Source organism: Corvus cornix, chromosome 2 (genome assembly GCF_000738735.6).
Source record: "Corvus cornix cornix isolate S_Up_H32 chromosome 2, ASM73873v5, whole genome shotgun sequence".
NCBI lineage: Eukaryota > Metazoa > Chordata > Aves > Passeriformes > Corvidae > Corvus > Corvus cornix.
In genome coordinates this window covers 136,714,297-136,786,385 of record NC_046333.1, presented here as the reverse complement: position 1 = coordinate 136,786,385, position 72,089 = coordinate 136,714,297, and the positions used below count along the sequence as shown (strand labels likewise).

Below are 72,089 nucleotides of genomic sequence, written 5' to 3'. Positions count from 1 at the left end.
TGCTCTCCTCCTTCCAGAACTACAGCTAAAAGCCCTGTACTGTGTTCCCTGGGATCACTGTGCTTAGTGACTGGAAGTCATGGATGCACTGATGGGGAAGGCACAGGGGAGGTGGATGTGCTTGTACCCACTGGAGTGTCTTCTCTGCAGCGCCAGCAGTGTGGCTTCACCACACATCGCAGGTGGCTGTTCTGGGTCTGTGTCCGAGCGCGTGAAAATGCAATTGTATGATTTCATTTCCCAAATGAATAATACTTTATGATACACATAACCCCTCTTCAATACTTCAGGTAGGCTCATGGTACCTACAGGAAAGAGAAAAATAATTTTGTTTCTCTCATCCACTTCATTTCCACTTTAACTTTCCATTGAAAATTGAGGGACAGTCTGTCATCATCTGCTTCCCCAAAAGACCTGGCACTTTCCAAGGCCGTATTGCCACTGTTGAGCCAGCCAGCAGAGGGTGCCGGAGAACACTGTCTGCAAACAGCTCCCTGGGTAGTTTCATTCCTCAAAAATGCAAACCAAAGTCCATTAAAGTTATTATGTTTTCTGTTATCTCTTTAATTCATTCCCTTGCTAATTGAAGCTTCTTGTTACCATTCTATCCCTTTCAAATGGCATATTACAAGTCCAGACAAATTACACCCAGATCTTTTCAGGTCTGGAATTTTGTCTGTTATTTGAATAAGATTTAACATCCTCTAATGCTGAATATGTATTTATGTCTCACCTATGTACCAATTTAAAGGTTATGTATAAAATCATAGAACCACAGAATGATACAATCATTTGGGTTGAAAAATCTATTATCATTGGGACAGAAGATCTTTAAAGATCATCTATCCCTCCTACCACAGGCAGGGACATTGTCCACTAGACCAGATTGCATCCAGCCTGGCCTTGAACACAGCCAGGGATGGGGCATCCACAACTTCTCCGTGCAACCTGTTCCAGTGCCTCACCACCCTCACAGTAAAGAACTTCTTCCTTATGTCCAATCTAAACCTACTCTCTTTTAGTTTAAAACTGTGGCTATCCAGCAAACTCCTTATCCATCAAATAATCCGTCCAAGTTGCAAAAATCGGATTTATTAACTTTGCTAGCCTGCAGCCCAGAATTAGGAAACCGAAGTCTCCTGGAATGGGAAGTATTTAGATAAAACAGTGCACTATCTCACCTTTTAAATTAGAATGTTTCTGGTATTTTTAGATGCATGTTTAGATGCACTAGTACATGGTGTTCCTCCTTTTATAAATCTTACTATGATCCCCTAACCTCATAAATTGACAAACAGCAGTAATAATTAAAGAATAAAAACAAGAAAGATGAGATTACATTCAGGCAGACAAAAGATCCAGGCTAATAACTATTTATGGCAAGCACAGAGAGTCTGTGAGCTCCCTTCTCCCATGCTTTAACTATTTGCAGAAGCTTCCACATTTACAGTCATGTGTGTCCTCCAGCTTTAATAGCAGAAAACCGTTGTGTGATATCCATGAAAGCAAATGAGAGAATTCTTTGCCATATTGTTAATGCCAACTGCATAATGATTTTTTTCTGGAATGAATAATTTATCATTTATGGAAAACTGTTTTCCAAAGTTCACCTGATTTTTCTTTTTTGTTTTGGTTTGGTTTTGCTTTTGAAATTATCCTTGCTTATTTTTAAATGTGAGTTTACAAATGGAGGAACCTAGGTCACCTGGTCTGCATCAAGTTGACAGAGCAAACTTCTGACTGGAGGCAATGAGTATAAATCATTGGTTCACTCACAAAAGGGAAGAACAAGAGACAGCAAAGGCTCTGTTTCAGTGTACAGCTCTGGGAACAGAACAACAACTACAACCTTCCCCTGGTACCTTTTCTACCCTGCATGCCTGAGTCTACAGGACATGCAAACACCCTTCCTCCAGACTGCCCTGCCTGGCAGTGCTGCAACATGCTTGCAGGAGCACCCAGGGCCTGTGCCAGCAACATCCAGGGGCTGTTCCGTTTTTTCTGTGCTAGAGGTATGGGATAATTTAATAACTTCATTAAATTGTTTTTGATTATTATTTTTAAAAGCACATATATAAAGTCTATTCCTAGATAAATACATTTATTATATTATACATAATACAAACGAATATATACGTAGGTTTATATTATTTGTTCTCATCTTCGAGATGTTCACTTTTTGGAAAAAGAAATCACACGTCATTTTAAAATGTAGTGACATGAATATAGCTATTAAGCTGACACATATTTTAATGAAAATAAGCACTTGAGGCAACACTTCAATGAAATTCACTCTAAAAGAGCTATCAGATAACAGATTTTAACTTCATGACAAAATTCTTGCTCTCATACAAGGGAAAAAGTGATGCAATGGACATTTGGAGGATTTCAATAAAAAGAGAAAAACTTGAACTGTTAGTTTTCCAGTCAGTGGGTATGAACAAATCATGCTGCCAAGTTTCATTTCACTAAAAAGATCACTTGCCAATCAAGTGCTTACCACTGGTGAGAACTGTGATAGATTTCAGTTTTGAAAGGGATGCAAAAGGTTAAGAAGAATGAAGCTGCATCCCGAGGAGTCAAATGAATGTGCCAGGAACCAGTCCCTGGCACAAGGGCTGGCTGGCACAGATACAGCCTGTTCCTAACTCCCAGGCAGCAAGGATCCTTGCTGCAGTCTGGAGGGCAACTGGGGTAAAGAGTCTGAAGAGGTAGGTTTTATTCTGGTATTATCCACTGACATTCAGCTGGCAGCCACCCATGGTGATGGTCTCATCTCAGTTCCTCCCCCCTCCCAGTCTGAAACAAAATGATCATTTTTCTACAAACTATCTGTAAGCATCCAGCAGAGAAGGAGATAACTAAGAGTCAGTGTGGATTAGCTAAGGATAAATTATGTCAAGCCAATACAAATTCCTTTGTGACAGGGTCACAGGCCTATGGGTAAGAGAGAAACAGCTGAAGTCATATATTTTGATTTTAGTACTTCTTATGACACTGTACTGATGGTGCATCCTCAAAGCAAACTAGGGACACATGATAGAGGTGAAACTGTATTTTACTGGATGTGAAACCAGTTACAAAATAGTACCAGGAGGACAGTTATCAATGGTTCATCGTAAAAATGGCAACATATATTTCAGTAGGGTCCTCAGGGATCTGTCCTGGGTCTGGCAAACAGTTCCATTAGTAGCCTGCATGATTAAATAAAGACTATATTGTTAATGTGCAGACAACTCCAAGCTGAATGGGACTGTCAGAGCTTTGAAGAATGGTTAGAATTTATAATAATCCTAACAAATATCATCTGAGTTATAATAGGATGATTGTTTTAAACAGAATAAATGAAAATTAATGAAGGAATCATGAGCTGAACAGAATAAGGAAGAACTGAGACAAGCAGGGGGCAATATTCATGTGCATAAAAAGTTGCTACAAAGAGTGCACTAGGTTTTTCATGGCTGTGGAGGACAGGGGAAGAAGTAATGACTTTAACACTTTAGCACAGGAAGTTCAAACACCAAGTAAAGATAGCTAAGAGTGGAAGAGTAATGAAGTTGGGGAGATTATGGAAACCATTGCTGGAGACTTCTAAGAGCAAGTTAGACATGTATCTACCAGAATCAATATAGTTATAGTTGAAATTCTTACTCCTAGAATAATTTGTATTACCATCTAGAGAACATATTTATTATTTGATATATTCAACAGAGGATAAAACCAAACCCCATAAAGACCGATGATAGGAAGGAACCTGATTTGTTACATACAGCAACCAAAAATCTGAGTGTCACCAGATAAGCATATGCCTGAGTTTCTACACAGCTTCTTCTGGGGCATGCATATGCACACCATTGCCTCTGCAGAATCAAGGCTTCTCTCATGCTGCTCCAACACTCCCATAAGAAGCAGCAGAATAAGATGCCATTTTACCACTTAGAACATTTCAAATGCATTTACAATTATTATAAAGACAATTATATTTGCCAAGAACCAGAACATGCAGGAGGATAAAAAATTTCTATTATTAGAAACATTAAACCAATGACCATGCAAACTTCCTAATTACTCCGAAGAGTAAGGTACCATTTAACTTCTTCAATCCATAGAACAGAATTCAGGTTTATTTAGTATTACCATTATTTTAAATATTGAATGAGGTCACACTCTTAATCTAAAAGCATTTCCTGAGTGGGAACAATTCCAAGTATGATTTCATACTGTTCATATTTTTTTCTAGTCCTATTTGGAACTGAATAGTGGCTTCTAACAAGAAGCTGGAGAAAACTTACAATGCCTACAATAAAAGCAGACATAAGTCATCATTACAAAAAATTAGTAATGGCATCCCATCATCTAAGAATTGTGAAAAAGCCAGGGAGTATGAACAGCACTTGTGACACATTACTATACAAAACCAGTAAAAGATGTAATTACCTTCTCTGTGTCTACAGAACATGAGATTCTAAATGAAGAAGAAAGAAGCAACACCACCTCTGCTGATGTCATTATTTGCCTCTCATTGAAAGAGGGCCTGTCAGTGGATGCTTCCACCTTACAAACCACAAAAAAATCCCCTACCTTCTGAAATCTGTAAATGTTCTTATCTTAGATTAAAACAAACTTCAGACTTCTGGACTAGTAGTTCTTACATATTGAAGTAGACAGAAGATGGAAGGAGAAATTGTACAGTACTTGGGAGACGATGAATTAGGGAACCCTGAAACTGTACTGAATGATTTGCTGGATGATAAAAAAAATATAACCAAATTCAGTGATTTTGGTGAGATTAGACTGCATAGGATTAGTGATATGTAGATAATTTTGATTCGTGATAGACTGGGAAAAGGAAGCTTTGTGAGGTCCAAGGGAGAAGTGCCTTCCAATACATATTTGGGGCAACAAGTAAAGCAATATACAAACTTTTGAAAAATATAGATCTAAAACCTAGAAGTACCTGTATTTCTGTTAAAGCACTGCTAAACCTATTTGTGAAGATTCCCAGTTGGCAAAAACAAGGGCTTCTTTAAAGAAAAAGTTGAACTCGGCTCTGAAATCAAAATTGTTGTCAGTGTGTTCTGGCAACCTCTAAAGATAAAATGCCCCCTCATTACCAATCTCTGCATTCTCCAGTCACATCCCATTTCATCTGCTGCAGTGGAGAAGGGAGTTTCTCTGGAGGTCAAGGTTAGGTCCCAGATACTATTTGCAAAAGCACTGGAGTATCTGATGAGAAATTGCATCATGTCCCTGCGCCAGGAGCATGAGATCTCACACCAATCAACAGCATACAAAATTCGGTACCTTAGGGCAAGAGTACACCACAAGTTGTTGGGTTTGACACATGTATCCCTCACCTGATGTTTTAAATAGATATAACCTCAGCATTTCAGTGGTGTCCACCGAAATCCAGTTAAAAACTCAAAAGTGTTGCAATATACCAGGCATGAACTGAACACTAATGCCATATCTGCTGCTTTGTTACAACGAGCAGATATGTTACACCATAACTTCTCACAATGAAAAGTAAAAAAATAGTCTGTATACAGGATCAGAGGAGCCAACCCATATTTAAACTGTAATAGAAACTAAATTCTTAAACAACAACAGTGTTTCTAATATTCCTAAATAGTATTAGAAAGCAGTTGTGATACTCGGATCCATTTCTTCCTTATTAAAAAACAAGTCTTTAAAACTCATGTCTGTATTGGATATTTATATAAACAGTTTACAGTTTAATGGCCTTTTTTGCCAGATGATTGCTAGCCTTGTTCAGGGGTGTACCATTTAAAAACAGTGGTGACAAGAATATGCAAGTCCTCTCTTTCTATTTGGTATTACTTTTAATGTGAAACTAACATAATTGTTTGGCACAGCTTGTGGTATTTGCTTACAGTAGATTTCAGCAGGCTGTATTTCATTTTGTCACAAGTTCTCTCTTGAGTCCAGGCTCAAAGTATGTTTCTTTTAACTGTACTGATACCATAAAAAGTAACACTGGGTGTTATTTAAATATTGTTTATGAAGATTTTAAGTTACTTCCCAGCAGTGATATAATTTTAATACGGATCTGAGGGCAGATCCTACAGACTTGCTATGAACAGAGTGGCAGTCCTCCTTGCATCAAAGTCCTGCATTTGTGCGTTGATGTGGGTTAAATCTGCCTTCCATGAAAATTCAACACTAATGTTTTGAGTGGGTTCAGTGGGTGCTCTTGACTACTTAAACTCAATTCAAACCCACAGTAAATAGTAATGACAGCCTCATAATGACTTATAAAATATCTACATTAAAATGAAAATTACAAGAAAAAATAAGAGGCATATGGAATAATAAAGGGAATCTATCATTTAATACTTAAATACATTCTATACACTTTTCAAAGGAAAAAAACTTTTGAAAGTCTGAATCCGCATTGGTTACCCCCAAATAATTTAAAAGGCCCACTGATCACTTGACATCTAGATTAAGAGAACAAAGTACAAGGAAAATGGGAAAACTAATGTGTAGAATAGGTAATTTTTAATAACCTATGGTTTCACAAATGAGGATTATGAATCTTCTGAAATTCCTATCACCAGTGAGTGTGAAATACCTGTGTTCATTTAAGTTCCTCTTAGTATCTAGAGCAATTCCTCAGTAGGTGATTTTCAAAGCTTAGGCTTTACTTTTGGTATGATACAGGGCCTACATAACCTTTCAGCTGTGCTGGTAAGTATGAGTATACAGGGACTGTGGGATTGAATCATATTTCAGAAATATTTGAGCCCAACCCCTTAGTCTTTCCTGAACTAAAGCTTGCCCAACACTGTTTTGAGCTGCAGCAGGGAATGCTGAAATCCATTGGTGCCAGGTGGCACTCCCAGGGGGAACGGGATATGAAATCAGCTCTGACAGGATTCCTTCCTGCCCCCACACTTCCACAGATGCCCCTGCACTCGAATTCTGGGAGGCATTTGTTGCAATTAGCAATTAAACTGAGCTGAGGGACTGGGTGTCAGACATGTGCAGCTGGGGATTACTGGCTGGGCGCCTCCAGCCAGCTTGGAACAACACAGCGGGAGCCAACACGTATCTCAGCAGGAGCTTTGCCATCATGCCTGGCTACAGCCAAAGGGCCTCGTCCAAAGAGAAGGGCACTGCCTGCAAAACACAGCTGAGTCTCAATAAATAGGTAAGGGGGGCTGATGCAGTCTTGCACTCTTACCCGTAATTCATGGTTCAAACTGCATTCACTTCTTTCAGCTTAATAACCAGACTATAAATCAACAGTATATTTGACATGGTCAACAATTCATTATTAGTAGGAAATATTTTCCTGTTTATTTTGTCTTCTTTTAGAGAAAAATGAAATAAAATTATAAACTTAGGGTATAAATAAAATTATCAAATCAGATGCAAAATTAAGATTAAAATTCTCATTTCTTCTTGACATTTATAAGCATTAAAATTCTTCAGCAGCCCTACAAACATGTATCTTTTATTAAAAGTGAAGCACTCTTATTTATGTCCTTCTTATATTCAGTGTCCTCAGAAACCTCACAAGTCTTTGAATCGAAGCAGTCTCACTGTTATTTATTGACAACTGTGGAAAATGTGATATTGCCATTGTCTAAAGTAGATGCCTATATTAAAAAAAAAAAAAGCATGGCATTTGCCTTTTAATGGCCCCAGATGGCACACTTACTGAAAGGGAATGAGAGGGTGGTAACAGCGTCACTTACTTACATGTTATGTGGGCGGATGTTATCAAGCAGAAATTACCTGTCAGGAACCATACATGTGAACTACAAACACATCGCTCCAAAACCCTTACACCAGTGATTTTGAATCCATTTAATAATCATTCCATTTGACCGTTTGAAGAATTTGTAGCCCACGTGGCATCCCAATAATCTTTCTGATGTTGAAGTCATTAAGCTTAACCATTTACTCCTATTCATATTACCATTTTTTGTTCATATGAAGTAGCATTTCAGGGCCCTGTTCAAGATCACATTGAAATACATACTAAAAAAATAGATCAAAAGGCCTTGTCCCTGCTTACAATTCAACCTCCAAACCTTCTCAGAGGGTGCCTACATGGACAACACTACTGGGTAAGTATCTATCCAAGAATATCAGTAAAGACAGAAAGGAACAAGGGCAGGAGGATGAGAGTAACTGTGTTATGCTCCCTGGCTTATACACACCAATACTATGAAGTTGACAGAAGCAAGACGAGGTTCTAAGAATAAGATCAAAATATAAATACTGTAACATCAGTTGAATAAATAGAAAACATGTTTCTGGTTTCTCTTCTGAGCTCTTCAAGTTTTCATGAACTAGTTTACAGATGAATACACATATTTAAGTTCTTACTTGTTCAGTACTGAACCTCAATACTCAAAAATTTATACATATCCCAAATCTTGTTATTAAAGCAACCCCAGAAGGACTAATAGAGTGTTTAATAAGAAGATTAGGATACAAGACTTTGCAAGATTCTTAGTTTTTAAAGTCTACTTGGTGGTGGTGGGAGGGGGTAAATATTGTTCATATTTTGCCATTTAAAAGGACCGAGGTAAAAAGCCTCTGCTTTGACCATTCTTCATTGCTGTTACCTTTGAAATATGGTTAAATTCAATTCAGTTATCCTGAGCTCAAATTACAATGCTCTGCTAATACAGTTTCTGCTCTTCCCTGAAGCTGGACAGCTACTGACATTGGCAATTATGTACTGTTTATGCTGGTTTTCTTATTTCAGTTGCAGTTTAAATGGATTCGTGCTTCATATAAGGAGCATGGGAAATCATATTATTATTTGACCAGCAGTGTCTCAGATCACATCTGCACCCTTGATATCCTTTCCCCATTGCTTTTTGTTTGCCTCCCAGGGACTTAGAACTGATTGTCACCTCCTGTATCACATCTCACTCGGCTACAACACGTGCAGCGCTTTCTGGCTCGTACAGTGGAGCCTATGGGGACATTCTAGATGCCATCTCCTTCTACATCATCATGGTATCTCATTTGGCCTTTTGCTCCTGTGTGAGTGTTCCCATAAGCTGATGAAATTTGTACTTGTTCCAATCATTACATTTTGCCAGAAGCATGTGGTAATTGGCAACGCATTACTTTGATTCAAGGGGGAGAGCTCTTAAGAACCATGTTAGACACCAGGTCAGTGAGAGTTCACATTTTTAAACATATTAAATATCTTCAACTAATTTTGAGCTCACCTTAAGAGCTCTGCACGAGTGTGCTTCAATTCCTGGGAAACTTTCTGAATATACACATTTTACTGCACCCTTTGCCTTTCCCACAATGAAGAGCATTCAAAACCAGACTCTACCTGCATGCTAAGAACAGAATAAAAGTAGATGAGAAATAAATGTTTTATTCATCAGATCATAAAAATCCAGTTAGGTCTGCAAGTTAAATGAGCAGACACTTCTTAGACACCTGTTTTGAGGTCAAAAAACTCCTTTCACAAATAACACTTGTTTCCAGATAGAACTAAAAATATCAACTATGCCTCTTGAAGTAGCACTTCAGATTCCCAATCAAATACTTTTTCTGTCCACTCTGCAATGCAAGTGCTATATATTATATAATCATACATAAGGTTCTGAGGAAAATAAAGAAAGATACTAAAATTCTTTCCTTGATAACCCTGGGAGATGCAGCATTCAGAAATTATTGAACTGCTGAATACCACCACTACTTACTTTCTCACTTATTCTGACTTAATATAAAAAAAGTCTCTCAGATCCACCATGTCTATATCCTCCAGCTTAAATAATGCTTGGCTGATATCACTGAGAGAAGATAAAAGTGAACACTTGCACCAAAGCAGAAAAGCTTTCAAAACAAGGTAAGAGCCACTGTGTGTGTGTCTATCTCTGACCAATCTGTTTCCCTTGAGTATTCAGGTTTCAGCAATATCGTACCAAAACCTAAACCAATTAAGGTTGAATATTACAGCAGGACTCATCTACCAGAAATAGCTGCACACCATCCTCTTTTTCAGGACCTCACCACAGCCACATCCCAAGCTCTACTGCAAATCTGTATAGAATTCACATTACATAAAAAAGCCGTACGTTGCAGAAGGATACCATTATTGAGCTTAGATGGTTGGATTTTAGGAATCATAACAAGGCCACTCCTAATCTTTTACACTGGACCATTATCAAAATACATGTCCTGCTATGTACAACCATCTTATGAATTAGAAAAATTGGACCTATAGAGCAATACCAGATTTTGTTCTGCTACAGCTCAGGCACAGCTGAAGTCTAAAACACAGAATATTTCTGTGCCACGTAGACCGCACATCTCAAACTAACAGACTTTGATGGGAGTGCCTGGTACAGTAAGTAAGGGTAATTGTTTCTAGCTAGATTTTTTAAATGTGTTTACATTATTTTAAAAGCAGATCAAACCTACACTTTAACCCAAATTTCACATACTTCCCAAACTGTTTGGATGCAGAGCTGAGTCATGAGTTTTGGCAGAGCTCTGGGACCCCTGGGGAGAGAAACTTAAATCCTGGCAGTTGCTGGCCACAGATCCTCCCTTGCACCTCCATCCCCAGTGTGGGCACAGGCACATATGCCTGCTTGCCATGACTCTGCCTCTCTATATCTCATAATTTCACACAGTAACTTCAGATGCCTGAAGTTAGACAAGTCAGCCCAAGTCCTTTCTACATATATAGGCTGCTTCACAAACATCTGAAGGTGTGTCGTGCTTCAGGTTGCTTTCTGGCTTGCATTTCACTGAGTAATACTGACAAGGATCTGTCTAGTACAAACAGATCAGACAACTCTTATCAGAAGTCCGATTAGATAAATGTCTTGCAGAAAATAGTATTTCCCTTGAACTCTTTCCCACTAGCACTGAACACACTGTTCCAGCAGACATCTTACGCTGTGTACACAGGCAAGATCTCGCCCCTATTTCAGCTAAATATTCCACTTCTTCTGCAATAGTTCTCTTAACCACAGTCTAAGTCTAAGAACTCATACTGAGACATTGGCTGCTAAGGACACAAAGTATTTTTCTCAAATTTGCTTTCCAAAACAGTTTCCCCTCCTGTTGGCAGAGCTTTATTATTTGTCCCAGATGTTTTTTCTTTGAATTTGGCTGTTAGTTTCAAAATGTTACTATCACTCCAATGAGTCTTTCTTACAAGATTTGCTTGTAAGATGTCCTGATACCTATTACTTATATTTTTGACTGATGATTTGTGTTGTCAGAGTCACAAATTAATTGTTCTATTATTTTGCCCAAGACCAACATGAAGCAATCCTTCCCTTTTCCTGCTTTCTCTATATTATAATGATATTCATAGTCTTCTCATCTTTCTCTCATTTTCCAGTATTTCTGAAAGATGATAAGAGAATTTTTCCAGACAATTCTCTGCAGACCTCTAATGTAAACTATTGCTATGAAAATGGTTAGCTCCAGCTGGTCGTCTTTTTAGGATCTGTGCAACGTTTGAGTGAGATCTGCTGATATTATTTCTATCTGAATAGAAAAACAGGATCAACACATTTGATAAGCAAACTTGTCTCAGCTGGCAAAGTACAGATGCTCTCTTAAGTCATGAACAGAAGCATTATCAGCTATGTGCCTGCATTAATGAAATCATATAGTATTGGGATTAGAGGGCCCAGCTCTGCCCTCTGCCTCATTCATCACTGACCTCAGAGGGTGATGTAATTCAAAACCAAAACGTGGCCTATGGCCAGTAAAGGTATTGCCTCCACTTTGTCAACCTGCGAAAGCCCAGTGCCAAAACATAAAAAAAGACCCTCAGACCCTTGAAATTGAATCTAGACAGATTTAGGCACCAAAATTCTCAACTTCAAAATAACTTTGTGAGAAAGCCATCTAACCCTAATGAACATAAGATCACAAAATGTGTCTTCGGTTTCCATCCCAAATATCCACAAGCACTTTCAGTATTATAAAAATTTGAAACAGTCCTGGTCTGAGCAATGAGCCAGCCTGGTTTTGGACCAGCATTCTTTGGGTGATAATCTGAGTGTGGAAGCATTCACTTCTCCACAAAGTAAAATTTTCCAAGTGTGTACAACTACCAAATGATGACAGCATAAAAATAGCAAAGGAGTGTGAGGTGACTGTTGAGTTAGAATTCACATAAGGCAGGAATCCTTGTTCAGCCTTTTAATTATTATACACACAAAAAAAAAAGACATTCCACTCCTTTTGCCACCTGGGATGACTACTGTCTCTGGCTCCCTACAAGTCCTGCTCGCTTCCATTCTGAAGGACTGGTCAAAAGAAAAGTGAGGAGTTGAAACCGTCTTGCTGGAAGGTTTCTTTTCACAGAAAAGAAGGAAAATTCCTGGAAACAGAAAGAAACATTCAAGGTGGTAGCACAGAGAAGGTTGCAATTGAGACTTGGTCTCCACTGGCAGCATGAATAAACCACTTGTGTGGAATGGTGCAAATGTACTCTTGTACACACTGCTGAGCTCTAGGTGATTCTCTCCTGAGTATGTTATGGATTTTGCTTGTTCTTCTGAAGTGCCCAGTTCTGAACTGAGGTATTTGGGCACTTAATTAGGACATTGAGACTTTTACTGTACTGCTCTCCTGCTGTTTTTCTGACAGCTCATGAGCAAAACTACTATACTGCAAGACAGCAAACTGGAAAACAGCAATTGCATGCATATGTCTGAAAACGATGTGCCATCAGATGGAACAAATAAACTTTAGAAAAACAAATTTCACAGAAAGCTTTGCAAAAATATCAGGTGAAGCTTTTCTCTCAGCAGTTTAGATGTGGAAGTGTCAATGCAATGAGTTCCTTGTGACTGTGCTAGTGGACATAGCTAACTGCTGGCCAGCAAAGCTCTGCTGAACTAGAATCCCATTCCCCCTCCCACTGAAAAGATTCAGAAGCAGCAGCAAAACATACTCTGTGATCCTTTATATTTCACCCCATCTGCTCTCCCTTGCAACTTTTTTCTGGAAGAGCACTCTACCAGAGTGAAGAACTTGGTAGCAAAGCCTGGAATAAAAACTGTTTCATGTACCTTGCTCCCCGTTCAGGAAAGCATGAGGTCTAACCCCAGGGCCTGGCACAATGCCCAGCTTCCCCTGGCAGCTCCTGGAGTCCAAGAGCTTCTGCTGAATCTGCAGCCCTCTGCAGCTTCCTGGAGAGCTGCTATTTTTCAGGAGGGAGTACAGCAAGGAAAGGCTAAGAAGACACTGTGTTCTGTAGGTTTTCTGAGGCCCTTATGAATGTACAACATTTTTTTCTTCCCAGTAAACAAAGATTTTTTCAGTTACACACTGGTTATAAAATTAGTTTTATAGGTAATGCAGAGATTCTGCTGGTTTGTAAAAGACATGAGAGGAATAAGAGTGATATTATATGTTCATATCAAATATGTGTTCCTCTCAGTATTGATGATTAACTAGTGCAAAGTAAAAATATTTTAATAAGTGACTTAAAAGTGAATTAATTCCTCAATTACTGAAAAGTGACTTAATTCCTCAATATTTATAAGATATACATGACTGTAAGGGAAAAGAAATGTTTGCTTGCAAGTTAATGATTGTTTTATGATTTATGATAAGGCTCTAAATCTATGCCAAGAGGAGAGAAGATCAAAGGGAATCACATCCCATTATGAATCCTGAGGCAGCCTGAAGACTCTACTTCTCATATCTTGTTTCTTAGCAAGGCAAAAATTTGAGCTTGAAACAGAAAAAGATAAAACAGGCTCCGACAATTGAATCATCAGCAGCAGCTCTGGAGCTGAGTTACTATGGCAATGGCAGTGCTGCTGCACAGCTTCTTCTTACTCTTACTACTGGTACAACAGCTTTGCAAATGTACACGGGAAATTTCCACCCCACATGTGCCATGGGTGGCTTGCAGGAGAAGCCCATGGTCTCAGGTGCCCTGATCTCTATTGAATGGAAGAGCAAATCTGTGTGATTAAAATATATGATTTGCAATTTTCCATGGAAACAGTCTTGGAGCAGTAGGGAAAGGTCTAGAATTCTTCCTGCTTTTTTGTGGCAGGAAGGTAGATGCCAGTGCTTAGAAGATATTTTATAGGCACAGAATTTTTATTACAGGAATTGTAAGCATTTTGTTTAGCTGTAACTATCTCACTTCCCTGAATAATAGATGTCTTGTCACTGCCAGGGAAGGATGGTATCATCTTTTCGGCAGAGCATAGCTTGGAGCTCTACATAAGTAATGGATGTAATTCTGATGCCAGGTTAATAAATTAGTAATTATGCCTCTTTGGATATACAACAATCAGTGCGTCAGTACTCACCAGTGTCCTCTTTCCTCTTCGAGGTCTAGATGAATGCATCACCTTTCCTGTTAACCGATGCTATGCTCTCTGCACTACACATGAAAGGCACATTTGCTCTTAATTATTTTTGAGACAGTATTTAATATTTATGGTCTAACAGCAAACAGAAGTTCCCAACAGGAATTGGGGCCCTTTATAGGTGTCATGGGAAAATTAACTATATCTCAGCTGAAACCAGGACAGTAGGAAGCATAAATACAAAGGGAATCTTTGCCCAAAAATATGATTGCTGAAAGTACTACTTCTGCAAGCTCATTAAGTCCTATAAGCAGACATCTATGTGGAACCTCAAATGAGTTTCATATTGAGAATTTCATCATCATTTTTGTGGAAAAGCCACCCTTTTCACCCATCGTGCACATATATTTATAGCTCAGATTGCAGTCCTGCTAATGCTTGTTTTTAAGAAGACCCTCTCTGGGGAGCAGATGAACAAGGTTACCACATGTGCATTAATCAATAGGAGGGTCAACAACAATTACCACAATGAATGGTAAGAGAGAAAATGCTATAAATAAATATACTATGCAATGTATCATCTGAGAATCTAGTACATTTTTATGTCTGAGAATCAAGTAAGTTTTTATCTCTCTACATGTTCCATAAATAGCTGTTACTGAAAAATAATAGGAAGAAATTCTTTACTGTGAGGCTGGTGAGACACTGGAACAGGGAGATTGTGGATGCCCCGGCCGTGACGGTGTTCAAGACCGGCTTGGATGAGGACTTGAGTAACCTGGTCTAGTGGGAAGTGTCCCTGCCCACGGCAGGGGAGGTTAGGACTAGATACTCCTTAAGGCCCCTCCCAAACCCTTAACACTCTATGATTCTATGACTAAGAAGCAGAGAAATCTGACGATGCATTTTGCTAGGTGTGTAGCTATACATCCATCGTATTTGTACTGGCACCGTCTGCCCTCTGCCCGTTTCTCTGTGTCGAGGTTCCTTTCCGCCCTTCGCGGCCAGGGCCCCGACAAGCCCTGTCAGACGGCGGGGCTGCCCCGGCAGCGGGGCCGCTCCGGCAGCGGGGCCGCTCCAGCAGCGGGGCCGAGGGACGCGGCCGGGCCCGCACCTGCCCGCGCCCCGGGGCGGGCGCGGCCGCGGGCGCTGCGGCGGCACCACGTGTCGGGGCGGGGAGCGGCGGCGGGGCCGGGCCGGCAACGCCACCCCCAGCGCCGCAGCGGCAGCGGCAGCGCAGAGCCGCTCAGCGCATCCCTCTCGCCCATGCCAGGTGCCTGTTCCCGGCTGCGCCGTGACTGAGGAGCGATGGGGCCTCTGCGGGAGAGCGGCAAGGTGAGGAGCCGGGGATGGACGGCGCGGCGGGGAGCGAGGAGAAGCAGGGGCAGGCAAATCGCGTCCTGCCCCCGCCCTGGGGGGGCGGAGGGGCCGGGATTTGCCTGCCCCTGCCTCGATGATGGAAGGAGGAGGGCACATCCGAGAGGTTCCTGACGGGGTGTCCCTTCCCGAGCAGGAGCAGAGGACGCAGCTGGAAAAGGAGGTGTCCCGCAGCCGCATCCCCCGCCTGGTCCTTCGGCCGCAGCAGAAGGGATCTCCCGCTTCCGAATCTCCCTTTTCGGAAGAGGAAAGCCGGGAATTCAACCCGCCCAGTTCCTCCGCGGGCTCCGGCAGGACTGTCAGCAGCAACAGCTTCTGCTCAGGTACCGCAGAGAGACCCCCCCAGCCTCGGTGTCCCTGGGGAACGCCGTGTGCCCCACACGGCCACCCCCGAGGCTTCGCTGTCATCCTAGCCGCAGCATCTGTGTGTCGGGCTCCCATCGAGCCCGCATGAGCAATCCGTTTTGCCGGTGAAGAAGGGCAACCATTGATTTTTCCAGGGAAATCTAGTATCTGTTCTTTTAATATGTGTCCGTAAGCGACACCAGATGTTTCCATTTCGAGTTCTGCTATCCACTGCTAAAAAAGTTGGCGGTTTTATTGCGGCAGAAGCGTTGCTTTAAAGAGAAAGATTTGCCTTAACAACTGCAGCATGGTATTGAGGCATTTCGAAAAGCCCTTTAATCGAAAGTCGGTAAATCAGGGGAGTTGATATTAACGGTGTCAGACCGCAGATCCTTTTGGTTTTGTGACAATGGTCTCCATGAATTGGAACAGAATACGTAGGTGAAGTTTTCACTGTCATATTGAAATAAGTTTTGTTTATTTCAGAATTTAGGCTTCTCCTGATGAATGTGTCGCCAGACATGAGTTGGGCATGATGGCTTCTCTACAGAGAGGGCAATGGATGAGTGATTGATCAGATGTAAATTACTACTCTCCAACTGTAGATCAAAAAATGTCATTCGCTCTTCAAAATGTTACATGAGGGACAACTTGAAAACCGATTTTTTAAATGTTAAATATTTGCCCTGTGTAGAGTTTAGCACAATTTAAATGCCTCAATTAGCAGTGAAAGACTCAGATGCCTACTAGTGGTAATTTTTTAGTTCAGTGAAACTCTTCACTGTAAATGACATTAATGCACATGCATAACGAAATTGAGGGTCACATAATGAACACCATTGGACTCTATATGCCTGTGGTAATTTAACAGGTATTTTTGGTGTGGAGAAATTTGTTTTCAATAGTCAGGTTTTTGGAAAGCGTAACATTCTTGGTGGTGGAATTGGAACTGCTGCGTTAATGGTTGGCCTCAATGACCTTAGATGTCTTTACAACCTAAATGTTTCTATGATTCTGTGATTCTCTCATCTAAAAATCTGAATTATAACAAGTTTTTTTGTCATAGTTAATATCAGAGCAACTTCCTAAGCTTCCTTTTTTTAGTTCATAAAGTATTTTGAATTACCAGAGGTGTTCCTGGGAATAGACAGAAATGCTTGTATTTTTCTTGGTCTTCACTACAGTGGATCAGATTATTATTATTACTTTTTTAGCTCCTTTCTAAAAAACAGTGTATTGAACACAGTGTACAAGTTTTCCTAGATGAGAAACACAATATCCATGTTTGAGTCTAGCTTTGCCAGATTTTGCAATTCAGGCTCAGTGGAATGATCTATTTGGTTATTGTTTAATGAACAATGCAGAGCGTTAAACAAACATCACAGGATTGTAAGAATGCTGGAGTCTTTTTCCCATGCCTTTTAAATCCCTCCACCTTACCTGCTTGAGTTTGCCTGTTCCAGAGAAATATAATCTTTTGGATTACTAATGTATTACTAGAAATACATTATTTTCATGATCTCTCCCAAATGGCTGCTTTTCATCCTGATTTTTTTCCTTCTGTGTTGACAAGCCTTTCATCTTGATCACTGACATTTTTTACATCTTTTGGTTTTTGTTTTGTTCTTCAGATCCACTCAACACGTAGCTGCCACTGTCGTATACCCTTGCTGTCCCACTGCACTGCATAGGCTGTCTTGAGTCCCAGAAGCACGTTGTATTTATTCTGGGTGTGTCTGATCTCATGGCTTGACAGTTTTAAGGCACCTTTCACAGACATACTCCAGCATGCAGTTCTGGTCTCTTAACCTGCATCTTACTGCTTATCTCTTTTATTTATTTTTATTCATCTTTTATTATTTCATGAATGCTGCATTGATTTAGTTTGATTTTTCTTCCCCCCATGTGAGAGTTTTGTGTCTCTAAAGCTGCCTGCAGCACCCATACAGGTACACACTACATGGTTTGCTGCTCTGAGACTTCAGACCTTACATAGCCTTGGATCAGCTAAAGCACTGTCCTGCATCCCAGAACCTGGTTCAGTTGTTGCTAGGTTTGATGGATTTTTCACTGTGATGCAGGTACGACAACAGTCACTGATTTGATTTCCTCATTCTCTGACATCTCTTCTCTGTCTTCCACTTATGATCCTTCTTTATCATAGTTTGTCTAATTTAGAGTGAGATTCCCCAGGGGCAGCAGGTGGCTGCTAGTTCCTGTTTCTGGGGAGAGGATGGCAGTATGGAGCGGTGAGTGGAGTGGCCACAGCCCCCAGCCTGCCTCTCCTGGTGCTGCTTAATTGAGAAGCAGCATGTGCAAAAAAGATATTTAAAATTAGCAAGTAGTACATTTGGAAGATGAGAGCAGATGGGTCAATAATGGAGCAGTATGAAAAAGTTCGTGAGCATTTGGATAAATTTCTTTTTTGTAATTTCTTTTGAGCCTTAAGCCCGAACATGTTTTTGATAAGCAGCAGATATTATGAATTCATCCCTGGAATAATTCCTTTCCTCTTTACCCTTCTCTTGTCAATTTGTTCTTTACCTTTATTCCATTATTATAGACACCAAGTAGTTATGATCTGTAAATTCCTTTTACCCCAATAGAATTTTTTTTCCCCTCATCCATTAAATATGTATTTTTTGCTTGATTCCCTAGAGCTTTTGATGTTGTCCATTTTTCCTGTGTGCTTACACTGATCTCAGTGCATAAGTGAAGGCTTGGAGTTCCTACTCTCTAAATGAGGGTAGATCTTGTAGGTATTACTGGTTTTGGGAACCATGGCAGTGCTGCAAGCGTGGTGGTAACAGCAAAAAATATCTCTTGGCAACAGAAAAGAGACTGTTTTTGTGATGCTTAGTTTCTTTTGAAGAAATTGTTAGTTCTGGCTGTGATAGGTTTTAAATTTGCATGATCAGCTCCCTCTTTGTCTTGTTTGAGTGAATCAAAGCCTCACTTGATCAGGTTGGTCAATTATTTGCAGTTGACTTTATGTCAGTTTTGCTTCGTAAGTCCATACAAAACACAGCGAGAGTGTTAGTCATATCTGTGATATTCCTGAGAAAATATGTTTTTAATATTCTTTGTTTCTGCCAAGTGAACATGGATGCTGTCTGGATGCTGTGTAGGCAAGCTGAGCCTTTGTATCTGCATTCACCATGCACAACCCTTCCTTAAAACCTTAGAGCATCTGGGGTCCTGGGTGTCATCTGATATGGGAGCACTTCTCTCCTCTGGCTTGGATGTTAGCCACAGAACTCATACAATGGCAAATGATGAAAAAAACTCTCCAGCAGCTTTTTCTGGCTCAATTAGTACTGAGCACCTGTGTCATGCATGTTTTTTCTCCTAAGTTGCACCATTGGCTTCAAGTGGCTGCGTGCACTTACCTTGTCAGTTGGGCAGCGAACGCGATCCACAGCATCTCAGACAAGCACGGGATGGGTCCGTGGCAGAGCAGCTGCTGGGCCCTTGGTCATTCCAGTTACAGTGTTTGCCTTGTAAGAAATATTATACTTTGGGCGGGGCACAATCCTTGGTTTTGGTGTACATGTCCTTGGTTTGAAGTCAGCCTGTGCTAAGCTCCATAAGTGTATTTAGCTTTTCTTTTAAACTGGTTCAGTCGTTGCTAGGTTTGATGGATTTTTCACTGTGATGCAGGTATGACAACAGTCACTGACTTGATTTCCTCATTCTCTGACATTTTTTCTTTTAAAAAGGAATTTAGTCTGGGATATACTTTCTTTTCTACTTTCGATTTCTGAATAGCTCAGCTTTTAAATTTCTCTGTATGAAGATGACTTTTTACGTGGTACCTTTACAACAATGCCCAAGCTCTCTTTCAGCCTTTTCTAGAATGCCAGCTGCAGGAATTTTGGCAGGGAACGCAGGTAAGCTTTGGTACCCAAGATGCAGCTTTGCAGGAAGCACTTGTATATTTAATAATTGGTTCAGCAAAAGAATTTTTGAGGCAGAGGACTTGGTTTATAGCAAACAGTTCCTCTTTCTAGGGCTTAACTGTAAATCACCTTTTTAATTAGACTGAATAGTCCTGTGAGCTATTGAAAACCAGTAGCATCTCTGTTCATGAATGATTGTGACTCACTGCAATGCAGTCTTCAAAAATAGGAGTCGAAGCTTTGTTTTTGCTTTTTCTTTAAAATTTCAAGATCTGGTTCAATGCTTATTCAAGTTCAATCCTTATTTCATAACTTGTTCTTTTCTGGGGTAAAGATTTTAATTAAATCTCATCGTTTGCATGTGTGGCACAATAAATGTGCTCATGTGCAGTGGCTGCACTGTAAGCCTGGGGTGTGGGTGCTGCAGCAGGAATCTCAGTGTTGCCATTCCTTGCTCACTTGCTCCTGTGCACACTCCCCTTGAACTCAGAGGTTATTTGCCAGTTCGCCCAGCTATTGGTGGATGCTGGGACTGAGTTCACAGTGTGTGTCAAAAAAAGCATGTAGGCTTTAGGCAGGCTTATTAGGTCCATGTGAATGCACAACCCATTTTGCTTGCCACAGACAAGAAGAAGAGGTTGTACAACTGTTACTGAACTGTACCTTCTTGCACTCCAGTAAATAATTTCTCTGTTAGGGCATTGAAGCAGGTTGCCTTATAAATCAGCTAGCCTTGGAGGCTACACTAAATAAGTACATGTAGTGGAATATATATTCCTGAATAGAAATAGATACAGAAAGCTAAATTTTTCATATTTTAAGAAGTCAACAGATTGAGGCCAGACAGTTAGTTTAAATTACTGAAAGTAATTGCTCCTATTATTTGTTTGCATATATGTGTATATTACTATGGCAACAGTGAGTTCTCTCATTCTTGTTTCTTGTTATAAGAAATTTTTTTTTTAAAATAGTTCCTTACTGGTTTTTGTGTTTGATTTTTAGTTTGAGTTACTGATTCAAAGAAACATGCTTAAAAGTTCTCAAGTATGTGATACTAAAAATTAGATTCTTTTTCCTGCAGTCCTTTATGCTATGCTTTTCCACAATCATTTTGCCTTTTTTTCAGACTTCTGGAGGTCTTTTCTAGCACTTTTGTTTGCAGCACTTTGTAAGGCAGTTCAGTGATGACTGTGATATTAATTTACAAAAACATTGAAACAAAATCTGCTTTCAAAAATACACATATGGCCTTTTTGCATGAGGGTGACACTGGTGACATGCTTCCCTTTCTCACTGCTGCTTCCCTAGAGAATTTCCTGCTGGGCAGCTTACATGCAATAATTTATTATTTCTTCATATTGTGAGCCACCAGTTCAGTTTCTGTGGCACAGAGAGCTGTTCCAAACATGGAAATGAGAAAAGTGCCTAGGTACTAAAGAGCAAAGTCTGCTCATTCCCCAGTTTTTGGCCTTTCCCTGCTTCCCTTTCAACTTCAGTATTTATTCCCCCTGACTAAGTAACAATCCTTTTGTTCCTCTTGCCACACAACAACATCTGGGAGCCAAAATATTTGACCTTTTGGATGTTTTTTTATCACCTTTTTATGTATCTATCAGTACTGTGTGTTGGGGTCTCCTCTCCCCACTGTGTAGCCCTGGCAGAGGGGCCCTGAGGGCACAGACACGGGGTTTCCCTGCCCCTGCTCAGCCTCGTTCCCATTGGTTGGTTTGTGTTCCCTGCGCGGGCAGAAGGACCCTTGGGCCGGGGACTGGAACAGTTCCTCGGCAGAGCTCCGGCCATGCGGCTGGAGAATAAACATCTCTGAAACAGCTATCAAGAATCTGTCTGTCCATATATATTTCCTTTCCACGGGACTCCTGGTTTGATATATGCGTGTTGCAGTATCCCCACTGCAACACTGTAAACCTTTAAAACCTGACCCAGAGCCTCCTGGGGTCAGTAGGACAGTTCCCGTTCTCTCTGGAACGTTTTGCATGGTGTCCTGAGAACAGTCACCCTTTCTGCTTCACCTCAGCCTTTCTACTGCCCTTTTAGTTGCAGCTTGTTGTGTACTATGGGCTGAATTCTAAATAACATGTATTTTCTTCACCAAAAATGCATAATCCAATACTTTCTTTTTACAGTGCTTTTCATGCAACTTTCTATTGAGTTGAATATTGTCATGCACTCTGAAGAAAATCACAGCTTGTAGCAGGATGAAACTTTAATCAGAAGTCTTGGATTTACATGGTGTTAAAAGAGAATCTTGATGCTTTAAGAGAAATTCAACATTACATATTTTAGCCCTACGTTTATAGGATTAGTATATATCCATGAAATTTTGGAACGGTGTTTGATGTGTATGTGATTAGATTCTGTGGTGCTGCTAAGTGCCACTCTGGGCTTGAGGATAGTTAAAAGAGGAAAGAAAAATATGCATGAAACAACAGTGGATAGAATATATGTAATTTCCTTCCATGAGAAGGTGAGGAGTGCAACCTTCTGAGGTGGTGTTTGAAGCTGTGAGGGTCACAGCTGTTTGCTGTTAGCCATGGAGGCAGACCTATATGAGACCAAACGAGTATAATGTGTTGCACCATTTGAGGAATAGGTACAAATTTCTTTGTGGTCTATTGAAGATTTTTATTTCCAGAAATGGTACCTTCAAAACTGGAAAGAATATTTCTGATTTCTTTCTTTGCTGCATAATGGAATAAACCATATAAAACCACACAGAAACCCATCTATATATATGCATATATTTACCCTTAATGTTAATATTAAACAGATAATATTTCTTATACTGGATGTAGTCAATGCTTTCCCACCAGAGGCAGAAGCAGTGGTTCCACTTCCAGCTGTTGTCCTCAGAAAAGGTCTACTAAATGAGGTCTACTAAAGTGCTTAAACCCATACCAAACAGAAAATACTCTTCTTTATCTCTTTTTTAGACTCTTTCCTATCCTTACCTTTAGTTAAAACTTCTCTATAACATTTTCAAATAGATTTTTCAGTCCTTTATCATCTTAAGCACCTTGTCCAGATGTTTTCTGTGATGTGATAATGATACTCAGGGAGCTGTGCTTTTCCTGACCACAGTGCTCTCCTAGTAACAGTAATATTTTTATTGATATTTTTACTAGTAAGCCCTTATGCTTCTCTTCTGTAATACACCATTAGTGGGGCTATAAATGTAATAACAAAGCCAGTAAGCCACAATTGCATAGTCCTCTTTTTTTTTCAGATGTTTTGACAGAGCTGTCCTGTTTGTTAGTGAAATGTTCAAGTAGAAGGAACATTAGTAGATTTGCTGCCAAAATCAATTAAAATTAGCTACTTCAGTATGACTTAGCAGGTGTATAGTCAGACATCAAGAGCAGATACCTTTAAAGACATGTTTATGTGAAATCCTGCATTGCAAAAGATGCCCAAGCTTAGGAGCCGGTCAGTCCATCTTTTTTCACCTTCCTCTGCCCTCGTCTGTATAATCTTAGCCTGTCAGCACTCCTGTCATGCTGTGACTGAACAGAGAGGGCCTCTTACCAAAGTCAGTGAGCAGCTCTCATACTAAATTTTCAGCAGTGGCCATTGGTGGTCAGCCTGTGGGTGTGACAGAAGCAAGGTCCAAGGGGCTGGTGAGCAAAAGGTGTAGAAGTTGCCTGTACATTAATGATCCTCAGCAACCAAAGATGTTTAGTCTTGATTTTACTGGGTTTGATTTTATGACTAGAACATTACAGTAAAAAGCTCCAGCTTGAAAGATGGACTGTGAATAGCAGGGTGTTTTCCAGCTGTGGAATATCTAACAAAAGAAAAAGCATTTAGGTTGTAGGGACCTGTGGAGATCATTTCATCCAGCCTCCTTTTTGAAGCTGGACTGTTCCCAGCACATCCCAGCAGCCATGCATTTGTCTGTGGGAGTCTAGAAACCCTTCAAGGACAGAAGTTTGCCCAGCATCTGTAGGTGACCTCAGGGAGTGGTGAAGCTGCTAGCCAGCCTTTGTTCACAAGCAAAATGGAGCATAGTTAATTCAAGTTCTGCCTGCAGAGACACCAAGATTAAATGTGGAAATTATTTGCATAGCAGGATTTTGCATAAGTAGGCTTCCTCTCTTTTCCTGACCCTGCTGTAGTTTTCCTTGTGCTTCAGCTCTGCTTTACTCTGTTTGACTTTTGGTAAGAGACTTGCCTCACAAGTACATGATATTCTGAGAAATTTTCTTAAATACCTAGCCAAACAGGTCTGAAAAAGAGTTAAGAAATGAGTTTTAACTTGACCAGAAGGACCAAAACTAGTAGCATTTTTAGGACTCTACTTTTAGTGAAGTTAATAAATATTTTTTCCCACAGTCTGTTTGATTTTGCAAGCAACAAATTGTTACTAGCAAATTATTAAACTTACAGAGTACATATGATCACCTACTGGAATGGCCTCAGTAAAAATGAGAAGTTTTATACAATCAGGAGCTGAGGAGAATATTCATGTTTCTTACCTTAGGCTGTGCTCCCTCAGTGGATGCTGGGAATGCGAGGGTGCCTCCAGAGGCATGAGGTGCGATTTATGAGGGTTGAGACCCTCATGGTGTGGATGTGAATATGCTCCTACCTCTGCCTTTCTATGTGTACTACTAATTTAATATTATTATGTTTCATCTGCTGCTTTTACTGTGTTTCCCAGTTGTTCCAGAATGACACTGTGAATCTCCCATTAGCAGTTTTTTCTGCCTGGGCACTGAGCCCTTACTGGTTCAGCTGCCCAGGTCTGAGCAGTGGTTGTATTAGTCCGTGGAGAGATCCTCCAGGCAGTGACTCAGAGGACTGTGGTGACTTAGCCTGAATGGGGCTGTCCTTCTGACTCACCCTCCAGAGGAACCTCTTTCTCTCAGTTTAACACAGAAAGAGCCTTACAGGTGGAAGGTAGGTGTTGTATTCCCTTTGGTGTCCGTCAGCAACTTTAGTAATTGCATAAACACCCCTGTGCTACAAGGCTAGTCTTAAAAAGAAAACAAAAACAGTTCAAAAACTGGGGGTCAAAAAAGGTGAGGCAGACAAGCAGACTGGGAGATTACCTTGAAAAATTCTGAAATACCCTTTGTGGTACCCTCACTGCCAATAGCCAGCTTGCAGTGCACCATCCTGGCAGAGCTGTGGCTACCCACACTAACAGATTCTGAGATGAATGGAAACATAACCATCAGGTAAAAGCCAGGAAATTGTTTTTGTCTTGGTACACTGAACATTTAAAATTTCATTAGAGCCACACATTTAATTCCAGAATCCACATTTCTTGGTGGAAATTCAGAGTTACGTACAGCCTGAACACTGGTCAAGGGAACCTTAGGAGGAGACGAATGTTGGACAGTGAAATAGGGATCAGGCAGGAACTGGACAGTTCAGTGTCACAGGAGTGCCTAACTTGATCTGGCAGCTAGGAGTGAAAGTAAAAAGAAGTCCACGCTTCCTCAGCAAGAGCATTATTAATTATTTAGATGTGTTATATAAGGAGGTTGTATATTCAATATTTCTTGAAGCCTTTAGGAAAAGGCAGTATTTTTTTAAAGAAGGTTCTAAGGGCATGTTCTAATGAACCTTCTAAAGTATCTGTGCTGAGAAAATCATCACATCTCAACAACAGCCTAAAAGTGTACAAGAACAAGTAATTTTGTCAATTGTTAAGAGTATTATTATCTTTAACGCTGTTTATATTTTGACTTCACAATTTAAAAGTTAGTCAGGGCATGCAAATGTCAGAATGCTCTGAGCAACTTTTCTGATGGTTTGTTTGAGGAGACACTATCCCGTGCTTGGTTTTGAATCTTGGCAGTCATGTCTGATCTGGGAGAGGCCTTGGACATAGAATTTCAAATTATGAAATCCAGCTGATGTTCAAAGGAAAAGCCTATTCCCAGAATGCTCCTAGGAGGCCCCTGTGAAAAAAAAAGACACTATGAAAGAAAGCAATGGAAGTTGTGTGTTACAAATTCATGTGATTTTCCCTCTTGTGCAAGTAAATGCAGGCAAGATCAGAAGTACAGGCTTTCACAGCACTATTTGTCAGCTTCCTCTTTTTTTGTCTTCCTGATGCTGATGTGCCTGAGAAGGTAAATCAGGTCTACCTGCATTCCTGAGAAGTCTGGTTCTGAAGTCCTTACAGGGGCAAAACTCCTGTTGAGTTACAAGGTTGAATCCTTAACTGACCTTGCTGATGCACATCATATCTTAGGCAGAAAGTGAATCCCATTGTGGGCTCATCTGCTCCTGTTGCCCACTTTTTTGAGAGAGATTCCTTTTCTTGGCCCATTTCTAGGCAGGTGGAGGTCTTCACTTCCTTCTGTCAGAGTTGCCAGCAGGGTTTAGGAGGAGCCACAGGTGTGGGGGAAATATGAACGCACCATGCTGCAGTCACATCGTTCTGCTTGCAGGTGAGAAGCAGAGGAGTCACTGCAGCAGTGAGCAGGGAGGGTCGTCAGGCTGTCTGGAGATGGAGGGGGAATCAGGTCCATGTCAGGGTCCACAGGGAAGTTGGCTGCTCTCCTCTGGATTAAATACAAATAAATAGCCTGTTAAGGTTTCAAAAGCAGGAAAGATGAAGGTAGGTGCAGGCAATTTGGCTGGCACTAAGCAGCTGGAGAGCACCTCACTCTTCACCAGGACTTTTCCTTGTGCCAGGAGAGTGAGCTGTGGATCAGGTGGATCCCCACAATGTACAGCAGAGCTTTGCTTGCTTTGGTGGTGAGCACCAGCATTTCATAGGCAGCTCTTCCATTCTGTGGTAGTAAACATTTTGATTATTCAAAAGAATGACACAGAAAAATCTTTCTCTACAGCTTGCCCTAGTTCTGGAAAATTTATAGTTTTGTTCATATTTCTGGGTAATAGTAGAAGGATTAGAAGTTGTACATTACATAAAAGATAACAAATGATCAGAGGAGAGGGAGTACAATAAAATCATTAATTGACTGCAACTGGAGTGGGAGTGCTCACCTGGTTATTGGTGTATCTAATGGGTACAAGGAGTATGAGTAGAGAAGAGCTATTCTTCTTTGTGCCAGGCTCATTTGTTCTTTTAAAATATGTCCTGTTGGAATGAAAGCTGAAGTTCTTAAGAGTAAAACGAGGATATGTAGGTATGACATAATCTGATGGCACAGGGTCACCAGTGTGATATCACCAGCAATGTTGGGGGCTGGTAAATAAAACATTTCTTATGCTATTTTAGTATGCATTCTTTAGCTGCCTTATTTCCTAATTGCAGTTAGTTTTACACATTTGGGGTTTTTAATGCCCCAATTTTGAACGCTGTAGTTGAGTTCTTTCATTGTTTAAAGTTTCATCAGCTCCTGTGGTTCTTCCAGGTTGCATCGCTACAGCTTTGGGAGCTACTTCTACATAAAGTCTCCCATATAAAACAGATCTGTGAGGTCTTCAGAACCTGTGCAGGTATTGCAGTAACTTTATTGGTGGAGAGATGAGGTAAATTGTTTCTTTTGGGTTTGGGGGGAGGTTTTGGGAGAGGGATTTGCTTGGGTTTTTGTTTCTTGTTTTGAGGGGGTTTTTGTTTGTTTAGGGATTTTTTGTTGGTTTTTTGTTCTAACAAAGTTTGGAAACTAATGCCACATACAGAAACATGTAAGTGGAAAAGTCGTAATTAAAAACAAACTGCACAAGCTGTCACTTATTTCTGAATATATTTGATTATAAATGTTTGTGTGCTTCTAAAAAGAAGATGCTTTGGACATGGCTAAAGGAGCTACTTAAATGCAGTTCAGAAGCTCACTCAGTGGTGCTGATCCACTGTCCTGCAGGTAACTTTCACTCAGCCTGCAGAAAAGACTCTAAATGTTGGAGAAAGGGAAACAGATGCTGACCTGGGAGGAATGGCCACCTTCTCTCTTCTTTGTGTTGAGTTATATTGTGATGTTGATGGGAATGGAAAGGATAAAAAGTAAACTAAAGTCATGTGGGGAGCAATCCTGCTTTAGTCAGGTTGAATGTGGGGACAGGCTGGAAAGCTTATTAGCAGTTTTCTCTTTTCTGTGATTTTGCTAGGGACTAATTCTGAGTTGCAGAAGGCAGCAGCAAGATGGCAAAAAGAGATGCTTTTTGGCTTAACTGGGATGATTTGAAAGAATTAAATATGATTAAGATGGATTAGGTGTTTTGCATTGTTACTGGCCTTTGTGCCCTGGGAGGTGTTTCTGGCAGTAACTGGGTTGCCCCTTGGCTTGGCATCATGCCTGGCACTTGACAGAGGCCCGGGATGCAACACCTCAGGCTGCTGGCTGCTCCTGCAGCGTAATGCATACAGCTTGCTCTGGACAGTCAGCACCTGGGGGTACCTTGCTCAGGACTGAAGGCAGGATGTGGAGAAATGAGAAGCAGAACATTGGAACAAATGAGTAAGGGTAAAACTGGCCAGTCATGAAGGAAAACTGGATCACATGAAAGGATGAAGTTTTTCTGCTGTATTGAGGGAGCAATAGCTAACAAAAGCAAAAACTATTCTTTCCTGCAGAGGGGAGGTGGGCAGAAAGGTGGTAGATGGATATGGGGTGTCCCTTCTGCCTCATAAATGTGCAGTCATACACTGACTTTTAAGTCAATATGCCCATGCAAAGCTCAGTGCAAAATGAGACTTGACCTACATTATGAACAGGGTGGAAGAGGTAAGTGCAAAATGGTCATGCAAATTATTTGGCTCAGTTGCAGGTACTTCTTTGGGTTTCATGTTAGGTAAAGATAATGCATCAGGAGAAGAGTGCGATTGCATAATTTAGATGGCAGCTTTCATTTTGTCCTGGTAAAGAACAATTAGATTTCTCCAGAAGAGTCTGAGTAGCATGCTTGGTTTTGTTGTGTATCAATTAAACCACCACGACTTACAGGGGAACTGCAATTACTCCAGATTACATGGGACGTGATTAGATGAAGTTGGGGTTTGATATGTGGATTTCATTCAAAATTTGCATTCAGTTGTTAAGAGCTGGAGTGTTTGTATCCCTGGAGGTCAGGAACCTGGGTCTGTTCCCAAGGGGGCTGTTGATGCCTGGGAATGCTGGTGTGCCCTCAGAGGAATTAAGCTTTAAACAAAAGCAGTCTGTGTATAACCCACTCTCTTCAGAACCAGGTACCTCACAGCCTCTTGTCAAGAATGGAAGAGTTCTATGATCATGGTTGCTTTTAAAGAAAAGATAATTTTGAGGAGCCTGTACTAATTCCAGTTAAATGAAATTCCTGACTGTGTGCGTGTGGGCTGTAGGTTCTCTTGTTGTTCAGATATGGGAACATTTCTTGAAGGAGAGCATGTGGGCCATGCTTGCTCTGCAGCCGGTATGCACTGCGCGACATTTGTGTCTTGTGTATCTTCATGCTGCAGTATTCCTTAACCTTGCTAAAGGAATTCATCTTATATTGGAATTTTCATTATGTAGCCCCTGATTTTGCATTTTGCCAGACTGAGCAAAACAAGTACTTGCCCTTTTAGCCTGCCATAAGGTATTCAAGACTTCTTCACAAAATGGATGAAACAAATAGCTTCTCACCAGGTTTCAGAGCCAAGGTTGTGCAATATCACTTACTGTAAAGAGTTGTAGTTCAAATACTCTTTCTTTTATTCTGCTAACTTCATATACTTATTAGTTAGAAATGTTGATGTTTTCCCTTTTCTCTTCAGATGACACTGGCTGTCCTAGTAGCCAGTCAGTATCTCCAGTTAAGACTCCTTCTGATGCTGGAAACAGTCCAATCAGTTTTTGCACTGGTAGCGATGGAGACTTTTCCAGGAAGAAGTTCAGTCCAGGGTCAATGAGTGAAGGGAATACACAGCTGGCTCGATATAAGAAGGAGACAAAGGCAAGCCTTGTAAAGCCCGGTGAGTATAATTCCTTTCATTTCCTTAATTACATTTTCTAATTTACTGGTATATTTACAGGTGTCTACATACACTGTGTTGTGCCACCTGTGATACCACTAATGCTGATAGTAAATAAAATAGTTGGCTTCTTTCTGTGGAGCCACCCGAAAGATATGAAGACACTATTGTTACTGTCTTTTTCATGGAAATACAATTAACTGACATCTTCACTTTCTTTTATGAGGCTTGATGGTGATGTCAAATAGCTTAAATGGATTTTATTCTGTTTCATAGTAACTGCACACATATTTCACTGCCCGAAGATAAATGACTCTTAATATGAGAGAAAAGTCTTGTGATGTCCTTAGATATATTGTTGAATCCTGCCTAAAGTTTGTGCTGCCAGGCTCTGATAGCTCTGGGGATAGAAGATGTCAGACCAAGGCAAAAGGACAGGCAGTCTGTGTGTGGGAGTTGGGCAGATTTGGACCTGTACTGCAACTGCTGGATCAAGAGTGTATCTCCAGTGCCTCGGGCTAATGGGCCACCCCAGACCACTAGCTAAATCATCACCTGCTTGTGGCACATCCAAGAGTAAATACTCAGGTGTGCCATTGGTTCCTGTAATTTTAGTGAATAGATACAAAACATTTATATCATTTGATTCATGTACAGGCAGCTCTTGATTACAAATGGTCAGGATATTTGTGCTGCTATTTAATTAATCATGGAGACAGAGTTGGCCCTGCATAGAGCCAGCTGCAGAACTGACATCGTTTATGAGCTCAGGTACCTCCTGGCTATATTGTTTCCTGAGTCATTTTACCTCTGGAAGCAATTTAGATACTTTCATGAAGGGCCAGCTCAGATTTGCCAGCACCATGTTTAATGCAGAAACAGTAGAGAATCTGTTGCAAAATCTCTTCACTGGCTTGGTCATTGGAAGGGCTGATTAAGGCTGCCTTAGTACTATCCCTGCAAGTTCTTTGGCTCATTTCATAGCACCATGTTACTTGAGTGTTCCCAGTCTCCCACTGCTGTGCATAGTGGGTGATAGGTAATACTTCTTACAAGGTTTGCAGTGAATGTGGTATATGACAGTCAAATCTACAGCTGTGGCTACCACAACCATTTTGTTTGTGAATATGAATGGCACTTATCAAAATGGGAATAATGAATGCGAAGGGTTTTTTCTAATGAAGAGTCCTATACTCACGGAGAGGAGTTATGCACCTTTTTCAGTAAATTACTTCACTGTTTTCAATTTTACACTTAAATTGCCTTATAATATGAAGTTACTAGCCTTTTGCAGTAATCAGCATCCGGGTCTGTTTTACAGAGTACTTCTAAGTTCCTCCTGCCAAATACCTCACACTTTTTTAGTGGAAAGCTGTTCAAAATCACATCATAGGGAATGTGAGAGCTGACACAAGTGAGGGACATTTCAGACATGGATGCAAGGGGACAGCTGGGGTTCATTTTCCTCGGTGTTGGCCACAGGGGTTAATGTGATTTTCTTCCATTGCTACCTCATTTTGTGGCTTCAGGTGGACCCAGTCTCTTCCCCCTGACCTACTTGTACATGAATTTCTGGTTACTCAGTCTAGAAGATGTAGCCATTGTGCAAAGAGGAGGTGTCACCATGCAGCAAAACACACAAGGAGTAATAGGGGATCAAAAGAAGGGAAGTGGGATATGGAGGAGAATAACAGCAACATGTTCTTGTCATACATAAAAGAGATTGCGTGTAATTTTCTCTTTACCAAAAGCCCTTCTTGATTTATAGAGATTATATCTACTTCATATTAATCTGAAATGGCTTGGTGACAATGACTATATAGCAGGAGTCAGATATGAGAGACAAAAATCCAACCTACCACTATTTTTTACCATGTCCTGCACTACCTTTTTTACACAAGTATATCAATCACTATGCACCTTCAAAATTCCTGTCATTTTGCTGAAAATCTGTCTGTTTCCAGGATTCTTCTCTTGGAACATGCTGAATCTCAGAAGAAACATTTACACAAATATTTACATAATTCAGGAAATGTCAGAAAGGGATAACACTGAGAGTGAACCCTGGGATGTTTTTAGGCTGTTCCCAAGCTCTGATACTTCTCTGCTTCTCTAGTAACATCACTTCATCTTTCTTTTCTGTACTTCAAAAGACAAAATGCGCATAGCTTTTTTTTCTTTCCTCTAGCAGCCTAAGGACTTTTTATATGAGTCTAAGCCATCTTCACCTCTTGAAGTATGAACAAAATAGATTTGGCTATCATTCATATTTTATGTAGTTTGCATAGAGAACCATACATAATCCTGGAATGCTCTTGCTAAACCTCTAAAATATTTATAATCATGGAGAAATTATTCATTTGAGAGATGAAAAGGGTTTTTATTGTGCATTAAATCCGAATCACAGCAGTGTAGAAGTGAATTTGGCTTAAAACCTGTGCCTGCTTTCCCAGGGAAGGATGGAGAGGGCAGGAACGTAAACGAAGATAGTAGAACATCCACTCTCAGAGATAATTACAGGCCTTTTAATTTCTGGATTTTTGAAGTTGGTCCTTCTTTTAGATGTGATTCATTTATACAATATTAAAAGCAATACAAAATGTTTTGCAGGAAATCCCCTCACAAAAAGGCACAAAAGGACTTAAAACTAACATTGGTCTTAGTTTTGTATCAAGATGCTGTGCTGAATCCTACAGTTTCTGTAATTGAATAAACAGGACCATAAGCACTTCTACATGTTCACATTCTTGTGTAGTCCTCCTAGAAAAATCCCTCCTGAATTCCTGTAGTTCATGTCCACATCCTGTTGAGAACCGTGGGAATTGTTGTGCTTCCTTGGACAGTCGTTCTCATCTTCTTTTTTGACTTCCATCAGAATGCTTAGTGAAAGGATTCAAAATCTGCCTCTGCAATCTGCAAAGTACTGATAAACTTTCAAAGACACAGATAAAGAAGAGAATCTTTAGGAGAAGTTGTGTCAATAACTTTTAGAAGTCTTGCAGGTTTAAACTAACACGTATTTAAATCTTCGTGAGCATCAGAATTTGAGAAGGGCATCTGATCAGCTGTGTTCAGAATTTCTGTAAAGTTCTGGTCTTCTTGCTTTTGGTGTTAGAGGCACACTTGGAACAGCGTACTGAATGTTTGCTATTAGAGCTGTTTCTTAGAGCCCATGGAACTGCTGAAGTTTCATGTGAAATTATTAAGACCTAAGAAAAAACATTAAGGCTGTCTCAGACCTTTTAGCACCTTCAGGATCCTGCAGAGTAGAGGTGTAAACACCACTGCACAAAAGGAGCCCTAGGTGAGTCCCAGTTAGGGTCAGCTCCCAAACCTTGTAAGGACTGGCTGTCTGTCATTCACATCTTGGTACAGTAATAAACATTCCAGGTAGCAGAAGACTATGCAGAAAAGTGGTTTGTTTTTTTCTCACTGCTAATAAAACATCTGGCCATTTATTACTGAAACTGGCTAAAATAGCAATATTTGGGATTTCAGTGTCATTGAACTGCTATGGATTATGTTTCAAGAAGGGTCATCACTGGGAGTTTGGACATTAAAACTTTTTTTTGTTAAGATTAATGGGAAGATCTCAGAGGCTTTCACCACACAGAGTACCTACATTTGTTGCACAGTAGGCAATGAGCACAAATTGAAAACATGAAATTCCATCTGGACATAAGAAAACACTTTTTTTTTTGTCAGACAGTGGTCAGACACTGGCACATGTTGCCTGGTGAAGTTGTGGAATCTCCATCCACGGATATATTCAAAACTCAACTGGATACAGTCCTGGACAACCTGTTCCAGCTAGACTTGCTTGAGTGGGGAGTTGGACCAGGTTGTCTCCAAAGGTCCCTTCTGCCTCCCAGTGATTCTGTAATCCTGTGTTGCTAGACTTTTTTTTCCTTTAAATAGTGCATCAGCCAGGTATGAGTTACATAGTTGCAAGGCACAATTTGTGTTTTTCCTGCCCTTTCTAGACCACTTAAGTTCATAAAAATGAAAGTATATATTAAAAAATAAAAGTCTTTTGGCAATCACTATTCAATTTAAAATGTCATTTAACTTCAAGGTAAAGTAAGTAATCTTCTACTCAGCATGTGTTTCCTACTTTTTCCTGGTGAATTTATTAAGTCATGATAAATGATCCTTGGGGTAGGGTGTCCCAATCTGAACAGATTAATCTTTGAAGGCTTTAGAACTATTAGGAGAGACAGGTGGAGCAGAATGGATTGCCCTTACTTGGTTGTGAGTATTCAATATGTGCAGGTGCTTTTTTAGTCAGTGCTGGAGCTGACGGTGATCAAAAACGAGGCAAGTGAAATTACCCTAGACAACTGGAAATATTAAGACTAGAGCTTAAATAAACCAAACAGATTGGAGAAGAAATGCAAGTGTTAGCTGCAAAATATGTTTTATATGTTAAAAATGTCTAGTTGTTAAAACATAATGCTCTTCCTGAAGTTTGGGGGTTTTTATTCTTTTTTTAATTGTCTGGTGTGTGAGGATTAGATTCCCAGGACACTAAATGTCCAGGAATTTATTTCTGGGAGTCCTGTATGAAAGCAAGGAGTAGTGACTACTTAACCCATTAGTATAAAATTAGCAGATAAATTAATCCATGTTGCTACTTTACTTCCATATGTGTCTGTATTCTAAAGACAGTCACTCTGGTTATTTTAAAAACAAAACAGAAAGGCTCTGATTTAGGTTATATTCCTGATGTGGCTGTGTTATTTTACAGGTCTTTTGTCAACTCACTCCCTCATTTCAGTATGACAGTGTGGGAATAAGAGTGTCTGATGAATGTGTGTGTATATGCTTTACTTGAAAAACAGGAGTTGGTGTGTAAGTTCTGTGAGTGGATTGTCTTAGAGGTAATTCTGAAGATTTATTTCACTGTCAAGAACTTCTTTCTGATTGCATTTTGTAATGATAAAACTTTTTTTTATCTTGGAAAGTTTGATAAAACATTAGAAAGATGTGTTTTACCAGCTCATTTATCCAAGAGCATTGTATCTGGTTTTTGTATGACTTTTCTTTATTCTCTGTACCAAATTTCTGCAAGCAGTAGGAAAATAATAGATCTGTTGTCCCTGTTGTTCAGGAACAACAGTACAGAATACAAAAACCAAGTTACAAAATGTGCTAACTTGAACAATTCCTATGGCACACAGAAATTCATGAATCTTTTTAACTACTGGCCAGGACATCTACCTATTATGTTGAAACACTTTTCAAAATGCTGATGTTGTACTATGTATTCTAATGCAAAGTCACACTGTTTGGTTGTTTGAAAAAACCCAAACAAACCAAAACCAATGGAAAACCTGTATTTGGAGATAGCAAACTGCCTTGACTATTCCTTAAAATAAATTGGCATTCTTCATTTTAAAAGCAGAATCACACAAAGGTAAGAGAAATAAGAAGACTGGTGTGTCTGTCTTTTTGCTGTAACTTATTTCACAGCTCTTCATAACCCATATTCCAAGACTGCCCCTTTTCTTGGGGGAGGGATAATTAATAACAAGGGTATGTCAAAGAACATTTAACCCAGTTACAAATGCAGTATTTAATCAGTGAACACTATGTTCCCATCTTGCAACCAGTGATAACCATACTTGAGTGGTGAAATTGGGAAATTCATGCTTCCATTCCTAGGAAAATTCAATTACTTAGATATGTGGCTGGTGTGACATGCGTAAGAATGCTGAAATTAGGAAATGAGATACACCAGGTTCAGTGTACTTTAAGTACTTGCTCATAGAACAAAAAAAGGTTCTGAAGATGGGCCAAGTGAATTGAGTTGATACCAAATGATGGAATGTCTTGTCTATGGCTGACCAGTAGTTCTCCCCTTAATTACTTGAATTAATAACAAGGAATCTCTTGATCTGACCATGTTTATTGATAAGTGTAGAGCATAGATTCTCTGACAGGTGCAGAGGAGCTTGCAAGTGAAAAGAGGAAGAGCAAAAGCCCAGGTTCCCTGAGTAACTTAAACCAGATGAGGAGGGCTTTAATTTCAGCATCAGATCCTTAAGCCACTCAATATTTGGCAAAGAGCAGAGACACAATGGTCAATTACTTGTGCTTCTGGAAAACGTTCGATCTTGTTTTTAAAGCAAACATCACCTTGTCAATAAATAGGGAGGAAGCATCTTTCTCAGATGTAAGCACATGCTTTGAATGCTTCACTTCTATCCCACATCTGATAGCAGCTATTATAACCATCCTGACATTCAAATCCAACCATATGCAACATTTGTTTCCTGTACAGTTTCAATCGCATTCTTCTCCCTTTCTTGTATGTGTATTTCATAATTTCATTTGTGACAATAAGTTTTCTGAGATCTTCTCTGACACAGAATCTAACAAATACAGTTGTGGCAGTTTTTGACCCTATTCCTTTTTCTCAGTTCCTTTTGCTTTTCTTCTTCACCTTCCATTTTGCGCCCACACAAAATAGCTGCTGCTGATTTTCTAAATAAAAAATGTTTCTGGATATTAATTCTGTGTGCACTGAGTCCTCCTGCATATTTTACTGTTTTAATTTCATGTCTGTTGCTATGGAGCTGTGTAGATTTGCTTGCCTGACCTGCCAGCATAGGGAGTTATTAAGGTCTCAGTTCTGTGGGTCCCAGAGGAGCAGGGTGTGCTCTGGGGGGGATGCACAGGCACATCTCCCCCTCCAGGAGCGAGGACACCGTGTCTGTGGTTCCAGCCCATGCCATTCTCAGAGCTTGTGTCCTGGAGTTGTGCCCAGAGGGGCATCGCCCTGCAGAGGTTTGGTGGTTGTAGCAGTCGGTAAGGTCTGGAAGGTGACCAGCCTATGAGGTTTGGGGGTGGTGGTGGGGGTGATACTGCTGAGGGTCTGGCATTTGCAAAGCCCAGCCTCCGCCACATACTCTGGGATATCCAGACTCTTATGGCCGCTTTGAATATTTCCTTCTAGTTGGGTCAACAGACCCAGTGCAGCCAGTAGATCCCACTGGTTGGAGTGCCTCTGTCTGGCATAAACCCCTGACCTTTTGTGATTCAGAAGAGGTGAAATTTGAATCTAATTGTCTCCTTAGAAAGCCCTCAGTAGCTGTGGGCTGCAGATGGGGTCTGACTCTTCTCTGGTCTGAGTGACTGTCTCCATTGCTCAAGGGACATGGAACAGCTTTAACTGGTGAACCTGCTATTTCCCTTCTAGGGGTTACAGGAGCCGTTTTGGAGGCAAGGGACATGTGAATTCATGGTCTTCATCCAAGCTGAATAGAGCAGAGATGGCCCCTAATTTATCTGACCTCAATTCCCAATTTGTAGTGTAGGGATAATTATCTCTGCCTGCATAAGCACACTAGGGTCCTATTTTATTTCAAAGGAGGTAGAATGAATTAATATGGTGGATCTGGTGTGTGATCTTTCTGACCAAATATTAAAGCATTTACTTTAGGATTCACTGGTTATGTTGACTTATGTTGACCAAGGTTGGCTCAGATGTGAGAGACTTCCACGTTTAGTCAGGTGAATCCTACCCGCATCTCCTGTGTCCTCAGCAGGCCTCTGACACTTCTGCTGTTGGCTCTTACTGAAGGCAACCACAGTCTCTGTGGCTCTTGTTTCTCTTTTTTGGCTTCTTTCTTTTTTTAATGGAAAGGAAGTCGTTCTTAGACATTCAGTTGTAGAAGAAAGTTTGTGCTTGAAGAGCGCACACGTACCTTCAAGTAGCTCTAGTTAGATGCTTTTTCCTCTTCTGTTCATCCCTGATAATCTTAGGCACTCTCCATTTGTCCCTTTTGTGAGGACTGCTGCCCAAGCTGGCTAGCATTGCACAGGGAGATTCTGAATCCCATTTTTCACTATGGATTCACAGAAATTAAATGTTTTTAGGACTAATTAAAGTCCTAAAGCTAACTAAATCACACTGAACTGAAATAAGTGTTCTGTGACTTCTGAAAAATAATACTGGAATATAACCAGAATATAAATATTTTAAGCAAAACATACTTAGAAAGGTAGGTAAAATTATTAGCATAGCAGTACTTTTTTAGTTCAGATTAATATATGCTTTAGATTTAAACTTTTAATTTAAACAAATTTGCTTGAATTGATGTGGAAAACATGTTCAAATAGCCAAATATTTTTTTATAAACATGAATAAGCAAAATAGAAGCTACAAGTTGTACTTCAACTTTGAAGCATTTCATAGTATTTAACACAAATCTACAAATTCCTGTTAAAGTGGCATAGAAAAACAATCTTTTAATTATGTGTCACAAATTTTATAATCCAACCCCTTCTAAAATATTGTTTTAGATGTTGCATAGTAGAGACAGGCTATTAGTGGGTGGACCGTGGCCTCTCAAGACATACATTTCTTTGTTCAGAAGACTCTTAGGCTGCAGTAAGTGCCCAGATGTCACAGCAAAAATAGAGGGTCCAAAAAAGAAGCCAGCAAGTTCTAGACAAGAAATTGTCAGGTAAAAGCTGAAAGCCTGGGTCCCACCTGTCCCACACAGTGACCTGCCCAGCTCTGGGCTGGTGGCACAGGCCACCTGCAATTCAGGGCCTTGGGCAAAAGTCTGCAGTTACATACCTCCTTTATAAAAAATAAAATAAATAAATTAAAGGATGTCCTTGTTGCTTAGTTCAGTAAAGGAGAAAGAAACTTAGATTTAGATCTCTTTGTGTGTCTTTTGGGGGATGGACTTCAGCACAAAGGAGAGGAGTGCCCTAATACAGAGCTGCCGGGCAGGCTGAGGGGATGCAGGGTGCCTGCTCCCAGGGAAGCTGTTCCACTTTACTTAGTTACTCTTTTACTGGGGGTTCAAAGCTGAGTTCCCAGCAGGCACACAGTAACTCTCTCTCCCTGACCCATTAATTGTACTGATGGTGCTCCAGACACACAGAAAGTGGGACAGCCACTGTTACAGGGAGATTGTGACCTGAGGATGCCTGTGGCCTCGAACTTAACCTTGCCCTTGGTCTATGAGAGAGCCACTGCTCTAACTGCAAATCAGAGTGAGTAGGGGGTGTGGACATGGGGCTTCTGCAGGGATTGCCTGGGATGCTGCACAGGATGAGATCCCTGCCACACAATACATCTCTTAGATCCAAATGCCTTTTGATAGAAATGAAGGTCTCCTGGGGCTTGTGGGGACGTGCTCCTGCATCAGGAAAACACAGCTGAAGGCCTGGCATAAGAAGGGCCCTGGGATTTAGAGGTAGGTATTGAAGCTGTGATCTTTAGTAAAAACAATAAAATTCTTTTTGTATATTCAAGCAGGTTTGTTTGGGTTTTTTTCTCCTCTGCTAATCCGGAGCAGAATTTGAGCCAGAAAGGAGAAACTGATGCTATACACACTGCACACCCTTAAGCATTTGTTTTAAAATGTGTGTAAGGTCAACATAAAACATGCCTTGAAATTTGTGTATTTACTGCAGTGAATTTTCTGTGCCTTCTGGTTGCTTTCTCTGGGTTTCAGCCCACTTCACCTTCACCGAATGAAATACTGTGCATACGAAAGAGTCCATTATGAATCTTCCCTTAGGAAATTTTTTTTGTCCTCTGCTTTTAAATTACAATCTGTATGATTTATGCCAGTGTTTAAAATAGCTTCCTGATTCCCTGGTTAAAGTATTCTGAACCTACTCCAGATACATTTTACTATGCACAACTCCCACTCAACCATGAGTTTTTATTTCAAGTAATTTTTCATGAAATAACATACATCGCAGTCAGAACCCTGTGTAGCTGTTACATAGTTTTCTTTACAGTTTTCCAGCTGTATTCCTCCTCCCATGATAAACTGTTGTCAGCATGCATTTTTATCTTAGAAAACACAAATTGCATTCCCTTAATCTCCCTTAATAAACAGTGCCCTGTAATGCTGTTATCATTATTGTTGACCTTTTTTGGAATTTCTCCAGGTTATTAATGCCTTTTTAATGAGAATCATGGGATTTAAAGTGTTTTGTGAGCAGTGTTTACTCATGAATTGATAGATTATTTCCTTTTCTATTTTTCTTTTCATCCCCCTATCGCTTTTTTGTCTGACATTTTACTATGTTCAAAGCAGAGCTATGCAAGCAATTGATTTGGGGATAGCTGCCAAATCAAAACATTAAAGAAAATCTTTGTTTCAGACTGAACAAAGGCCAGATTCAATCTAAAATATTTTGAATGTTTGGGGATTTTTTTTTTATGTTTTTACCCCATTTTTAGAAGAAGAAAGACATTTGTTAGTTTTCATAATTAAAGCATCATTTCAAACAGTAGAAAAATCTGATTCTTCATTCTTCTGGCCATGTTTGACTTCAAATCATAAATACTTTTAGTGTTCTCTGATCTGGGTATTTTGGTGACCAAATTACTACCTAAAAGATTTGTTTCCCTCTGAGTCATTATTTCAAATACTTTTTGAGCAGTATTGAGTGGATAGGTCTATATATTCCTTGTGTTTACATATCTGTATTTATGCATAGGAGTGGAGAGCTAAGGGAATGTCTTTATTTTAGTCATGCAAATCTCACTTACTTGATTTCACTGAGTTATAAAGACATTGGTGAGTGGGTGGTGACTGAGCTCAGAACTGGAAGGTCAAGCATAAACAACTTACCAGGTCTTTGCAGGTAGTGGTGTCATTTTGAGCATCTGGCCTATTTAAGCAGTGGTATTTTACTTGCTTTTACGTACCTAGGTATCTAAATCCTGATGAAGCTGCGCTTTAGATGTCTTCACTCTGTTTTGGTTCTCATTTGAAGTTAATAATTCTGAGCTTGGGAAGAGCCTAGGAGAAAGGAAAAATGCCTGTCCAGTCCCTGTTCCAGTAAAGAAACCACAAGTAATACTCATAAAATAAAACCCAGCAGCCAGAACAACTGGATAGAAGTTGCCCAACTTAGCCAAAACTTTAGATTGCAGAGAATCATTTTCTCAGCTCTGTTGTGTGCAGGGGGGAGTCTTCTGATGGAGGTGGGAGCTGTGGGAAATTCAGGCCTGTTTGAATTTCACCCATGTAGCAGGGGTTAATGAAGACAGGCCTTCCAAACTGGGTGGTTTTATGGAGGAGCTGGAGAAGGGCATGACAAGCTGCAAGGATGGGACCTCATCTATCAAGTTCTTATTGCTGGATGCCGTGGTCCTGGGGGTGTGATGGAGCAATGACGTGCAGCCTTCTCCCAGTTCAAAGCTAAATCTGGCCCTAAGAATCCCAGGTGGTGCCTTTCTTTCCCCAGTAAAGCAGAGAGCATAAAAGAGCTGTCTTAGGGCCTGTTTTTTGTGGAACTTGATTTATGTGGTGTAGCATGAAACACCCACCCTGGTCTTCTAAAGAGGCATCAAACTGTTCATCCGTTTTTAAGCTGACCTGCTTCTAGGCATGCCCAGAAACAAGAGTTTGGCAGAGCTGAGCAGCTTTGCTGAGTGAGACTTGTGGGAGGTGTTTCCCAGTTGAGATGGCAGCTAGAGAGAGCACCAGTTCCAAAATTCCCTTAACTCCTCCCAGGAGATGGAGACCCAGCCTCCTTTTGTACATTCAGCCTCCAGCTACTGCAAGGTGGACATAGCTTTCCCAAGGAGCCTGAAATGTACTGCCTTTAAAGTGGCATAAAAAAATAGCAAACCTGCTTTATAATACTGTATTTTATGTACACCTTTATGTAAAATCTATTTAAGAGAAATGAAAATTCTGCCAGGTTTGTTTCATATTTTATTAGTATTACATTGTTTTGCTTCCATGCTGAGGCACTTCATTACAGGTCTGTGTTCCACCCTTCTTAGATTCTGTAAATAATAGAAAGCTGTTGGCTTTTGAAATCTGGGCAGGCTATGTCTGTTTGCTAGAGCTGGTGGAATACAGCTTGACCACAAACGCGCAAGGATTAATAAGCTGAAAAAGCACAGGCTTCTTGTCTGTCATTTGTGCTTCTTAACAGTAAGGGTGAAAAAAGCAGCAAATGATGGCAGGCGTAACTTGAAATGCATTGTGCTCAGACCTACCTTGGATTTGTTTCTGTAAAAAATACAGTTTATGCAACCAATTGGTATACTGGGTAACATTTTACTGTTCTTTTCAATAGATGGCACTTGAACTTTATTAGTTTCTTGTAATCATTTCAGTGTGTGTGTTACAGTAAATATTTGATTAACTTACAACAAATTTTGCCTTTCATCCTGGGATTGCAGGGTTGTTTTGTCAGTTACCTCCCAGATATGTTTCTCCTTCCAATGTTTTTCCCTTGCCTGTTGAAAACATGTCAAACTGATTTAAAATGTTTTATGCACATCGTAATGAAAACCATATGTCTTATATTAAGGGTGACTATGCAAAAGCTTTCACTTGAATCAGGTTTTGCATGCAATTTCATGCACTTGCAGATACACTGTGCACGTGGGCCTGTGCAGCTGCTTGCTGTGCCCCAGACAGCTCCTCTCCTCCTTGCACACGGGAACCAGATTTAGGAGATGTGTTGAAGGGGCCTCTGAAAGCCCCTTGTTAAACTTCAGCCACTAACGTGACGGGAGGGCTGGGATTTTTTCCCAGTCTGTGATGAAGTTTGCTGCCTCTCTGTGTACTGCTAAGTTATCCCTGCCAAAGATGACATTTTCCAGTTCCTAAAAATACTTTTGACCAGCCTGTCCATTTCCCTTCAAACAGACCAAATAGTACTGCCCAGTACATAAAAAAATCCCCTGAAGTGATACTGCATGGTTGCTTATAAAAAATACTAGTCCATAGGTGAATTTACACATATAATTTATAAAACTGTCAAATGCAAGTGTTACACAATTCGTATTTTTTGAACCTCCAGTCTCAATGTTTGTATTGAAGTTGGTGTAGGAAAGCAACTTCCTTCCATCTCTGATAACAAAGAGCCTTTTTTGTTTGAACATGAAGATAAGTTCCCCAGACTGTTCCCTTCTGCTCCATGAGCATATGTTCCCCCTGACAAAGGTCACTTCAGGCTGAGAAGAGTGAATTTATGGGAGTCATTTTTAAGGTGTTGTTAGAATGACTCAAGTTGCATATGGAAACAAAAAAGTAATTAGGTCAGGCTGATTTCTGTATGAAAAATCTCCTTAAAAATACATAAAGCAGAAAAAACCCTCCAACTTGTAATGCTCAAGGTCTGTTCCAACATCCGCTTTTGGCTTCTCTACAAATCAGTGAATTAGAAACAATTAAGAAAAACACAAGCCCAGATCATAGTGATATGCAGAATATGCATGATGGCTCTCAGCCAATGTCAGTAATTAGTTTGTAGTGACTGTGTTTTGAGAGAAGAGCTTGATTGATTGTGGTTTCACAGAATACATGTCACATTATGTATTCATGTTGAGATCTGCAATGCTTATAATTTGCATTAGTGCAGTTCAGATTACTACTAAAATGGTAGTACTTAGATCAGAAAACTGCTTAATGAGATTAATTATTTGATAACAATCCTTCTTTCAAAGTAAAAAGAACAAGCAAGAAAAATGAGCAAAAATCAAGATAAATAATCATTTGTAAAATCACATTTAGATCCAAACACAGGGAAGCAGGATGTGTGTTGCAGTCCTTCCCAAAATATGTCTGGTTTTGAGCTAGAATCTTCTTGCCCAACACGTTTGAACAATTCATGGAGACCTACACCCAAAGTTTTGCTCCACATCCCCTCTGACTGCGTCTCTGCCAGCTGCCCAAGTTCCCAGCTGTCACTGGGCCACGCAGCCAGCTGAAATGTGGCCACAGACCTGCCTGGTGAGGGAGAACTGTCGAGCAGTTGGGTGGATGTCCACCCAAGACCATTCATTGGCTGGTGCAGTGGGACAGGGAAGGGATGCCTGTTGGTACACTTAGCATTGACTATGCCCGACATTACTGTACCCAGCTTCTTGCCATTATTCATGGAGCACAGCTCACAAACCTGAGCTCAATGACTACACCTCATATAAAACCAGAGGGCTGGTTAGGTACCAAAATCCAGGATTCACAGCAGAGAGCCAGGCACACCCACAGGAGATGCCAGAGAGAAGTGGCCATCTCCCAGGCTTAGTCACCTGCCGGTAGTCCTGAGTGTGCCCACATGCATGCCCTGGATTCACTGTGAACCTCCATACCAGAGCCAGATACCTCTGTGAGTGCAGGCATCCATCAGGTTTCATTCCTCTGAAATACGGCCAGTGCTAGTGCTAGCACTCTATGCTGTGTCACGGCTGAGTAGTTAGAGCTTGAGGAAAAGGTCTGAGTCCGGTGCCCTCTTTAGACCAAAGGAGCTCAAATCTACACTTCTCCTAAGAGTTTCTGAACCAATGCAACCTACTGGGCATCCTCGGCTTCTTCCCCTGATGTTAGACCTCATTGTAGTGGAGAGAGTGAGACACAGAGCATGTGGGAGCAGCTTCTGTCACCCAAAGATGACAGCAGTCCACATGGAGGAGAGCTGTGACCTGTTCCTTACTCTCAGGGTTGCTTCTGCTTTTACCCAGTTACTGTTCAGTGTGAAATATAATAATTAAGTTCAAAATAAGAGTCTCTCATACAATAATCCTAAGTCAAATAAGTAATAAGTCAGAGGCCAGGGACTGGAACCAAAACCCACTGTCATCTATGGTCTTGATGCTGTGAATTCAGTACATTTCCCACTAGGAGACTTTGCCTTCAAAATGGGTCATTTTTTAAGGGTGTTATCTGAAGAAAAGCCTGAAATGCTAAAGCAAGATTTCATCGCTTCTTTGCAAGTTACTTTTTTTTCACATTTTTCAGTGTATGCGAGCAGTGTAGTTTTCTTTCCTAGGTAGTTTGTGGTGTACAAAATCTATCTTCCAGGAACAACTCCCTATTAAATAGAAAAATAAAAGCAGCATTACTGCATCCTGGAAATAAACTGCTTATGCTGTTAAATATTGGAGCTAGAGAGGTAGCTGAGTCAAAGCTCTCAAGATAAATTGAACCAAATCTCTTAAAAATACAGATCCTTTCATTAGTGGGCATTACAACTGTATTCTCTCTACTTTTCCAGCTGGTTCTAATGACTTTGCTGGATATTTTTTCACACAGTCAGGCCCAAGCTCTACCCCTGGGGTCTCTAAATCAAGCTATCTAGGGAGACAGCATGCCACTTACTCCTCTAGTAACTGCACCAAAGTGGTTAATATGTATGCATATTTTGTTTTCCTTGCTGTATAACAGTGCTTTTGAAGGCAAGAAAGCTCAGCAATTTAAGTGTTTTACATTTTGAGGACAAGCTGTTTCTGTCAGCACTGTTTTATTTACAGCTCTGTTTCACTGGCTATATGCAAAACCTACTTCAAGACTGATATACATATAAAGAGGTCATGTTTATGAAGCCAGAAGATAGCTAAGCTCTGTGGTTTATGTACTTTGGCAGCTGTGAAGCAGTGGTGAAGTTCGAAATAGGAAAGATGTACACAAAAAGACTAAATTTTAATAAGCCAAATAAATCCTGAGTTTTGGGAATCCAGTTCTGCTGCTGCTGAGCTATTAATGTACCTGTCACAGATATTGCTTGAACTTTTTCTTTTTTGCCTTATTTTAATCTTACTACTTTAGTAGCAAATGGGCAATAAAAGGCAAACAGGAAAGTCTGAGCTTTTTTCTTACAGAAGGAAAAAATTAAATGCTAAAATGCCAGCAAAATTTTAAGACTGAGACCAGAAGACCATGCAACAAAGTATCCACCCATCTCTAATGGCTGGAAATGGCAGCCTGGGACGCCATGCTGCAGGAGTGCACGTGGGGTTATTGTGTGACCTTGTGTAAGAAAGGTAAATACTGTCTCGGTGTACATATAAATACATCCGTGACATGGTATTCTGTGCTTGCATACTGTCCTGGTAGGCCCAATGTACCTGATCTGTTCTACCTGTAAGAGGTGTGAGTGCAGCATGTGTGACACAGTCACTGCCCTGCTGTGGTCCTTGCCCTGCGGCTGAGGCATTGCGGAGGGTGGAGTTAAAGGTGGGGCTTGTCCCCACTCCCTGCGCCGGTGGGACGAGCACGCAGCGGTGCCGGCTGGAGGCGTACCGGCCCCGCACAGGCAGCTCCGTCTCCCGCTCCTCGATCCCGCCCCGAAACCTGTGATTGCGTCTTATGCAGGATGGGAAACCTGTCCTCGAGACATTCGTAAGAGTTTCCCGGTTGATTCCCGTGCTGGGACAGGACGGCGTGAGCGGCCCGAGCTGTGGTGGCAGATGCCACACGCGTGTGCCGGCCCGTGGGCAGTCGCCCTGAGTGCCTCTGCCCGGGCCGTGGGCAGTCGCCCTGAGTGCCTCTGCCCGGGCCGCACGGCTCGGCGCAGGCAGCGCGGCAGCTGGCACGGGCTCCCTTGTCCTCCCTCCGTGCCAGCCGAGCTCAGTGACTGTCGCGACGCTGCCAGGGCAGCAAGGAGGCGAAAGGCAGCACAGAGCGTGATGCTGCCTGCAGAGCGCTCTCAGCTCGGTGCCACAGCCCATCGGGCGCTGAAGTGCAGGGACAGCACTGGGCTCTGCAGGATTTCGCTCTTGCTTCTCAGGAGCAACCCTGGAAAATGTGACGGTACTTCGCTGGCCATCCTTGTGCTGTTCCTCCCATTGCACAAAGCAGTGCAGAGCTCTGCTCCCGTGGAGTGGGCGTGCTGCTGCTCGCAGCCCGCTGCCAGGCGGGGCGAGGCCGGAGGACGGGGCTCCCGAGCCTGGACACCGGGCTGGCTCCGTGGGCTGGGACACTGACGGCTGCGGCGTGGAAGAATATGGATGAGTGAACTCCAAATGACATACTGCTGACGCTGGTGACTCAACGTATAGCATCTTTTTCAGGAAGGGGTTAGTAAGACAGTCCTTTTAAAAGGAAGGTCTCTATTGGAGCTAAACAAGTGTTACGGCCAGTTAGGACAAAGGAATGCGGGGTTGAGAAATGTCAGTCTCTTTCATAGTAAACACTAAATTAATGGGCTGTTCTGGGTCTAACGTGTGAGCTTTTGTCATTACATAGTCACAGTGATAAAAATAGCCAACAGGTGTCCTTAGGGAGCTGTCAGACTGGAGAATGGCGTTAGGAGAATGAGAAGCCGTGTTCAGCTCCTGCCTGCACTGCTGCTAGACAAGGAGTTTCATGTTTTGTTTAGATATTTGTAAGACAGAAGTCACGCCTACCCAGGAGAATGTGTTGCAATGGATAGTTTATGGATAGATGCCATGTTATTTTGCTCAGAGATCTCTACCAAATTGGAGAAGATGTTTTTTAAAGTTTCCTAATAACATTGCTGTCAAGCTCTGCTACACACAATACTGGCTTGAACATCACTTATACACTTAGAACCATTACTAGCAGTGACCCCTTTAACTTATAAAATGTTCTCAAAGATCCTATAAATAGCTACATGCCTAATTTTAAACATAAGTAGTCTCCTGTGCTAAGTGTTAAGCTTGCGTGTAGCTGTTATTAGAACTGGGGCCAGGAAGGTTAGTTCATGCTTTGAGGACACAGTTCCACATCTCAGATGCAGTTCAGTCTTTCAGAAAGTTCTGCTGATGGTGTGGTTGTCTTTTGAGGCTCCGCTGGCTCTTACCAGCAGTGCTCAGCTCTGCAGCTCTTGGTGCTCCAAGCCAGGCAGGTCAGGAAGAGGCAATTGTTAAGCCTTGCTGCTCTGCAATGCTTTCGATAGTGAGATCTGATTATGATGTGATCTACTTACCCAGAGATGATTGGCTAGGGCTCCTGCTCTCTGCGCCACAGCCAGGACTTGCCTTGGGAAAGCTGCTGGTGTCTTGCAAGCAAAGGAATGTTTTGGGGACCCGAACACCAGAGGTATGACATCTGTGTGACATGTTTACCTGTTTGGGTCTTGTTTAGAAAAGTAGTTTTGGGTGTAGTGTGATTCCAAGAGATGATTTGGAGTGTACATTAGTCTTGTAGATGGGGATGTTTTTTTATCAGGAAAACTCTGTTGCATCTTTGAACATCATGTCCCATTATCATTTTGCTTCCCCAGGGAGAGGGTCACTCACATTTACATCTGTAAACATGATATAAATACTCTGCAAAACCAAGTGGCTTTGCTGCTTTCCTTCCCTCCCCTTGCAAATTTGCATGCAGCTCTGATCTGGTTATGGCTGTGGTGGCTTGGGTCTGGCTATCAGGGGTGTTGTACTGGGTATGGAGCTGGTTAGAGTGCTAGAGCTGGGTCCCTGGGATGCCCTTTTGAGGAGCTAAGCTTTGTATCTGAGCACTGTGATACTGGGCTGAGGAATATCCTGGGATGGGCTGATGCAGAGGCACAGAGAAATGGGGACTGGTCTCAGACATCATGAGGTAGGGAAAACATTGGGTTAAATCAAATCACACCTTATCCTAGGGCCAGTTGCTACGTGTTGCCAGATGGTAAGAATGGTTGCTGGATCAGCCTCTTTAAGGCTCTGAAGCCAGGCTCTGACAAAGCCTTTTCCCAGTCTTCAGGTATTCGGGGTGCAAGATGCGCCCTTCAGCATCAGCTCTGTGAAGAATATAAGAGAGATTGAGGACTAGAAGGTCTATCTGCCACAGTGGGGATGATGGTAGCTGCAGCTGCATCTCCTCTGTGTGGAAAAAATAGCAAAAATAGCAAGTTTGCAGCTGCTGGCTGGGGATGTCTATCTATGGGAGAGCATCCAGAAATTCCCAGGTGAGACATGCTCCCCCTGGTCAGCTGCTTAAAGGATGTTGGAGAGTTATTTCCACCCCTTCAGCCAAGGTCACCATTCATTACTGTGGCTCTACAGCATGAGACCTGGGTAAGGCTTAGGACATTTGCTGTTGGAGTGACAGATGGGGAAAAAATTATAGCTTTGGTGTGGTTTTTTTCCAGGCAATAAGACTTTATTAGTACATCTATCTACTATTGACCTTAGCAAAATGAGAGCAGTTTTCCTTGTATATGCCAGAGCTTGTGAAATAAAAGCTGTGATCCATACCAAATCAGTAATCAGACAGGTGACTTGGTACCTGAGAAGCACTTGAGACTTACATGTGATTATTGGATTATTTTAAGGTTATTAGAACTGCCTCACTATGCTTCTGCACCACATGAAAACCTGCATATGTGTGTACATGCATATATAGATATACCATTAGCCTGAACAAGTTTATACCTCAATGCATGCACATTTATGTCATCTCAGAAAACAAAACAGAAGCAGTGAGCAGTGTTTCTGTATGGTTTAAAGCATGAGAAATATCCAGTTACAATGGTGTGTTCGCAATCACCGTGCTCCTGAAGGAGCTGTTTAAGCAGCCTCATTCATGTATTGATGGCTGTGAGAGAGCCAACAGGTTGTCACAACAAGTGTTCCTGTCTGAGACCTAAAATGGCTTCTGTAGTGTGAGGGTTTTGTGTCCAAATGGTTTTTTTCTGCTCTTGTTGAAGTGCCAGTTCTGAAGAAATGTTGAAAATCTGGAACAAATCCAGCTCTTGTCCTCAGGGATGTTTGAAAATCCAAGCAACTTCTGAAATTCACCCAGAACAGACAAAGGAAGGATGCTTGTGATTCACTGTTATTTTGAAAACAATCTTTGAGTTAAAATTTCCATAATGTTTTTACTCTTTCCTTTTCCTTTCCAGGCAGTGAAGCCGATTTTAGCTCTTCAAGCAGCACGGGCAGTATTTCAGCACCTGAAGTCCATATGTCGGCTGCTGGAAGCAAGAGATCTTCTTTTTCTCGCAAGTAAGCAAAGCAATTTTTCCTGAATATTGCTAATGCAAAGATAGGCTACTGTGTAAGGTCTTCCATTTTAAAACAATCAGGTTAACACAAGACTTTGGGTAGCACACTGGTGAGAACTGCAATGTAAGAAAGAAAAGAAATGCTGTATTCAACGCACAAAAATTGCCAGTATGCCAGATCAGCCAACTCATGGGGCTTTTTGTTTATTTATGGCAAGTATGGGAGATAAAAACAGGTAAGGCAGAAAAAGCATTGGCTGGAGTGGAGAGAGCTGGGTGTATGTTAGTTAACAGCAGTATTTCTAACCAGTTAAACCTTTTGGTCTTAACACTGTTTTATTTCTCTCATAAATTGTCAGCTTGGCTTACACCTTTCCAGATCATGATCTTATTTTTGGTGGAAGAAGTAGACGATACTGCCTTTGATGTTGGATTTTTTTTTTCTGAAATACCCTTGCCCAACCTTCCATGTAACTACAGCTAAATGCAGTTTTAAAAAAAAATCATATCACAGTCATCTGTCTAAATGAACTTTTAATGGAAGATTTCTGTAAGATTTCTCCCTGTCATATGTAAATGCAAATTCAGACAGCTTGCGAATACAGGGGCATTGGGATGGAGCAGCGCACGCTGCGTTCTGCCCACGCAATCCCTGCTGGTTACATTTTGTGGAGCAGGAGGAAGGAGTTCAAATTGACAGGACTGTTTTCCTGCCCTTTGTGGAAGAGCTGGCAGGCAGGCTGGGACCGGCAGCAGGATACCCGTGTGCTTGAGTCACACAGGCGTCTGGAAGGTCGCGATGTGCCCCAGCACACAGTGATCATCAGTGAGGCTTTCAGTGAGGCTTTCAGAGTGCTTTCCTATCTGTATCATGAGACTGTTAGGAAAATAAACACTACTTAAGTTCCCTCTAGATTACATCCAGCAAATTACTGGCTGCGAGAAAAAATGGTATTAAGTATAATATGAAGCCCTAAAATCACCTTACTTTCAGTAAGATTCTATATCATTTCATGTACTACTGTGCCTTTTAATATAACTTTAAACTAGAGCATACTGACATACTTCGTTGGACAGAAGTCCTCTGTAATAAGGCTTCTTCAAATGCACTGCTATGTTAAGCACAGTCTGTGGAAGTTCTGCTGCACACCAGAATTGATGATACACTGTACAAAGTGGAAAGAGATATCTCCTTTGCAGTATTTTTTAACTGCTCTTTTAACTGCTTGACTTTACTCACTGTGAAACACTTCAGTGTTGTCACAAACCACAGTCCTGTACTTCATTGTAAAATAATTATAAAATCACCCAAACCGCAGCAGTGTGATGAAGGTTCACAGCAGCCACTCAACCATCTGTTCCTTATAAACTGTTCCATTTGCAGAGAAGGGAAAAAACCAAGTGAAACAATTTAAAGAAGAGATGTTGCTTCATAGTTCTGTGGTATTTGAATTTTTATATTCAAGCCTTCTTTTTTGCTGGCTGAGTTTGCCTTTTTCTGATTTTTTTTGGGGGGGTGGGGGGTATTTTTTGTTTGTTTGTTTTTTTAAACATGTCCTTTCATTACCATTTAGAAGAACAACTTCCATGGGAGAATGAAGGTAGCAGAGTAGTAGTGCAGGATGACAAACCAAGTGAGCAGGAGAGGGACACACCCGGAGAAGCTGTCCTCAGAGCACTCCAGCCCTTGGGCAGCTGTCAGGCAGGGAGGATACCAATTGCTTTCAAGCACACACGGTTGACAGTTTCTTTAATAAAGAATGGGAAAAGAAAGGTAGATATGTATGAGAAAAACTGGAAGAAAAAAAGAAAAGACTGTGCTTTCCTTTGTCTCTTTTATTACTATTTCAGCCTGCTCCCCATGGGATTCAAACTATATCTAAGTGAATGAATAGCTGACCATGACAGATGAAGCTCCCAGTATGCCAAAGGCAGAAAAGAACAGTGGCCCAAACAACATCTGTTTTCACTGCACACTGTGATCCCTCAGTCTGCTTGCCGAGGAGCATGAAAGCAGTCTTACAGCAGCCCTCCATGCACAGGCACCGCTCTGCAGGCCTGGCCAGGGAAAGCTGGAGTGTGGTTCTTTTGGCGTTAGTCCAGACCGCAGGCCTCTCATTACTTAACGGAGTCAAAGATTCAGGGAACGTGGATGATCTGATGGAGTCACTGGGAACTGTGCTGTCCATGGAGAAATACAAAATGGCTGAGATGTCCTTAGATCATGTAATTCAGACTGAGAGCCCCCTGTCAGTGAAAGAACATGCCGTGGCTGATCATGTCAGAACTTTATTTCTTTCCAGCCACTCACAGTTATCTCTGTTTTTTTTATTGTTTAGAGAACTTCATGTGTAAAATAAGACACATAATGGGTTGTGTGATGAGAATAATGCTTTCACCATTTTGGTTCTTCTCCAGTCGTGGCCCTTATGGTCGGAATAATGGATCCTTATCCTACAAGTCTGGAGCCAGTCCACCTGCTTCCCATGGAAAGGAAACTTTTTCAACACTGTGCAAAAACCATCTGAGTCCTGCTAACATCCATCAGAGTTACAGGGCTTCTTCAGCCAGCAGCAGCAACTCAGGCTCATACAAAGGAAGTGACAGCAGTCCAGTGATGAGGCAAGTCTGTGTTTCAGCCTGCCAGTGTTGGGTACATTGATACCCTCTCTGCACAGTAGTGTGGGATCAGCAGGTCATGTTGCTCCTCACCATAGCTGTGATGCGTTGTATAGGTGGCTTGACAGTCAACAAGGTGCTCCATACCATGTAAAAGCTTTATTGTTTCAGCACTGTAAAATTCAAGTTTACCTTAAGTCAAAGCCATTGGCAGGTGGTTTTCACTCCAAGACAGGCTACTTCATGCATTCTCATGCCATCAGTTCTCATGAGGATTTGCTGGTTCATTTGTTGTGGGGTTCTTTTCACTTTGAAGAGAGTAGGGTGGGGTAGTGTAGGAAGCATGATACACTTGGGTGAAAATTCACCCCGCCTAGCCTTAGGCACCTCCCTAAGGAGTGCAGTTTCCTGTACAGGAAAGAGCACGGATACCTGCCAGAGCATGTGACACGTTGCAGAGAAGAAATAGCCACCATGCTGCTGCTGTTGCCCTCTGTCCCAGACAGCTTAACAGCCAAGCATGAAAGAAACACGCCCAAAGCTAGACAGGATGAGTGTAGATTTCAGTGTGCTCAGCTTTATAACTGCTGTGTGGAGCTGTACTCAGTCCTTGTGCTGCCTCACCTGGCTGTGTCTGTAGATGGGTGCCCTTGCCCTGCCTGCTCTTGGGTACACCAGCCATTTGGGGTGAGGGGATGGCTAATTATTTTAAAGTTAAAAGCCTCATTTGATGTAATGACACTGAAGCTAAGTACAGTAAATAGTAAATTTTGCACTATAGCTACAAATCAACTGTTTCCTCAAGTACTTTGATTTGCTAGGGGGTGTAACTTATGTGGACACCACGGAACCCCAGATGAGTCAAGCTTTGCATTTATCAGTCAGTGGAATGTTTTTCATTCTGCCAGGACTTAATAACTGTAACAGTGATGTTACGTGATGGTTTGTTTTGGTATTTTTCAGGCGATCAGGGAGATACAATTCTTGTGGTGACAATCACAGCATTAAGCCACAAAATCCAGAGCAGTACTTGACTCCTCTGCAGCAGAAAGAAGTGGCAGTACGGCATTTGAAAACCAAGCTGAAGGAATCTGAGAGCAAACTTAAAGAAAGGTAAACTTCACTTCAGAAATCAGTCAGAAAAATTTATTTGGGAATGTTTAGGGCTGGAAATCCTGAATGTTTTTACTCATTTCTTGATTAGTAAAGTTTCCATTAAGAAATTTGAAATATGATCAGTCCGACTAGGTTGTTTTCAGTATTTCAGGTTTCAGAGTATACTAAGAGGATGCAAAACAAGGAGTTTATTTATATGTCTCTTTTTCCTTTTTGGAACTTTCACAATAGAATACTTTAAAAGGACAACTTTTTATGAGTCTGATTTAGATTGAGACCTTTTATACATAGAACAATTTCTACCTGCCAGCATGTGTTACCTTAGTGTCCTGTTCTACGTCTCTCAGTGAAGTAGGACTGCAAATGTCCCCCTTCTGCCCCGTGAAAGAAAAGTTCATACCCAAACCACTGTGCCTATTTGTGTTTTTGTTGCTTATATACTGATTTTTTCACAATAGCCCTTTGTATGGATGCTGAGCAAAGAAGTGACAATGTGCATTACACAGCAACAGATGTCATCTCTTTTACTAAAACTGCATGTTGAGAGCTGGCTGTCCAGCACAGACAACCCAAGGGGGCACAAAGGGCTGTTTGAATGGAGCCCAAGGCAGAGTTTCATGCTCTGCCTCTGCTTCTGCTAGGGCTGGAACTGACATAGGAGTCCCCTCTCCCCACTTGCTCCACATGTGCCTGCAGCAGCCTCTGGCTCCCTGCTGCGAAGAGTTCGCTGAGCCATGTGCCTGCAGACCTGAGCTCCCTGGCTGTCTGAGGCCACCATTGGCTCTGGCTGTACGTGACAAGCTGCTGGCAGGCACTGGGGATGCATCCAGGCAGCTGTTTCCCATTTCCTCCAGGGCAAGGCAGTAGGGGAGATTTTAAGCACTGCACTGGTTAGGCCTGACCTAAAGGTCACCACTTGTGCCTCAAATTGTCCAGGATCATGGCACAGCCCACAAGGCTGCTGGTTTTGTGGGGAGGTCGGTGACTCCCATTAGCAATCAGCTGGCATGTCTTGGCTCTCTCAGAGGTGGCCGCAAATGGCACCTGGAGAAATTTGCTTCCTTCTTGGAGCATCTCAGCAGCAGAGCCATCACGGTGGGGCCTCACGTTGACTTTAACTGAGCAGTCAGCAGAAGTGTTACAACATTTTTATTTTGCTACAGGGAAACAGAAATAGAAGAGCTTAAAGCTCAGCTGGGACGGATGAGGGAAGACTGGATTGAAGAAGAGTGCAATCGTGTGGAGGCAGAGCTGGCCTTAAAGGAAGCAAGAAGCGAAATTAAACAACTCAAGCAGGTTATTGAAAGTATGAAAAACAGCTTGGCTGAGAAAGACAAAAAAATTCAGAAATATTTCATAGACATAAACATTCAAAACAAGAAACTGGAATCCTTGCTGCAGAGCATGGAGATGGCTCAGAGCCACTCTGTGAGGGATGAGCAGTGCCTGGAATACACGAGCGATTCAAAGGGGAAGCTGTTAGCATTGTGTGCCACCATGCCAGACAGCCCCATCCCAGAGGACCAAGGTCTGGAGGAGGTGGCTGACAGTGAGCTGCTTCTTAGTGAGGACAGAGCTAACGGGACTGACTCACCTGGAGAGAGTTTGACCACCACAACCTCTGAGTTGAGTGATCCAGCTCCCTTCAGTGCTGCTGTAAATAAAGAGATGCTTGAAATCATTCTGGATGGAAAACTAACTTATTGCCAGGAGGAAGAGAAAAGCAACAACATGACAGCAGAACAGGCCATCCAGACTGACGTGGTGCCATATAGCTTAGATGTGGAGCAACTCATTCAAAACATCTTCAGGGCTCAAGACACCTGTCCTCTAAGCCCACCTTCTTCTTTGAAGGAATTGAGTGAATTTTCTCTTGGAAGCTTCAGTGATTCTGGTATCATAGTGGACTTAACTCCAAGTGATCCTAATTCTGCCATCCTTTTGTCTCCTATGGAGTCTCCATGCAGGAGGGTGGAGCACAGCGTTAATGAAAACCGTTTCATGAAAGAACTTGATTTTACAGAAACTCATGATGATGAAACCTTTGAGTATGTCAATACAGGAATAAAGAGGAGATACTGGAGCAGCAGTCTCCTCAGGGATCTTCTGGCTGTAGCAGCCCCTGTTGTACCAACTATTGTGTGGGCTTTGAGTACTCAGAGAGGAGGAACAGATCCTATTTACAATATTGGAGCATTGCTTCGTGGTTGCTGCCTGGTGGCCCTGCACTCCTTACGCCGGACACCCTTCAATATCAAAACCTAAAGTCTACTCTGCCCCTGGGCACCAACTGGCTGAGGCAGAGAGAAAGAGGGATGAGGTAGATCATAAAAGGTTAATGTATATTCTGGCAGAGTCCATCATTTGCTTTTGACTATTTGATTTGCACTATAAATCAGTTCAAAAACATGTTCCTTGTTTAAAAAAAAAAAAAAAGCTGAACCTTGTACTTCCACAAGATGTTTTTAACTGGTGTTTTTAACAGTACTGCTGCTTACAGAAATAGCCCTCCTGCTTGCAGGCACCATATCCCTCCCCTGGGCTGGTGACTTTCTGGTCCCAGTGCATCTGCACAGTGAACATGACCAGGGAAATCAGGAATTCGAGCCTAGAGCTCTTTCACGTTCCACTGCTGAGCTAGGATTAAGCTCAGTCACTCTCCCTGGATGGTTCACTGAGCAAATGTATAGCACTTTGCACTCGCTCAAGGATAGTGCAAGATGCATGAGGGAACAAATGGCTGGAGAAAGGTGGGGTATTTCTCTGGGCAGCACTAACCTTCCCTTAGGGTATCACACCTGTGCTCCAGAAAGCATGCTAGCGCTTTCCATTTGTTGTCCCAAGTGTCAATTCAATTTAGAGGTAAAACCCATATTCCCCAGGCAGCTTCCAGCACATCGTTTGTGCCTGTCTTGTGTAGTGCTCTTCTCAATTGTGCAATTGCTTGAGCATTTCACTGGTCTTGTGCATATACAGGGACTGTAACCAAAAATGTACATTGTTGGAAGTCTTAACACTTGTTACAATGATAAGTATAGGCGTGGATACACTTTGACTCTTAATGTTGTTTTAAAGTCTTTATGTATTGGAACCCGATAGTCTTTTGAGCCCTTTGAAATACTATGTATAAATGTATTGTGTTTTAACTTATTGTTTATTTAATTACTTTATTGTAAATGACCTTTATAATCACAAGTTCAGTAAAGCATGATAGAAATGTCAAACGTGTAAGTGTTTTACTGTAGAAAAGTATAAAAAAATACCCCATCCCAGCTGAGCTGTCGGGTACAGGCCGAGCTAGGGAAGGTGCTGTATTGGGTACTGTTCCAGGAGAACAGAATTAGACAGAAAACCTGAAAACAGCTCCAAGTGCAAGCAGTCACCAGGCTGATTACAGGCTCCAGCCAGGCTGCAGTTGCACACACAACCCACTCTGCTGCTTCACACTGCATTCACAGATGCTAGTGACCTAATCTTTGACCCAATGCAATAATCTGGAAACCTGTAACTCCTCAGTGCTGCAGTCCCAGGACAGTATCAGTCTTCCTGGCATTTAACAGAGGCCCAGAATGCTAATGGCTAATTTAAACCATCTGACAGTCCTGTGGTCTCAGTGTGCGTACACACTATGACCATCAAAACATGAATTCTCCACGTCCAAAATCTAAGATCTATGGGTCAATCAGAGGAGAGCAATGCTACCCAACAGGCAAAACAGTGGGGTTTATCTGGCTCCACCCAAGATTTCAACACCACCTCTGGCCATTTAAACCTCACTGGCCTCCTGTTTTCTTCTTCAGCAAAACAAGTGTAGTACTTCCCTGTGTGACCCAGAGCAGAAGGGATCCAGGGAAGCCTGATGGTGCCATGTATTGCTCTGCAGCTTTTGGGAAGGAAATTATGAGTAATCCACAAAGGAGGAATATAATTGGCCATGTGTGGGGAGTATCTGCAACACTCGAGGGCGATACTGATGCTTACGGAGGTGACTTGCACACCTTTCATGTCCCTGTGACACCTGGGTGGTGAATTATTTTGTGTTCACAGTAGAGAATCTAGAGGCTTCATTAAGCACTACATTAATGAAGAGAACTCTAACACATAATTTGAAGTAATATAGGTCCCATCTAACAGGGATGGACACGAGACCATCTTGCTTGTTTTGCCATAACTTTGTCTTCCATGGTCTCCCACCTTCCTGGGTGCCTGCAGCCATCTGGCTTGCCTTGTGATACTGCTGCACTGCATATTGCTCAAAGATCACTTTCAAAAGCTTTTAAATTATAGGGACACTAGGGCCAAAATTACCAGTTGGAGGTATTATTAATGTAAATTTTACACAACCATGGAAGTTCATAACTCCTAAATATCTCTTCTCAGGACTGAAACACATTACAGAAAATTTTATTCCTACATCAAGATATATCTGTGCAGGGCCAAGAGAGCAGTATTTTATACCTGGTGTTACCAACTTCATTACGACGTCAGATTTTTCTTTCACAGCCACTATTTTTTAAGTGATCTTTGCTTTGAGTGACAGTGAAATACACCATAATTTAGAGGAAAAAGTGAGTTTCAGTTCTAGATGCATTCATGGGTGACTGCGTGGGGGGTTTTTGCAGCAAGAGGCAACAAAGCAGCAAAAACCTACACTTAGTTTAAGATGCCAATAGGCCAATTTTATAACCATGTTTTGGGCCTGCTCCACTTAGCAGTAGTGTTTTTAAATGTGCTGTTAAAGATGCTAACACCAGAATAATGTCAAAGGTTCTTTCTGCCCTTAAGATTCTTCAGTCTGCTCAGCTCTCCAAGGCATTTACCTATGCTTAGCGAGAGGTGACAGCGTTCCCATCACGTTCCTGATAAAAGTCCATGCTCTGATCTCTGTCCAAAATTCAGTGTGCTTCTAAGCTTCCACCTTTCCTCCTTCATCCTGCAAGGACATAGCTCAAGGTGCCCTTTGTTAAAACACACCTGAAGTACTATAATGCACCAGTCTCAGACTTTGGTCTTTGTCCCACGATCCAAAGAGGATATGCCAGTTGCTGCTCCAAACAGACAAACTTATTTTTTTCCCTCTAATGTTACACTTTAAGTCTTATTTATGCCTCACCTGAATCCCGCTGGTGCTATACAGAACTAGGGGAGGACCATCAGCCTCCAAACAGTTAAATAAAAACTCCCATCCTTTTTTTCTGAGTTCAGAAAATGCTCATACCCACACCCATACCCCACTGGAAAGTCTCACCTCAAAACACGCCGGTGAGGAAGGCATGCAGCTCATATACTATGGGTAAAATAGCGGACGCTTGAATTCGAGCTTATGGTATAGGAACCTAGTCAGGTCCTTTCTGGGCTGAAGGGATGGATGTTCATAATCCCATTACACATTTTCTTTCCAACCCAGGAACAGAAAAAGCCTTTCTTTAATATTCAGCTTAAGAGGTATCCAACATGCCCTGCTGCTGAAGATGCTGAGGCTCAGGCACTGCCCCCTTCCCACCAGAGATTCATCTCTATCCTTCACAGAATCACAGAATGCATCAGGTTGGAAGGGACCACAGTGGGTCACCTGGTCCAAACTCCCTGCTCAAGCAGGGTCATCCCAGAGCACATGGCACAGGATTGCATCCAGGCAGCTCTTTAATATCTCTAGGGAGGGATACTCCACAACCTCTCTGGGCAATCTGTTCCAGTGCACACTCATCTGCACAGTGAAGAAGTCCTTCCTCATGTTGAGGTGGAACTTTCTGTGCATCAATTTCTCCCTGTTGCCTCTTGTCACCCTTGCTTATGTCCTCTCACAAGGCTGTTCCTAACTTCTAGTTACACATTTCTCCTTCCTTTCTCTGCAAATCAACTCTCTCTCCTAAATCCCAAACTTCAGAAACATGTTCAGCACTGTTTCACGTATGTCCCATATAGAAAGTGAGTATTTTGCTCCAAATCCCTTCAGACAAATCAACGCAGGACCTGGCAAGCGTGAACAACTACAGCACAGTCAAGGAAAGGATGATTTTTCCGTCATCCTGGCAGGTCAATCCTCCACAGTCAAGACTATCAGTGAAGGCAATCAAGTCCAGCTTTCAGCCAAGAAAAAAAAAAAAAAGCATAAGGCCAACATCAAAATATGAAAGAGAAAAGGAGGAGCATACGGCAGCAAGAAGGAAAGAGAACAAGTGCACACAGGGGTGTAAAGGATCCCTCAAGGAACTCAAACCAATTGAAAAGATAGTAACAGAGCAGCAGCCTCAGGAAGTTTAGCAAAAGTGTTTCCATATTTGTCAAGGATAAAAATCAAGATACAGGAAGGAGGAAAGAAGAGAGAGCACAGGAAAAAGATGAAGCTGGTAACAATGCATAGGTTATCACCATTCAAGAGACTTCCTCCAAGAGCAGTGGCCTCCCTACTGGCACCATGTCAACACAGGGCAGAGATGGGAGGAATCTCTAGAGCAGCTGTGCTCAGGTTTGGCAGGTAGATGGAAGGAAGAATAGCAAAGCAGTACACAGCAGGAAGGAAAATAATGCAGGACTCTCACGCAGAAGGTGGCAGCACCCAAGGGTTTTTAAAATGGCAGAAGGCTCAAAAATCAATGTGTTTTCATGATATATTCAGGGGCTTTGTTTGCAACTTAGTAACTAGCCCACCTGTTGTTATTTTTAATAAATAGTATTGATTTACATCTGTTTTATATTTATATTGTCTCAAATATAGCAACAGTAATCACTAAATTTTTTAAAATGAGACATAGCTTCCAACAGATTTCCCCTTAAACAGCCAATTTCCTTGCCTTGTGTCAGCAATAGTGCAAGAATTGGTACCTCCTTGCTTACTGAGTGCTGTTGAAAGGACAAACACAGATTGTTATTAAAGCTTATTCATAAACTTTCTGATCTCCCATCCCCTATCAGATACTTTGGAGGTGTGTAGCAGGAGCCAATTTGCTTGCCATACTGCTGCACTGAAGTCTGCACTTGAAGTAATCCATTCTACTCCAGCCAGAACACTTGTGGAGAAAACATGCATGGCAGTGCTGGCTTCAAAATATATTTTAAAATTTAACATCTGAAAATTGCTGTCAAATCAGTTGACTTGTGCAAGATTTGAACCTATATGACAAGTATACTAAACATTTTTAAACTTTTCTCTGTGACTAAAGCCATTAAAAGTAATTCTTACTGTCTTGTTTTCTCAATTACTTATACTCTATGCAAAACTTGTGCCAGAACCTACTAGAACTTAGTTAAAAATTCTATTTTTGTAGGCAGGAAAGATCTAGTCACATGCCCCTCCTCCACTTCCCATTCTCTTAGACATCCTGTGCTGTCCCCCTCGACGCACAGGGAACAAGTCTCATGTGCGAAATGTGCTGAGGTCACTCATCTGTCATAAGGGAAGAAATCCATACAACCCATGAATTGAGGGATAATAGCATCCACAAAACAGAAGCTGGAACAGGCATCACTGAAGCACTGGGCTGGACACAGGAAGCACACAGACCCCGCACCTCCCATACACCTCTTTCCAGCAGACCTTAAACTTCTCTTCTTCACTAAAGCACAGCTGCCTTCTATTGCACATTTACCATTCCCACTGCACCAGGGGAATTACAGTGTAAATACATACAGTAAGTGTACCAAAAATGCAGTTTGAAAAGTGCTTGTAACTGAACTGAGAATTGTCACACTAGCTTTATTAACGGAAGACACGATTTTTTTTCCTTCAATTACACTAACTATGCAACAAGTATAAGGTGTGAGGATTCCTATCTGTAAGAATAATTTCTGCTAGAAATACAAATTTACCAATACAAGTAAGTGATTAAAATGCTCCCTTACATCTGCAAGGTCAGCCTTTGTAGGAAAGGTGCACCACTCTTGTGTAGTGATGCCACTGCTGGTAGTCACTGCAGTGTTGCATGTAAATGGGAGCACAGGAAGCTGGAAGTGGCAAAGTGACAAGAAATCCACTTTCAATGTTCAGCTGTAACTTGTGTTCTACTATTGCATAACCTACCAGGAGCATATCTTGAGTTGCAGGTCATCCATAACCAGTTATTTTCTTCTACACAGGTCAATATGATCTCCCATGGAAAACTCTCAAGTGTTTACATATACTTTGATAAAAGAGCAAAAGCAGACATTCTTTATCAGGCAGGAAGCAAAGGTTTCTTTAAAACTGTTTAATTACATGTTTCAGGTAAGCACAGACAATACAGGTAGATTTCCCACCACTCAATATTTACATTCTTTTCTCTAGGCTTGAGCTGTTCATTAAGAGTGTTTTTCAATCACCATCCTTGTCAATCACTTTTGCTGCAAAGAAGGGTGCTGGGAAAGAACTATTGCAGGAAACATTCCATCAAGGCATGATTTTCTGTGGGGCTTTTCTCCTTTAAGAACTACGTCCTAGTAGTTCAAGATATTTTGGGAAAATCCTGGCTTCCAAGATGACCTGAAGAATGCATTGAAACCAAGCAGTGTGTTGAAGTCCTATAAATAGTTAAATCAATACCAATACATATGTTGTAGAGCTGAAATTCTCTTTCCACTGGCACTGCCATTGCTGCCTGGTTTCTGTTAGGACAGTTTTACACCAATTTTGTTTTGTTCCTTTTTCATTAGCCTTTGTGCCTCTTTTTCCATTTTCTTTCGCTGTTGTTCTGCTGCTCTTTTTTCCCTTTCTGCTATCTTCTGTTGTCTGTAATTAAAGAAAACATGAACTACTAAATAACAGACATTCAATTTTCAGCATGGTCATACCTTAAGGTTCTGTCAATACACAGATTATTATAATTTATAAAAAAAGAACTTCAGTCTACTGTCATTCTCAGAACACTCAATCTTTCACTGTGCTGAAGTCCTTTTTTCAGATTAATCCAGAACTGTAGAATATTCTGAGTTGGAACCCACAAGGATCATCAAAGTCCAACTTCTGGCCTGCACAAGGCCATCCCCATGAATCACACCATGTGCCTGAGAGGGTTGTTCAAATACTTCTGTCAGGCTTGGTGCTGTGACCTCTTCCCTGGGGAGCCTGTTCCAGTCATCAACCACCCTCTGGGTGAAGAACCTTTTTACAACATCCAACCTAATCCAATCTAGTTTTAGTCAATAATATTTGTTCAATTATTTTGCAGTTTTAAAGCCACTAGCTTCTCAAAGATTCAGAGTAAGTGAATCAGTGAGAGTATAGGACAGTTATAAGGCCTAGAGCAAAAACTAAAAGTCTATCTAATGCATTCAGCAGCAGCTCAAAAGTTTTGGCATTTTTGGTGGTTTGGGGTTTTTTTTTTGAGATTGTCACCCATTATTGTACATTCCAGCTGACAGCTGACAGAGCTGTCAGTCTAGCAATATGCAGAGTAATAATATTTGCCACATTACAGTAGCAGATTTTTGTATTTCCCACATATCTGAACTGATGCAAAAGAGAGGAAGTGCTATGCACACCAGCCAATATGTAGAGGCAGTAGAGTTTCAAAAAGCCACATGGTGTTAATGCTGCTGTTCATGTGCAATTCTGAAGTGAGGGATCATGGCAGCTGCCTTTCTTTCCCTGGGATGACCCACAGGATACAGAGCTCCTGCGCACGGCAGCGGTTCTGCACCCTCTATGGGCCAAGAACCTGCATTCAGTTCTGCCCAGAGACAGACCTTCACCTCATCTCAGACACAGCAACTGGCCAACAAAAAATACAAACAAGTAGCTGCTATAAACTAAAAACATGTGAGCTCAACTGCTTCCACTGGGAAAAAAACTTCGTTGGTAATATAAAGTCTGAAGTTGCAGATAGGTATCTAAAATTTGCAGAAGAAATGAAGTGCCAACTAACTCAAGTTAACTGAAAATCCAGTTTATCATCCACTACACCAATTCATCCCTGACTGGAAAGTTTCAGTGCATCCCAGCCCAGAAGCTGCCAGAGAATGGGGAAAAAAGAGACTACAGGAACTTCTCAGGCTCTGAGAGCCTACTCCTCAGCACTGTCTTTCTGCATACCTTGATTCCAGGGAGCATTTGACTTACTGTATGTACTCATTTCAACTGTTATGCTTACACATCAACTCACCGGAGACGCCACAGGATAGAGTCTTCACTGCTATTCAGCAGGACACAGCCCATTTTTGCATGGCTGATCAGCACTCCGTTACTACACAAAAATTATTCTGGTCTTACTGAGTACCAACAGGTACCAGACACAGCAGGTTAAGGGTGACCCTTACTTTTTCTGCATACTCATTTCATTCTCCAAAAGCACCACTGGAATATAGTCAGCATTAGCACTCCGGAATGTTGGGGGACTCTCTCCTCTATTTGGCAGTCTGAAATGTTATAAATGTTTCTTTCAAGTGTTACCCTTATGCATTTAGTCACCAGAGAGGCCACAGGATCTGCAGATCATTTTGCAGACCAAGATGTAGACTTCTAGCATTAAGAAGAGACTCCATACCACTTCCTTACTACAGACTGTTGAAAACAGAGCCAGGCCTGTCCAGTACTATACTTAAGTTTTATGTTAAATGTCAGATGTTAAAGACACCACTGATGTCTACTGCAAGAGAAACTAAACTCAGAAGGTATTTTCTATCAATCTTGCTAAAAATCAGCCAATACTTCACTCGTTTACAGACAAACATTGTCAATTCTGTATCATGAATAAAACAAAGGTTTTACTTTACCCAGCTGCGATACAGCTTAGACAATGACCAACTGTATTGAGGTAGCCAGCCATAGCTGGCCAAGCAGTAAGTCACAGAGACAGCTGGAGCTCTGATCACGTTCTATCTACTGGAAATATTTGGATACACATCCCTTCTATAATAACTACAGTTTGATTCTTTTTACTGAGACCAAAAAGAAATCCTATGTAAATTAACCTTTTTAGTTGAACCCTTTCAATACTAGAGATGAAAGGCTGAAATCTTTAGGATAGGTTCAACCAAATAACATGACACTTTAAAAAATTAAGCTTCTGGGAAACCCCACTGCTATCACCATATAAGAGATCTCTCTTCCTAAGTATTCTAGAGCATGAACCTGACAGATGGCAGACAATATACCTTTGACCATCCTGGAAATATCTACTACATAGATTTTACACTCCAAGAATAAACTGGCACAGACATACACCAGACAATTTTTAGCAGCTAATTTGTATACGACAAATCCCTGCTTCAGAGAGTTTGAGTACTACTTTTGATAGTCCTAAAAACATCTGTAATGGAATGTAGCATGGGTTAAGTAAAGTAGAATGCAGCCTCTGCAGTTAGCAAAAGTAGCTATTTCATTTCTCAGTTAAAAAGAATAAATCAGTATTTTCACTGCCTTTCATTTCAGTCTCAGCAGACTGCACTTGAGCTGTTAAGAGATCTTACTGAGCCTATTTATATTCTTTACAGGAAAAAGTACTATCCTTGGAACAAAAACAGTCCAAAAGCACATCATTCATATCACAAAGCTTGTATTTTGGTACAAGACCTGAAACAGTAATGAAGTTAAAAAAAAAAAGACAAGGTATTGACCAGAATGTACACATTCAGATACCTGATTAAGTTTACAAAAATATTTGCATTACAACCCTATTCTCACATGTTAAGCTGCTGCAGAACACGACACAGAGATAATCAATTGAATCAATTCTAATTATGATTAGCACATTGAAAATGGCTGGTAACTTTCCTCGTCTTATTACACAGATTGAAAAAGTAAATTTTTCAAAACATTAAAATAAATAGTTGATCAAAATACTTTTTTTTCCAAAACACCTATTTTCCTTAGAATGTTTTTTTAATGCATCATGTCTTTACTTCATATTATCACTATTTAACCACAAAAGCCATGTACTTGTGATTTAATGAGTAGAATTAGAACAGCCTAGGAAGCTAAAGCTATCTGAGGCTGGTTATCTGATGATGTAGCAAGCAATAAAGTTTGACAAAACTGTAAGTCACAACCAGTTCAAATCATTGTGTATGATTAATTTAAACTCAATTTGCATCTCTTTACCTTCCATACTCCTTAAAGGAAATGAAAGTAAAAAAGAACACAAACTGAACAGAAGAAGTATTCACACCAACTTTGTGCAAGACTTTGATTTTACATTCAGCCTTATCAGCTAGTTTAGTTAAGTTAGCAAGAAAAGCTTAGCTCCTACAGGGATTCCAAGCATATACTTACCACTTCACCTTCTATCCTGAACTATTTTTACCTTAAGCACGATTATGAAACTTTTTATAAGGACATCAAGAGGTATTTTACTTCATCAAGCTGAAACATGATCTGAACACAATAAATTGTTGGGATTGGTGGGGCTTTGTTGGGGTAGGGGTTTTTTAGCACCCGCATGTGTGTGTTAATGTGTTGTTCCAATGTTCCAGTGATCTTCATATTTCCCCTACTATCTCATCTACTAAATTAATTAGATCCAAAATGTCTTCTGCTGAGTACCAGTTACACAGAGATTAGATGCATAAAAATAATTTGTCTTAAGAGGCATTTAACAATTCTTGGCACTTACCAGAAAGGGGTCAGATAAACAAAAGTGACTCTTTTACATGTAAAACCTTTACATAGTGTTATATTAATTTCAATTACCTAAGAACTTCTTCTGCCTGCCAAGCAGCATCTTCCTCTTCTTCCCAGGCATTAGTATTTTCTTGCCAAGTATCCAGGTCTCCCAGTTCAGGCTGAAACAAAAGAGAAGTTCTAAGCACATAGAAAAATTAGATAAAACATTGGTGTGTGACTGCCAGAGTGGCTCCTGGATGACAGTAAAGTTTCCTTAACATTTATTTTTAACCTATTTATTTTTAACCTTAATGCTTCAGACTTTCAGAAATATTTCAGGTATTGCAAAGCTTCTCATCTTATTGTCTATGCTGTTTTCCCTGCTCTAATACTGAGTTTTTTCAGTTGTCAAAGGTTTTTTTGAAGAAAGGCAGGAAGGAAGTAGTGGAGTGCATTTTTAGCAAGAGGAACATAAATTGTGCAGATTATATGAGTAGGCAATGTAAAAGATTTCTGGAGGTTGCATGGACAAACCAACATGTACATCCACATGTTTTTATGTCCAGTATCAGTCGAGTGACACTTTTACTCACTGAAAGTCCTTTCCTGAACTATTTTCATTACAAACAGTACAAGGAGGTGGTATGACCGTTCTATACTGCTTCCTGCCTGCACCCTTTTGTGCACAATGTTAATCAAAGGAGAAGCACTGTTAAAGAAGGCAAAGGGCAAGGGAGGGAGAGTATCTCCTGCTAACTGAGAGGCTGTTAGGTCATCAGGCAATTTTTTCAAAGGCTAAGGAGCAAAAATTAGGAGACTGTTACATTACAATCCCTACAGAAAGGAAGGGAAAAGCAGAAGGTTAAAAATAGGTCCAAGATAATAAAGCAAAGGTAACTCAGAGGCTTTCAAAAAAGCCTTCTACTCTTTTGTTAGTAACGTACTGTGTAAAATCCAAAACGTATAGTTCATTGTTTTAGCAGATTTGCAAGCATGTAAGTACATGGAAGCTTCTTACCTTTTTATCACTGGTCGGTCAAGTTTCTCAGCAGAACATATTGGACTACTTCATTCTTCACTCAATTTTAAAACAATTTAAATTATTCCACAAGACCTTAGGCAGACTATTCCTTCCCCTACAGAACATCATTTAACCGACAAGTACAAGATCAATATTTAGAGCATACTTACAGATTGGTGAATAAAAGGAATATCTTGTGTAGCTGCTAATCTGCTAGAGAATCCTGTGTTTCCCTCTGGAATCCCAAAATTTAAAGGCTCTCGTTTTTTAATAACTATCTGAAAATATTCAAAAAAAGGAACAAAAAGTGGTAAATCAAAGCACTGCACAGATTCCTTGGTGATCATGTATCTCTGTGCCTGTGAAGGTTCAGCCACACAACACCTCACTGTGCCTCAGACCTAGTCAGGTTCTGAAAGCTGCACAGCCAAATGAACTGATAAGTGAAAGATGCTAAACGCAAAAGACAAGAACTCCTCCTGCCCCCACTATCTTTTTCTTTAGTTGCATGGAAACCTGTGACTATATCAAGACAGAGAATAGGCACAAAGGATCATAGATCAAATAGCCACATCTCCCAGTACTCACAAAAGCTACCAATTCCTTGGAGAAATCCTGCTTCTGTGACAGGTCACTTCAAGGTACTACTTTTGAGGACAGTGCTGTCTGCACAGTTCTACTGCACTATAATGCCAGCTCTCTCAGCTACTCCAGTAGTGTATCTGTGCAGTTTCAATAGCCGCAAATTCTCTAGTAACATCAACTAGTAAAGCTCTGTACTGGTTTGGCTGAAAAATGGTGCTTTTCCCAAAACAGTTGCCAAGATCACGTATCCCTCATTTGTCTTGACCTCAAGTCATGAACTTTGTTTAGCCTACTTTGAGTCTCTGCTGCTTCCCAATGAGGCAGATCCACAGCTCCACTGCCTGTACAAACGCTAGCATCAATCCAAGAAAGGAAACAGGACTAGACAATCCTACTGAGCAATGACAGCCTCTGTTATTTGACTGAGGTTCTGTTTCCAAATAGATGAGTATAGATGAGTGGCAACACAAATAGACTCTGCCTCAAATCGCAGGGTTTTATCGAGACATTCAGTGGAAATACAAATTCATCATGAATGGGGTTAACTGGGACAAGTTAACAGAGATGTTCTTTACAGTGCCTGCAGTCATCCCTAGAGATACATTTAAACTAAACCCAGCATACAGTACTCAAACAGCATGGACTCTTCCTATGTTTTGTTCTGAACCTGAAGCTCATTCTGTTAGGCAAAAAATGTCAAGAGATATAAAGGAGAAATCTACCTCTCCCTAGTCCTCTTCTGTCCCTCAGATTTTGGGAAATCAAAATCCTTAGAATTTAGTCCACAGGATATTGCAGATCTTGAATGTACAGAAAACTGACACCAGTATCACCTCCAGTTCATAGGACCACAGGAAGAATCAGTTTGGAAGGGGCCTCAGAAGGTTTGTAAACCAACCTTCTCCTGAAAGCTCTGAGGCTGATGAAAGTACTTTGGGCTTATCCACTTGGGGCTTAAAAAACTTCCAGAGATGGAGGCTGCACAACTTCTCTGGTAAACTGTTCCAGTACTTGTGAGGTTTTCCAATTGGCTCAAAGGCCTGTAAGTACCCAGCTGGAAGATTTACACATAAAAACAATACCTGCAATCACCAGATTTTAATCAGCATTTATTTACAATGTTGATGCTCCTGTAGATATGCCCTTCTGTCTTGTCTCCATAGTAAAAATGGATATTTGAAGAACAAGCTATTTTGAAATACCAGTTCCCTAATTCCAGCCTCCCCAATATAACTTGGTGAAACAAATAATCATTGTTTTCTGAAACAGCAGGGCTGCTCCTTCAGACTTCAGTAGAGCAAGACATGGAATGTCTTTGTTCAAATAAGGATATGAACACAAGTGACTAGAGGGTTCTCACATTATACTTTCCAGAACTTCTAGACTATGAAACTATTCATAAGTTTCTAATAGAAGATTAAGGATGTGAACATGTGATGACATCATATTTGTTAAGATCTCAAAGATCTTAACATTGAACACGTTAAACTATACACTGACATCTATTCTCATTTACCAACAACACCTTCTGTAAGTTGCCAATTTACTTACAGCCTATTTTAAAGCAAGGAAAACCCTCCGTAAGTACAGTTGAAAGTGGAATACTTACTTTTTGAGTTTTTCTTATAGTTGGTGTCATATCTTTGAAATAATCAGGTTCCATTTGTTCCAAAGAATTTTGCTGAGCAGCCACATTACCATTGCCACCTTCAATCTTCACACTTGTAGGTGCATCTTCATCCCATGAGGACCAGTCTTCTACTTCAGGCTGAATATGAGTATATGGTAAAAGTTAATATTAATTATGTGCAGGTAAAAACTTGTCTTTTTATATCTTGCTAAGATATATACCTAATACTATATAGCATAGATAATAGTATTATATCTTTCTTGGATATATACCAATCCAATATTGTAGGACTTGTATAATCACCCTGTTAAGAGATTAAGTTACCTACCACTTTAACAATTACCTGTTTGGGAACAGATGAATAATCCACTGTGGTTGGCAAAGTTATTTGGTCTCCACTTAACTTTCGCCCTCTTCCAGACCTGAAAGAAAAATGTAGGATTCCTCCAAGCTCTGAAAACATGAGCACTAAGTTTAAAAAAAACAAAAAAGGAAGTCTGAGAACAGCACTACTGAAAATAGTCATGGCTAAAACATTTAGTGCTTCAATTACCTTTGTGTTAATTATTGTCAGTAGTAAGTCTGCTAGGCAAAGGAATTTCATCATGAACTTAAAGTGGTGCTCACAAGAATTTCAAAGTGCAATTTACTTTTCTAATTGCAGTGAAATAGAGGAGAAATAATTCTGAGAAATATGAAAATGGACTAACTTGCATAATTCAGTTACAATTTTTAGATTGTCAGTGCTTATGAAGCAAGCGCTAGCGATCTACATTTGTCAAAGAACCATTTCTACTGTAAAATGAGAAATTTTTCTATTTGTCTTAAATTTTAAGCTGTGTCTAACAAAGCTTTCTGAGCTGCTTGACTTGAAAGCCCCTCTAAAGCTCTTTTTCCTTCAAAGTCTAAACAGGGGTAGTACAAGATTATGCAAGTCAACAGCTTTTGTTCAAGTCACGCTTCTACTTAAAGAATACTGTTTCAATGTATTTCAGCAACTATATAAAATAATTTTAACTGAAAACAACAGTAATGCACTAATTGCAAATAAACCACCTGGATATTTACTTCATGACAGCGTTCAAAGATCAGAATAATAATTAAAATATTCTTAGCTGACATGCACTGCATTTTAACACCTTACAACAGAATGCAACTCAGGCTCACACTTAAGTTTTCCCCAAAGAACGCAAGCTCCTACAGCAAAGCAGTCATGTAATTGACCTTATGTAGCTTAGAAAATTGAAGGGTTTTTTCTTACTACTGATGAGAATAAAACTGGGAAACTTCAATTTCTAGTTTCTATCCATTCGTTTTAGTATTAGAGAACATACTATCAACTCTGACTAGTTGAATTGCTTGTAATATCACCTCTGCTGTATGCTGGTGAGTGACTAGATGTATTTTTTCTACTTTAGACCAAAAATATTCCCCCTTAGGAAAGGTCAGGCGTTATCATCAAATTTTTAAGTTTTATATAATTAACTCTAGTCCCTTTACAAACTGTTCATTTAAGTTGAAAAGCAACAGAGCTTAGGTGTAAAGGAAGGTGAAAACACTGTTCCCTCAAACACATTAGAGACTTCCAGTTGACAAGATTTACTTCACACCTCTAAAGGAAACTGAAGCTTGGAGACATCCTCCTTCAGACCTGTACAACATACACATCTTTAATACTATTTATAGTTAATACTATTCTAAGCCATCTCTTATGCACTTAGTTTCTCTATTTATATGATCTAGAAGACTCTAGCAAGTGGCTTGTAACAAACACTCATGAAGTCAAAATGGTTACCCTAAGAAGACTGAAGGTAGAAGGAAAGAGCTTTTGTCATACAACATCGGAAAGAATGTGGTACCCAGAGCAGCACTGAGGAAGGCTACGTATCTCCACTTCTTCTAGCAAGGGAACAAGATGCTTATAAAACAGCTGCTCCACAGCCATCATTAGATACTGACCACTGCTCTGAATGCCAAATGCCTCAAGAATTCTTTGGTTTGTTTCTCCCTACTAATAAGCAGCATCCAGAGTTCTCAGTTGGATAACTAGAGATTTTAAATGGAAGGAAGTGTCATCTCTTTTTATACTTACACCTTTTATTTCCTGAAAACTGGATTCAAGCAGGCTGCCGTTTATCAAGAAAATATTTAACTAAAGAAAGAACTAGTACTGTATGTAACCTCTGTGCTGCCTAGAAAGTTTCACAATCTCAACAGACACTGGTTCAAATGAAAACCTAATGTAAGCCATGTAATCTAAGTACTAGCTCATATCCATTGAATTAAAATGCATGTTTAATTAAATCACATTTGCTGGTTATTAAACATAGTTATATGCAGGGGTGCATTACAGGAAAACAAAATTTATCAAGCTACACTTTGCAGCTGACAGTAAACAGAAGAAACATCTGTAGTTAGTGGTCTGAATTATTTTGATCCAGTGACTTGTGAAAGATTTAAAATTTTCATTTCTTCAACTAACTGCTCTTCACCAAAGAAAGGGTCTTCTACTTTTTGTACTCTGAAGCAGTTTCTCAGTTGTTCAAGATTACAGTTCATTTAGAAGTTGGAAAAAAGGATGAAAATACTGTCACTACACTTACAAAACAATTATCTGCTCATAAAAAATACCTTTACACTTAGAGAAATGAAGCATCAACATAATATAGAAATCAACATCAACCAGTGTTTTGACTTCCTTCAGAAATTGAACAGCAAGTATTCTTAATTTAATTCGGAATTCAAATCACAGAACTAAAGCTGACACCTATATAATTGTATACAGCATTAAATTTACCAACAAGTCAAGAGCTTCCTCTTATTCTTGGAATACGTAAAAGCGAAGAGGAAATAAACAGTTATTTTGTGTCTACCACAAATTCTGTATGTGCTTTAAACTCACTGGCAAAGTAGTTGTCATCATACACAAAAGGAGAATACAATGCTCTAGACTGCTTTTTGTTCACGTAAACAACATGCTGCAAAAGTGGCAGGAAGCACCATAGTTCATATGACAGCACAGTGCCAAGATCACCTGCCTCAGGTACCCTGCTAATGTATTACTGAACTCTCTTACTCCACAACATTAAACTCTTGAGTGTTTTTAGACTGCTTCCAAGTACTATG

The 72,089-nt window shown here is 40.9% G+C and overlaps 2 protein-coding genes across 6 annotated transcripts in view; one reads left to right on the top strand and one right to left on the bottom strand.

The window, feature by feature from the left end:
- Window positions 1-15,509: 15,509 nt before the first annotated feature.
- SYBU (syntabulin) lies at window positions 15,510-56,437 on the top strand. Of its 3 annotated transcripts, XM_039548184.1 has the most exons (7): window positions 15,510-15,647; window positions 15,826-16,012; window positions 29,607-29,804; window positions 49,377-49,479; window positions 51,897-52,100; window positions 53,061-53,210; window positions 54,377-56,437. In XM_039548184.1, exons 1-7 carry the CDS (start codon window positions 15,621-15,623, stop codon window positions 55,476-55,478), a joined length of 1,971 nt encoding a protein of 656 aa, XP_039404118.1. In that variant the 5' UTR covers window positions 15,510-15,620; the 3' UTR covers window positions 55,479-56,437. The 3 variants fall into 3 exon arrangements, with proteins under 3 accessions (XP_039404118.1, XP_039404119.1, XP_039404120.1); XM_039548185.1 differs by lacking the exon at window positions 51,897-52,100 and having other exon boundaries at window positions 15,511-15,647; XM_039548186.1 differs by lacking the exons at window positions 15,510-15,647; window positions 15,826-16,012; window positions 29,607-29,804 and adding an exon at window positions 47,272-47,587.
- A 4,947-nt stretch (window positions 56,438-61,384) lies between these two features.
- Window positions 61,385-72,089, bottom strand: part of EBAG9 (estrogen receptor binding site associated antigen 9) — a 19,520-nt gene continuing 8,815 nt past the window's right edge. For all 3 annotated transcript variants that reach the window (XM_039548187.1, XM_039548188.1, XM_019289170.3), the window contains 5 exons: window positions 69,307-69,385; window positions 68,943-69,101; window positions 66,919-67,026; window positions 65,815-65,906; window positions 61,385-61,917 (listed from right to left, as the gene is read on the bottom strand). In XM_039548187.1, the coding sequence (XP_039404121.1) occupies window positions 61,797-61,917; window positions 65,815-65,906; window positions 66,919-67,026; window positions 68,943-69,101; window positions 69,307-69,385 (559 nt within the window). In that variant the 3' untranslated portion in view covers window positions 61,385-61,796. The remainder of the gene's footprint in view (window positions 61,918-65,814; window positions 65,907-66,918; window positions 67,027-68,942; window positions 69,102-69,306; window positions 69,386-72,089) is intronic.

What these genes read in the sequence shown, in the direction of transcription:
- SYBU (XM_039548184.1), top strand. Translation starts at nt 15,621, where the DNA reads ATGGGGCCTCTGCGGGAGAGCGGCAAG. An exon ending in CTCTGCGGGAGAGCGGCAAG is followed by an intron (nt 15,648 to 15,825) that starts GTGAGGAGCCGG and finishes CTTCCCGAGCAG; the next exon opens with GAGCAGAGGACGCAGCTGGA. An exon ending in GGCAAGCCTTGTAAAGCCCG is followed by an intron (nt 29,805 to 49,376) that starts GTGAGTATAATT and finishes TTTCCTTTCCAG; the next exon opens with GCAGTGAAGCCGATTTTAGC.